At 38.9% G+C, this 71,393-nt stretch overlaps 6 protein-coding genes across 8 annotated transcripts in view; 4 read left to right on the forward strand and 2 right to left on the reverse strand.

Moving 5' to 3' along the window:
• The first annotated feature begins 13,669 nt into the window (after positions 1–13,669).
• Positions 13,670–14,798, forward strand: LOC107806538 (uncharacterized). Its single transcript, XM_016630706.2, has 2 exons — positions 13,670–13,866; positions 13,962–14,798. Exons 1-2 carry the CDS (start codon positions 13,807–13,809, stop codon positions 14,556–14,558), a joined length of 657 nt encoding a protein of 218 aa, XP_016486192.1. The 5' UTR covers positions 13,670–13,806; the 3' UTR covers positions 14,559–14,798.
• A 360-nt stretch (positions 14,799–15,158) lies between these two features.
• LOC107806544 (uncharacterized) lies at positions 15,159–22,590 on the reverse strand. The gene is made up of 7 exons (XM_075245430.1): positions 22,202–22,590; positions 17,312–17,371; positions 17,144–17,226; positions 16,388–16,452; positions 16,225–16,258; positions 15,997–16,067; positions 15,159–15,696 (listed from the first exon to the last, which is right to left on the reverse strand). Exons 1-7 carry the CDS (start codon positions 22,509–22,511, stop codon positions 15,606–15,608), a joined length of 714 nt encoding a protein of 237 aa, XP_075101531.1. The 5' UTR covers positions 22,512–22,590; the 3' UTR covers positions 15,159–15,605.
• Positions 22,591–27,244: 4,654 nt separating this feature from the next.
• On the reverse strand, positions 27,245–32,047 carry LOC107806539 (uncharacterized). Of its 3 annotated transcripts, none has more exons than XM_016630708.2 (8): positions 31,867–31,985; positions 29,825–29,877; positions 29,024–29,534; positions 28,748–28,914; positions 28,572–28,652; positions 28,391–28,466; positions 28,232–28,315; positions 27,245–27,786 (listed from the first exon to the last, which is right to left on the reverse strand). In XM_016630708.2, exons 3-8 carry the CDS (start codon positions 29,517–29,519, stop codon positions 27,566–27,568), a joined length of 1,125 nt encoding a protein of 374 aa, XP_016486194.1. In that variant the 5' UTR covers positions 29,520–29,534; positions 29,825–29,877; positions 31,867–31,985; the 3' UTR covers positions 27,245–27,565. The 3 variants fall into 3 exon arrangements, with proteins under 3 accessions (XP_016486194.1, XP_075101372.1, XP_016486193.1); XM_075245271.1 differs by lacking the exon at positions 31,867–31,985 and adding an exon at positions 29,974–31,250; XM_016630707.2 differs by lacking the exon at positions 29,825–29,877 and having other exon boundaries at positions 31,867–32,047.
• Positions 32,048–33,011: 964 nt separating this feature from the next.
• LOC107806542 (thioredoxin domain-containing protein 9 homolog) lies at positions 33,012–36,143 on the forward strand. The gene is made up of 4 exons (XM_016630711.2): positions 33,012–33,173; positions 33,283–33,558; positions 35,486–35,644; positions 35,763–36,143. The coding sequence occupies exons 1-4, from the start codon at positions 33,150–33,152 to the stop codon at positions 35,934–35,936; spliced, it is 633 nt and encodes a 210-aa protein (XP_016486197.2). The 5' UTR covers positions 33,012–33,149; the 3' UTR covers positions 35,937–36,143.
• A 7,451-nt stretch (positions 36,144–43,594) lies between these two features.
• On the forward strand, positions 43,595–45,668 carry LOC107820802 (IRK-interacting protein-like). The gene is made up of 2 exons (XM_016647144.2): positions 43,595–43,907; positions 44,163–45,668. Exons 1-2 carry the CDS (start codon positions 43,839–43,841, stop codon positions 45,540–45,542), a joined length of 1,449 nt encoding a protein of 482 aa, XP_016502630.1. The 5' UTR covers positions 43,595–43,838; the 3' UTR covers positions 45,543–45,668.
• A 21,078-nt stretch (positions 45,669–66,746) lies between these two features.
• Positions 66,747–71,393, forward strand: part of LOC107769485 (SNARE-interacting protein KEULE) — a 14,814-nt gene continuing 10,167 nt past the window's right edge. Inside the window, exons 1-3 of the mRNA XM_016588739.2 lie at positions 66,747–67,139; positions 70,550–70,608; positions 71,269–71,350. Of these exons, the coding sequence (XP_016444225.1) occupies positions 67,067–67,139; positions 70,550–70,608; positions 71,269–71,350 (214 nt within the window). The 5' untranslated portion in view covers positions 66,747–67,066. The remainder of the gene's footprint in view (positions 67,140–70,549; positions 70,609–71,268; positions 71,351–71,393) is intronic.

Genomic DNA, 71,393 nt, shown 5'->3' on the forward strand with positions numbered 1-71,393 from the left:
ATACCATACCATTGCCCCCTTTGACAGGGTTTTACCGAATTTTTTTAATAATACGGATTCGATCTCATCATCCTCCAAATCATTGCCCTTGATGGCACACGTGTAAGAAGTGAATGCTCGTTGGGATCGGTCATTCCGTTATATTTGAGAATTTCGGGCATATAGAATTTCTTGGGGATTGGTTTTGGAGCCACGCTCGAGGGAAAAGGTTTTTGCACGAATTTTTGGAATCCAACCCTTTTATCATTGGTGGAGCTCCCGGGATCTTATCGACCCTAGAGATATATGTTTCTACTTTTTTATCGTTGGCTTCGACTCACTTTGTGAGTTCCTCGAGCAATTTAGCAATTTCGAGAGTAGTCCCCGATTCTTTCTCATTTGACTTCACTATGGATGGCTCTGTTCTGTGGGTGATTTCTCGAAGCGGGTTGGGCTCCGGCCTGCTTTGTACCTGAGTTTGGCTTTGCAACTAAGCTATCGCTATTTGCTGGGCTTGTAACATCTCGAAGATCATCCGTAAGCTGACTCTGATCTCCTCCACGTTATGGGTGTCTCGAGCTACGGATCGAGTTCCGTCCTGAATATTTTTTTCCGGTTCGGAATATTGGTTCGCCTCAAGAGCCACTTGTGAATTGACATCCAGCGGTATTTCGACTCGGATTTCAGGTACTTCGACTCGAGCTTTAGTGACATCGTTAAATGGCCTTCCGGCACTGGGTATCAAGTTGTTGGTTTCGTCTTGAAGGCCGGCTTCGTGGTCGATAGGTAAAGACATCAATCGAGGGTTTGCCATTGCTGATTTGAAGTTGTAAACTGGTGTGTATTGCATATTTGTATCAAACAACCACCGTTACACTTAGCCCCACGGTGGGCGCCAAACTGTTTACCCAAAAAATTGGATAGAGTTAAATTTGTGTATGGTTCTAAGGATATGCGATTTAATTTGATACAAATCGTATAGAGAAATAGGAATACGTGTATTCTTGACTATGAGAATGGAATAGTGAGCAAGAAGAACGAATAAGATAAAGTGAAATAAACATAAGGGGATATCTTTCAATATGAGAAGAAATCTTTTGTTATAATGTGTGAACCCTCCTCTGTGCTTACAAGGATTCCATCCTTTATAGTAGAGGGATTTTACTTTATTTATAATAAAAAATATATAGTGGAGAACCCATGATGAATTGTCTCTTCCTCGATTCCTGCCAAGATTTACTCCCCTAGTGCGGTCGCAACGGCTCCTGTCTCCGAGCTCGGTATTGGGTCGAGCCCTCGGCCTTGGTTCGAGTTCGACATTCTGGGTGAGTGTCAATCGGTATGTGCATCTCCGACAACCTTCACGTTGCCTTGTGGTTCGATTCGGTCATGGGCTCGATAATGATACCGAGCCGATTCCTCGATCGGTCTTGGAGCTCGAGGCTTGTTTGTACTATCCTCGGAACTCGTCTCGAGCTCTCACTTCGATCGCTTACCATTCGAACTTGATCAAACGTACGGATGCCGAAATCTATTTCGACCGTATACAGTAACTATAAAGCATGTTATATCGTTAACAGCAAGGCTTATAACACATTGTATAATTGCCAGTCGTGAATTTTGTTTCACTATGGGAAAAAGAATCATATAAGTTGTCAAATACTGAAATATTTGATCTCAGTCTTAATTATATATCATGAAATCATATTTGTATGTAGAACAATATAAGTGGTTGTACATTATATAATAGCTTATGTAGACACACACAAACATCGATTGGATTTCTACACAAAATTATAGTAGTTGTCTTTTAAAACAAAAATTGGGTTCTCTCTTTGACCATGTGGTAAATATGTTGAGTGTAAACTCGTAAACTCGTGTACACTAGTGATTATCTGCTGAATTAATTAACATAACGCGGACAAGCTTGAGCTATTAAATTTTCCGTACAACCACTGAAATAATCATTATAAAACCTTAGCTAATAGCCTAATACATAAAGAAAAGACGTGGACTTCATATCTCGTAACCTCTCACTTTCACTAAAGTTGACTTTGTGAGCGTAAATTAAGTTATCATCGGGGCCGAGTTACAATATCAATTACATTTCACATGAACTTATCAACTTTTATTTAAATTCTGTATTTGTATTAAAAAATTAATTATATATATAATATTTAATTGCGAACATAACTAGTTACTAAACGAGTTGTGAATTCGATGTTAAATTCAGAATTCATAAATTTCAAATTCAGGTTTCGCCTTTGATAATCATCCAATGAGGAATCATCCCTACATTACAATAAACAAATTTGAATAATTTACTACTTAATGTTTGGGAGAGAAATATTTAAAAGAAATGGTTTGCAATGTAAGAAATAGAGTGATGAATTAAAAATGCTTTAAATGAATTTCATTTTACATGTTGAGCTTGAAGTACGGTATGATCAACGGACAAGAGAAAGTACAATGACGTGGCAATCTAGCCGTCCAATGAGGAATAATAGATAATATTTGAAGTCAACTCAATTGTCTGCTAAGACAGAGTCATATTTTTTTGTATATTTTAAACAGAATAATACAAACAGCCATATCCTATTTGAGAATTTTGATTCTACGTATACGTATACGCGGTGCTATTTTCTTTTTCTTTTACTTTTTGTCTCTTATTCTATCCAATCCAAGGCCCAATTCAAATTCAAATAGCTTAAGTAGTCAACAGGATGGCTTATACAATTAGCAAATGTGATGAAAAAGGTTATATCCTCCTTGTATCATCCCAAGTATAGTGGTGATCCAGAATTTCCACGTCTTATGCATGTATTTATTGTGTTCGGCTCGACTTATATTTGCTGTATATACATATATTTCAATTATCTTTGACTCGGAATGCCAAAAAAAAAAAATGCGTTGGTTTTGTTGCTATCAGTGGAGAAGCTAGAACACGACCTACGAGTTCAGTTGAACCAGTAGCTTTTGTTCATACCATATATTTGTCTTAAAAAATTTATCGAATATATATAATTTGTTAATTTAGAACTCAGTAACTTAAACAGATTAGATTCTTGAACCCGTGAAGTTCAAATCCTGCCTCCGCCTCTGATTGTTATCTTGTTGTTGTTACTGTTTCTTTTCATGAATTTTTCACTATAATATTTCCTTTCTTACTGCTTTGATTATGTGTATTACGAGACGAGGGTCTACGGAAACAGCCTCTCTACCTGCTTCAGATAGGAGTAAGGCTGTGTACATCTTACCCTCTCAAGTGTGTGTGTGTGTGTGTGTGTGTGTGTGTGTGTGTGTGTGTGTATATATATATATATATATATATATATATATATATATATATATATATATATATATATATATATATATATCCTGTGCCTGTCGGTTGGGGGCTCCCCCCAACTTGTGCCGCCCGTAAGATGCCTAGGCCCTTGGCCATAGGCATGTCGTAGCGCTCCAACTTAGGATCACAATCCATGCGCGCCCTGGGGACTTAGCTTGGGACATGTCTTGTCCTTAGCCCAAGACTGAGCATCGCTCCCGCGTGCACAGCCCAATCCTCAAGCTTACACTCGTCTAGTGCATCCGCGACTAGCTCGTGCCTCGCCCGAGTAAGGCAACCTTTAGTCCTTGGCCATTGTCATGCGCCTCTTTCGTGCCATGCCCATACATAGCCCTCTTGCAGCACGCTTCCATTCCGAAGTAGTGCAGTGTCGCCCACACCTGCACCTTTAGGCCAACGGACCCTTGCTTGCATGGCTGAACCAAAGCCATGCTCACAAGTCGACACATGATGCCCCTATGACAGGTGCATCAAGTATCCAATCGGCGTGGAGGTCTCTTTCCAACACTCGGCAGCCCGCGGGGCTGGCCGTTCCACAATAGCAGCCTCCACTGTCCTTTTTATGCCCAACACAGGCCCTAAGGCGTTGCGCAGCCCATACGAGTTCCCAAACTCGCATGGATACCTTTGACACTCCCTTGAGTCATCTAGGCAGGCCCTTGGGGTTCGCCCCCAAGGCAGCTCGTTCTATACGGCTCGGTGGCAGCGCGTATGGGGGAGGCAGGTCGGAGCTTTCATCACCTATACCCCCTTATATATGCTTAAAATTAAAAAGCCCAAGTTGCCCGAGTAGACTGCTCTACGTCAGACCATCAGAAGGCTCCTTTCTCACCAGTTCTTGGCCGAAATTACAACCCCAAATTCTGGGTTGTAACATTCTCCCACACTCATAATGTCATCGCCCCGATGACACATCATGGCTTAAGACATCCCGGAGTCTGCCCCCTCAGGTATGCCCATTCAAGCTCCCTTTGTCCTGTGGGTTGGACTTCCTCGAAGTCCTTTCTCAAAAAGGAGTCGTGCCCCATGCACTGCTCCTCCCAAGTATCTTCCAAGCGTGCCTCTGCACTTCACCTCTATTCGGTGTTCACTTGGAAAGTGCCTCCGCACTTGCACCCTCTGGTGTCTAACTTTGTGATAGACCCACACTAGTCAAATCACACCATGACCCTCACGGCCTTCATGTCCGTCTGAAGCTTTCCTTCACAGGTTAGCACATCAATGTGCTATTTTGACGTCGCTCCCATAGCCATCCGCTTCCGTAGCCTTAAGATGCCCTCTTTAGCATAGCTCCCGCAGCCTTTCGCTCGCGTAGCCCTAAGATGCCTTTGGCATGGCTCCCGTAGCCTTTCGCTCCCGTAGCATTAAGACGCCCTCTTTGGCGCGGCCCTAGTAGCTCATTCGCTCACTTGGCCTTCAAATGCCTTTGGCATAGCTCACGTAGCATTCCGCTCCCATAGCTCTCTTTGCCCACTCTACCTTGAAGATGTGTTCGCTTCCAGACCCACGACTTCGCCCTTATGCCTCTTGCATAGGCAGGATCCTCCCACACTCAATGTGGAGGATACATTTTAGCACTGTCGTCTCACTTGGCATTCGGCCAACTCTTGAGATGACCCTTGGTGAGTACTACATTCCCAAAGTCATAGCATCACCGCCTTTCCGAACAGAGTTCTTTGTTCTCCGGCCGTCACTTCCTCAGCAAGTAGCCAATGCTCCCGGTAGTACTTCAATACTCGCCCTATAGACAGGTACTCTCCTGGTCCTGCTAGCACGGCTTCCCGGTTCGGTGTGCCACGCACTTGGACACTCTCGGTCCTCGATCATTCGACATACCCCTTTCCAGAATGATGACACCTTCCAAACTTGGGACTCGTCCCATTCCGCTGCTTCGCTATAGCTTCAAATTCTTTTCCTCACCTTAGCAATGCCCTCAGGCAACCCAAAGTCTTCTCCCGAAGGAAAGACACTCAGCATGATGCGTTGCACGCATCCTTGGCAAGATCTCCGCTATGATCATGCCCAAAGTTTATAGTCCATGGCCTACTCTTTCGTAATATGGTTGCACGACCTGGCAAACATGGCATTCTCTTGGCCATCCGACTCATCGGCATATCACCTCATTCAGTAGCACCTTAGACTGACGAAAGACAATGGAATCACCCATTTCCTTCGTCGACCATTAGTATCTGGTTCTCGATCTTTGTTGGCATATGAACATCAATCTCTGCTTTGACGTGATCTCGGCACTGACATCCAAAATGCACTAGCCATATCCACCCTTTGCCTTGACGTTGTGCCATGGCATAGTATGGCCTTAATCAGCTCTGATACCAAGTGTCACGGGCCCATTTCCTTACATTGGGTAGCGGCACCTGCTCGCCCGTGCGGCGCCCGCAGTTCCCTTCGCTGCGGGCCAGCCTTCCTATCCGTCCCAGGATTTCCCAAGCCAAGTCCCCAGGGTGCGCATGGATTGTGATCCTAAGTTGGAGCGCCACGACATGCTTATGGCCAAGGGCCTAGGCATCTTACGGGCGGCACAAGTTGGGGCGAGCCCCCAACCGACAGGCACAGGATCGTGCTTGGGAATTCCTGGGACGGATAGGAAGGCTGGCCCGCAGCGAGGGGAACTGCGGGCGCCGCACGGGCGAGCAGGTGCCGCTACCCAGTGTAAGGAAATGGGCCCGTGACACTTGGTATCAGAGCTGATTAAGGCCATACTATGCCATGGCACAACGTCAAGGCAAAGGGTGGATATAGCTAGTGCATTTTGGATGTCAGTGCCGAGATCACGTCAAAGCAGAGATTGATGTTCATATGCCAACAAAGATCGAGAACCAGATACTAATGGTCGACGAAGGAAATGGGTGATTCCATTGTCTTTCGTCAGTCTAAGGTGCTACTGAATGAGGTGATATGCCGATGAGTCGGATGGCCAAGAGAATGCCATGTTTGCCAGGTCGTGCAACCATATTACGAAAGAGTAGGCCATGGACTATAAACTTGGGGCATGATCATAGCGGAGATCTTGCCAAGGATGCGTGCAACGCATCATGCTGAGTGTCTTTCCTTCGGGAGAAGACTTTGGGTTGCCAAGAACTGGTGAGAAAGGAGCCTTCTGATGGTCTGACGTAGAGAAGTCTACTCGGGCAACTTGGGCTTTTTAATTTTAAGCATATATAAGGGGGGTATAGGTGATGAAAGCTCCGACCTGCCTCCCCCATACGCGCTGCCACCGAGCCGTATAGAACGAGCTGCCTTGGGGGCGAACCCCAAGGGCCTGCCTAGATGACTCAAGGGAGTGTCAAAGGTATCCATGCGAGTTTGGGAACTCGTATGGGCTGCGCAACGCCTTAGGGCCTGCGTTGGGCATAAAAAGGGCAGTGGAGGCTGCTATTGTGGAACGGCCAGCCCCGTGGGCTGCCGAGTGTTGGAAAGAGACCTCCACGCCGATTGGATACTTGATGCACCTGTCATAGGGGCATCATGTGTCAACTTGTGAGCATGGCTTTGGTTCAGCCATGCAAGCAAGAGTCCGTTGGCCTAAAGGTGCAGGTGTGGGCGACACTGCACTACTTCGGAATGGAAGCGTGCTGCAAGAGGGCTATGTATGGGCATGGCATGAAAGAGGCGCATGACAATGGCCAAGGACTAAAGGTTGCCTTACTCGGGCGAGGCCCGAGCTAGTCGCGGATGCACTAGACGAGTGTAAGCTTGAGGATTGGGCTGTGCACGCGGGAGTGATGCTCAGTCTTGGGCTAAGGACAAGACATGTCCCAAGCCAAGTCCCCAGGGCGCGCATGGATTGTGATCCTAAGTTGGAGCGCTACGACATGCCTATGGCCAAGGGCCTAAGCATCTTACGGGCGGCACAAGTTGGGGCGAGCCCCCAACCGACAGGCACAGGATCGTGCTTGGGAAATTCTGGGACGGATAGGAAGGCTGGCCCGCAGCGAGGGGAACTGCGGGCGCCGCACGGGCGAGCAGGTGCCGCTACCCAATGTAAGGAAATGGGCCTGTGACACTTGGTATCAGAGCTGATTAAGGCCATACTATGCCATGGCACAACGTCAAGGCAAAGGGTGGATATGGCTAGTGCATTTTGGCCATACTAGTAGATCATTCGCTCACTTGGCCTTCAAACGCCTTTGGCATAGCTCACGTAGCATCCTGCTCCCATAGCTCTCTTTGCCCACTCTACCTTGAAGATGTGTTCGCTTCCAGACTCCCGACTTCGCCCTTATGCCTCTTACATAGGCGGGATCCTCCCACACTCAATGTGAAGGATATATTTTAGCACTATCATCTCACTTGGCATTCGGCCAGCTCTTGAGACGACCCTCGGTGAGTACTACATTCCCAAAGTCATAGCATCGCCGCCTTTCCGAACAGAGTTCTTTGTTCTCCGATTGTCACTTCCTCAGCAAGTAGCCAATGCTCCCGGTAGTACTTCAATACTCGCCCTATAGACAGGTACTCTCCTGGTCCTACTAGCACGGCTTCCCGGTTCGGTGTGCCATGCACTTGGACACTTTCGGTCCCCGATCATTCGACATACCCCTTTCCAGAATGATGACACCTTCCAAACTTGGGACTCGTCCCATTCCGCTGCTTCGCTATAGCTTCAAATTCTTTTCCTCACCTTAGCAATGCCCTCAGGCAACCCAAAGTCTTCTCCCGAAGGAAAGACACTCAGCATGATGCATTGCACGCATCCTTGGCAAGATCTCCGCTATGATCATGCCCAAAGTTTATAGTCCATGGCCTACTCTTTTGTAATATGGTTGCACGACCTGGCAAACATGGCATTCTCTTGGCCATCCGACTCATCGGCATATCACCTCATTCAGTAGCACCTTAGACTGACGAAAGACAATGGAATCACCCATTTCCTTCGTCGACCATTAGTATCTGGTTCTCGATCTTTGTTGGCATATGAACATCAATCTCTGCTTTGACGTGATCTCGGCACTGACATCCAAAATGCACTAGCCATATCCACCCTTTGCCTTGACGTTGTGCCATGGCATAGTATGGCCTTAATCAGCTCTGATACCAAGTGTCACGGGCCCATTTCCTTACATTGGGTAGCGGCACCTGCTCGCCCGTGCGGCGCCCGCAGTTCCCTTCGCTGCGGGCCAGCCTTCCTATCCGTCCCAGGATTTCCCAAGCCAAGTCCCCAGGGTGCGCATGGATTGTGATCCTAAGTTGGAGCGCCACGACATGCCTATGGCCAAGGGCCTAGGCATCTTACGGGCGGCACAAGTTGTGGCGAGCCCCCAACCGACAGGCACAGGATCGTGCTTGGAAAATCCTGGGACGGATAGGAAGGCTGGCCCGCAGCGAGGGAAACTGCGGGCGCCGCACGGTCGAGCAGGTGCCGCTACCCAATGTAAGGAAATGGGCCCGTGACACTTGGTATCAGAGCTGATTAAGGCCATACTATGCCATGGCACAACGTCAAGGCAAAGGGTGGATATAGCTAGTGCATTTTGGATGTCAGTGCCGAGATCACGTCAAAGCAGAGATTGATGTTCATATGCCAACAAAGATCGAGAACCAGATACTAATGGTCGACGAAGGAAATGGGTGATTCCATTGTCTTTCGTCAGTCTAAGGTGCTACTGAATGAGGTGATATGCCGATGAGTCGGATGGCCAAGAGAATGCCATGTTTGCCAGGTCGTGCAACCATATTACGAAAGAGTAGGCCATGGACTATAAACTTGGGGCATGATCATAGCGGAGATCTTGCCAAGGGGCATGCAACGCATCATGCTAAGTGTCTTTCCTTCGGGAGAAGACTTTGGGTTGCCAAGAACTGGTGAGAAAGGAGCCTTCTGATGGTCTGACGTAGAGAAGTCTACTCGGGCAACTTGGGCTTTTTAATTTTAAGCATATATAAGGGGGGTATAGGTGATGAAAGCTCCGACCTGCCTCCCCCATACGCGCTGCCACCGAGCCGTATAGAACGAGTTGCCTTGGGGGCGAACCCCAAGGGCCTGCCTAGATGACTCAAGGGAGTGTCAAAGGTATCCATGCGAGTTTGGAAACTCGTATGGGCTGCGCAACGCCTTAGGGCCTGCGTTGGGCATAAAAAGGGCAGTGGAGGCTGCTATTGTGGAACGGCCAGCCCCGCGGGCTGCCGAGTGTTGGAAAGAGACCTCCACGCCGATTGGATACTTGATGCACCTGTCATAGGGGCATCATGTGTCGACTTGTGAGCATGGCTTTGGTTCAGCCATGCAAGCAAGAGTCCGTTGGCCTAAAGGTGCAGGTGTGGGCGACACTGCACTACTTCGGAATGGAAGCGTGCTGCAAGAGGGCTATGTATGGGCATGGCACGAAAGAGGCGCATGACAATGGCCAAGGACTAAAGGTTGCCTTACTCGGGCGAGGCACGAGCTAGTCGCGGATGCACTAGACGAGTGTAAGCTTGAGGATTGGGCTGTGCACGCGGGAGTGATGCTCAGTCTTGGGCTAAGGACAAGACATGTCCCAAGCCAAGTCCCCAGGGCGCGCATGGATTGTGATCCTAAGTTGGAGCGCTACGACATGCCTATGGCCAAGGGCTTAAGCATCTTACGGGCGGCACAAGTTTGGGCGAGCCCCCAACCGACAGGCACAGGATCGTGCTTGGGAAATCCTGGGACGGATAGGAAGGCTGGCCCGCAGCTAGGGGAACTGCGGGCGCCGCACGGGCGAGCTGGTGCCGCTACCCAATGTAAGGAAATGGGCCCGTGAGACTTGGTATCAGAGCTGATTAAGGCCATACTATGCCATGGCACAACGTCAAGGCAAAGGGTGGATATGGCTAGTGCATTTTGGCCATACTAGTAGATCATTCGCTCACTTGGCCTTCAAACGCCTTTGGCATAGCTCACGTAGCATCCTGCTCCCATAGCTCTCTTTGCCCACTCTACCTTGAAGATGTGTTCGCTTCCAGACTCACGACTTCGCCCTTATGCCTCTTGCATAGGCGGGATCCTCCCACACTCAATGTGGAGGATACATTTTAGCACTGTCGTCTCACTTGGCATTCGGCCAGCTCTTGAGACGACCCTCGGTGAGTACTACATTCCCAAAGTCATAGCATCGCCGCCTTTCCGAACAGAGTTCTTTGTTCTCCGGCTGTCACTTCCTCAGCAAGTAGCCAATTCTCCCGGTAATACTTCAATACTCACCCTATAGACAGGTACTCTCCTGGTCCTGCTAGCACGGCTTCCCGGTTCGGTGTGCCATGCACTTGGACACTCTCGGTCCCCGATCATTCGACATACCCCTTTCCAGAATGATGACACCTTCCAAACTTGGGACTCGTCCCATTCCGCTGCTTCGCTATAGCTTCAAATTCTTTTCCTCACCTTAGCAATGCCCTCAGGCAACCCAAAGTCTTCTCCCGAAGGAAAGACACTCAGCATGATGCGTTGCACGTATCCTTGGCAAGATCTCCGCTATGATCATGCCCAAAGTTTATAGTCCATGGCCTACTCTTTCGTAATATGGTTGCACGACCTGGCAAACATGGCATTCTCTTGGCCATCCGACTCATCGGCATATCACCTCATTCAGTAGCACCTTAGACTGACGAAAGACAATGGAATCACCCATTTCCTTCGTCGACCATTAGTATCTGGTTCTCGATCTTTGTTGGCATATGAACATCAATCTCTGCTTTGACGTGATCTCGGCACTGACATCCAAAATGCACTAGCCATATCCACCCTTTGCCTTGACGTTGTGCCATGGCATAGTATGGCCTTAATCAGCTCTGATACCAAGTGTCACGGGCCCATTTCCTTACATTGGGTAGCGGCACCTGCTCGCCCGTGCGGCGCCCGCAGTTCCCCTCGCTGCGGGCCAGCCTTCCTATCCGTCCCAGGATTTCCCAAGCATGATCATGTGCCTGTCGATTAGGGGCTCGCCCTAACTTGTGCCGCCCGTAAGATGCCTAGGCCCTTGGCCATAGGTATGTCGTGGCGCTCCAACTTAGGATCACAATCCATGCGCGCCCTGGGGACTTGGCTTGGAAAATCTTGGGACGGATAGGAAGGCTGGCCCGCAGCGAAGGGAACTGCGGGCGCCGCACGGGCGAGCAGGTGCCGCTACCCAATGTAAGGAAATGGGCCCGTGACACTTGGTATCAGAGCTGATTAAGGCCATACTATGCCATGGCACAACGTCAAGGCAAAGGGTGGATATGGCTAGTGCATTTTGGATGTCAGTGCCGAGATCACGTCAAAGCAGAGATTGATGTTCATATGCCAACAAAGATCGAGAACCAGATACTAATGGTCGACGAAGGAAATGGGTGATTCCATTGTCTTTCGTCAGTCTAAGGTGCTACTGAATGAGGTGATATGCCGATGAGTCGGATGGCCAAGAGAATGCCATGTTTGCCAGGTCGTGCAACCATATTACGAAGAGTAGGCCATGGACTATAAACTTGGGGCATGATCTTACATTGGGTAGCGGCACCTGCTCACCCGTGCGGCGCCCGCAGTTCCCCTCGCTGCGGGCCAGCCTTCCTATCCGTCCCAGGATTTCCCAAGCACGATTAGAAGAATATTCTGTCTAAAAAGAATATTTCACATATTAGAAGATAGAAAATTGGTAATTGGTATCTGTTCTTCTGCTGGTTTAAGGCAGAAGAGCATTAATTAATCAACGGGGAAAAGAGTAAATGGGGACAGGCAAAGATTGAGCTGTCATTTTACAAAAAATGGTGCCATCTTATATAACGTCTGCTCCTAAATAGTGTATTTAATAGGAAGTAGACAAAGATTTTGTTGTTTCTATTTTTCAGTCTCCGTATACACATTTGCTTCTACAACTTCAATTTGGCACTCTCCCCAAATACGTTTTCTCATCCCAGTACATTATGAGAGTCTCAGTTTTTTTTTCTCTCTCTCTTGGCAAACATTCTCTTTCCTTTTTGTGTGAACGAAAAAAAAGAAAAGAAATCGTGGATCACAAGTTGTATATATCAACACCATTTCCTAATAATAGTTCTTTTTGAAAAGGGATTGAACCGCGTAAGCGATGACAGAGAAGAAGTTAGAGAGGGTAAAAATTAGTTGGTGTAATTAGAATACAAGTGAAGTGGGGCTCCTTTGAAATAGAATTTAAGTTTTCTCCACAAAAAGTGTATAAAATTTTTATAATCCCTTATCACAAACTTGATATGATGATAACTTGAAAAGCTGGACAACACGTTATATTACTGTATTGGGTAAAATATGGTATGTTACGTGGCACACATGGAATCAAAATCGGGAGGAATGTAAAATCGGGCACAATCACCTCGTGTGTCACCGAAGAGGGGAAGTCCATAAAAGGATTAAGCATGCAGCGCACGATAGCATTTAATGAAGAATATTCTACAGTATTAAAGAGTAACAGCTCATTAATGAGATTTGAGCATTTATGTTTACCGTTAGGTTTCCGTTATCACATTCCAATAATTGTTATTAGTGGTGGACCCGACCATTACACTAACTGAGTTATAAATAATAGGCTCAACCATCATTGTAAGGCACATCTTTTTTGGAATACATTTGAGACATTCAATGCAGCAACCGGATATCTTTTTTCTCTCGCTTGCTAATTTTATCATCATTGCGCCCGAAAATCTTGTTCCCGGGCTCTCTTAATCTATCATTTCATCTTCATTTTTAGCTAAGTATCTTGCATATCAGTCGATTTATTCATTATCTTTGGGATCAAACTAACCCATTTGTCTAGAAATCACGATCAAATTTAAATGTATCGATTTACGGGTAAACAATTATATTATATTAAATTACACTAATAATATAAACATTTTTACACTAACATTATATAGAATCTAGAATTCAATATGTATCTGCGTTAATTGCTCAAATATGATTTTTCATATTTACCAAAAAAAAAAAAAGATTATTTATCTAAATCCTAATGAGCAGAATTACGTGGTATATTCATCGATATATATAATAGTTAAAATGTGTATACTGACCTGGAATTACAGATATTAAAAAATACAAATACTATATTTTTAGAACGGTATACTTATTTTTCTTATAAATTTTGTATTTGGTGGAAGGATAGGACATTTGTGGAGGGGGTTTAAAAGGTAAAAAACTAAACAAGAGAAGTTGGAGAAAAAAGGCAAAATCCACAGAAAAGCTAATACCACCACGTTGGAATTGCATGGAACCGAATGTCAACTCTCTTGAAATTGACCTCTTCCCTTATTCTTAGCCTAATTCCCTCTTTCTAGAGTGTCGCTTCGCTTCGTTCACCTTCCTTTTCCCTCCGTCTCTTTCTCTCACATATATAAGCCTCGTGTCATTTCATACTTCTTTCCCATTTCAGATTTCACCACTTTCTAAACTTTTCCCCAAAGAAAAACACAACTTGATCACCAAGATTTACCAACTACAAAAACCCCATTTACACCAACAACAACGACACATATAGAGAAACTAAAAGAGAGAAATGAAGTTGGTTTGGTCTCCAGAAAAAGCCTCTAAAGCTTATATTGATACTGTTAAATCCGTAAGTATTCATCATTTTACTCCTTTTTTCCTAGAAAATTTTCTTTTTGATTAAAAGGTCATTGATGTTCTTGATTTTAAATGATTATTATACAGTGTGAAATATTTAAAGAATCCAGCGTAGCAGAGTTGATATCAGCGATGGCAGCAGGATGGGACGCACAAATGATTGTAGAAACATGGTCAAGAGGTGGGGTTATGGCAACAAGTATTGGCTTAGCAGTTGCTAGTCATGTTACACGTGGCAGGCATATTTGCTTAGTACCTGACGAAGATTCAAGAACGGAGTATATTCAAGCCATGGAACATGCCGGAATGTCGCCGGAAGTTGTGGTCGGAGAACCGGAAGAAGCAATGGAAGGGTTAATGGGGATAGATTTTTTGGTGGTGGATTGTAGGAGAAATGATTTTGGTAGAATTTTGAGGGTGGCGAAGTTGGGTCATAGGGGAGCAGTTTTGATATGTAAGAATGCAAGTTCAAGAGTTGAATCTGATTTCCGGTGGCGGAGTGTACTTGACGGAAAATCAAGAATTGTACGGTCAGTTTTTCTGCCGGTGGGGAAAGGTTTGGATATTGCTCATGTTGGAGCCACCGTGAGCGGCGGAGAAAAGGGTGGTTCAGGGAAGAATGAAAGTCGATGGATTAGACATTTTGATAGAGAATCAGGGGAGGAGTTTGTGATACGCAAGTGATGACGTTAGGGAATGGAAAATTCTTTTTTTTTTTGGTTTGTCATTTGTCTTTTTCCTCCCCTATTCTCCTGTTTAATTATTTTCTTACTTTTCTTTTGGGTTCTGTATATAGATGATACAAAAAATTAGACGGTCTCGGTTTTGGCAATTTTGATATATGATGGTGTTTATCTAGTTGATGAAAGTTGTATATAAGTATATATGGTCAGAAATATTTGGATGAAATAGCACTTTGCCTTTTATAGTTGTTACACAAATAAACAGAATTGATCAGAAATCATAATTTCTGACCTCATTTCCGTTGCTTCTCCTGATCTTCGAGAAAGGCAAATAGCATTAAATGCTTGTACAATAATGGTCGTTTTTGGTAGAGTTCGGTACTCTTACCTCTTTTGTTGTTTCTGATATATCACCTTCTAGTCTAGAACAATAATAATTGAAGGGTGAGATTATTAGTCAGCATATTCGTGGTAATGTTGGAGACCAGATTACCAAATCCGAGTTGATTTTTATTACTATCATTATACCTATTTGCTCTTACGAAAAAAAAAAATTATGACATATATCAGAGTGAAGATCAATCGCCAAAAAATTCCCTCGTTTCAGACTTTAAAAATTGGAATCTGGTTCATTGTCCCAAACAAGAGTGTTTCGTACAAAATTATGTGAAATGTATCCATCCATACATGAGAACTGAGTACATAAAGAAAGACGGGTGGCCACCTTATTCTTCTTTTGTCAACTATCTATCTAATATCAACATCTTCAGAAAGGAAAGGAAGTTCAAGATCCTTTGCTTTCAGTAATCCTGTCAGCTAAAGCTTAGGCTGGTCGACAAAGTCTACCTTCTTTTAGCTGTATAGTCATATCAAGAAGCTTGTCATCTTAACGCCCTACAGAGATAGATTTTATACTAATTCCTCAAACCATTTTTGTATCGTATAAAAATCGGACAAAGGACATGATCAAAGCACCGGGAGAATTTGATAGCAGAACCAATGCCTATGTTGGACAAGAATCCGGCATGCCAATCTCGAACTCTTGGAATCAGTCCCAACTGTCTTTGCTTCTTCGCATGGCCTTCTTTTGTGATTGAGCCTTCTTATTGTCAAGCCGTTTGCGCTCTCCAATAGCAGCCCTGTTTGTATAAGGAAAGAAGCTTGGTCATTCCAGAAAAATACAAGTTTGCATTCAAGAATTTGGTAAATAATACGTGTAACCAGTGGTGGATCCAGGATTTTCATTAAGGAGAGTCAAAATATAAAGAAATAAACTCACCAATAAGTCAAGGGGTGTCATTATATAGTATATATACATATTTTTAAAAAATTTATCAAGCTAAACAGTGTAATTTTTCTACGAAGGGGTGTTTTGACATCCCTAGGGTGCATGTGGCTCCGCCACTGTGTGTAACGTAGGTTGGTTTGACAACACTTACAATTTTGCTATTCTTTTCACTTGCTCTTCAGATGGAGGCGGTGGTACATAAGAAGCAGCATCTATTATAGCCTGTGATATTGAGCTTACTGAGTAATTCATAATAGACCTGTATACTGAGGATTAACTCTACTCAATGAAACATCATCTGACCCTCAAGGATAGACTTCTACCATTCCAATTGACAGAAAGAGAGAACAGTCATACATAGAATGTTCCTTATGAGTACCTGTAATTTACTCAAAGCATCTTCAATGTTACCCCTGAATATAATCATAACACACAATCAACTCTGTGGCCTTGACGAAGCAAACATTTAAAAATATATATATATAGATATAGGGAAGAGTCTAACTTCTATATATATATATAGATATAGGGAAGAGTCTAACTTCTGAGTTCTCGTCTTTGTTGAAGAGATCACAAGCTCTCCGTCCTTATTTATCCGATTCTTTTCCTGTTTAGAATATTAAAAACTTAGCAATAGTGTTATGTGAGTTGCAATATATTAGATCACAATAATTATATGTGAACAGCAATAAATTACGCACGACAAGAAGCAAAATGACATTTTCACTAGATAGTCTTTCCAATAGAACCAAAGAAATATTGCCCCAGTAGCCCATAAATTTGCTAATGTACATGATCAAAGAACAGTCAAGAGTGATTAGCAATATAGCAAGTGCAGTAATCAGATACGCTTACAATAAGCATATCATTAATCGGTATATTTTTATCACCTAATTATGGATCTAGAATTAGTGCAGGAAAGTTAATAGCATCCGATGAAGAACTATTGCCACCATTCCATAGCCTCTGAAGCCATATATTTATGAAAAGAAAACAGTAGAAAGGTGTCCCTTCAAACCATCATGTAACTATCAAGATAGATGAGCCAGTTACTTCATAAAGATACTCCATATGCGTTCAGTAATTAACAAAGAGCTGAATTGCGCTCTCTCTCTCAATATCACAAACCCTTCTTGCAAGCGATGTAAAGTAGGAAGAACCAAGAAACAGACTTTAACATTCTAGTACTAATTCAAATAGCTAGCTGGACGAAATGAAAACTGAGATACTACCCATCAAAACCACCACGTTATATCTATAGAGAAAGCATAGACAGTGAAAGACAGGTGTTAGCTCACCATTTGCAAAATCTTCTCTCTGACTCTGTCACTTAACCAATAAGCATTTTTAACATTAAACCGCATATCCACCTTGGTATTTACTGTAAAGATAGAAACTCCTTGAATAAAAGAAGAAAATGAAAACATAGAAGGCAATTTTATCTTCTGAACGAAGCTGCACCAGACCTTTATTGACATTTTGACCTCCAGGACCTCCGCTTCTTGCAAAGTTAACAATAACATGATCTGGACCAAAACAAAGAAGAGCACCACAAATATTGTTAGCTTTTCCAGTTTGTTCAATATACAAGACATCCTGAAAAACCAAGCTGAATAATTAATCAGATGCAACACTTCTCCCAAATCCAATTGAATATTGAAAACAAGAATATGTAATGAACAAGAGATCGCCCATTCTAATTTTTCATTTTCCTACCCCCCCACCCCCCAAAAAAGGAAAATCCCCAAACACCATGACCCTATCTACTTCAGTCATAAGATGATAAGAGCAAATTACAAAGATCTTGAATAAGTCACAAAGATGTTTTATAGGTCAGTATAAGATAGTACTTGCTTGAGAAAATATTCATGAAAAAGAAAGCTTTTGATGAATATCAGATAGTCCAAGAGATTTTCAGCTCTTCGATGAGTAGAAGGGCCACCTTAAGCAATTTCATATTGTAGCTGCTACAACCACTTCTGTCCTAAGAATTAACAAGGACTCCAGAATAAATTCAAATTTGGCAATATCTCTACACTCCTACTCTACATGTGATTTGATCACTATCCCCATAGTCTTTGACATTGATATTAAGCTATACATATTTTTTCTTTCTTTAAGACAGTGGTGTCTAGTTTGCACGCACCTCGACTATTTTCCTAGGTACTTGCTATCTCCCACCAGCACATGTACCGAACAACTCTGCCCACCAAGGCTTAGACTATACCCCTTCTAGCAGTCAAAAGCATTTTAACATTTGTGGCTACTCTAGACAAATTTCCTTATTACCTACAGCTCTATACATCACAAATTCCTCAATATCTACTCTGCTGAATCCCCGATAATTTGAAGACTAAGTCACCAAAGACTCCAGACCCTAACTGAAAACCAAAAAGAGCCACTGAAGAAGTAACATTCTCAGCATAACACAAAACTCATTTGATGAAGCCGATCACTTTATCTTCCAACTTCCAAGTCATGCCACTATAACATAGTCATGCGGACATCACTTGTAAGGTAATATATTTACACTTTACACAATTATTTTCCAGAATGCCATTTGATATGCAATCAGCAAGTAAGAAAACACTACTTTTGCTTAACCCTATATAATTATTATCAAGTATCCCTATATGGAGAAACAAAAGTGAAAGAATATCAATCAATCAATTATGTCTCAATCATATCTAATTGGAGTGGCCAATCCGTAATAACACCAACTAAATTTAAGTGCCAAATCTACTTCATTCAAAAAAAAAAGAATTAAGTGCCAAATCCACTTCATGGTTGTACCTCGGGTAAAAATTTACCTGCACCCGATATTTAGACCAGACAAATAAATGCGAGCCATTTGACTTTTATACACACAATCGTTTAATCATGGTTAAGTTATGTGTATTCTCGCTTTAGTTTTTAGTTGCTAAGGTTAAATTATATAATTTGGTGTAAACACTAAGGGGTTGTTTGGTTTGCCTTCCTTATGCATTAATTCATGTATAACCATGTATAAAATCCACCCACAATGTTTGGTTGATGTTTTGAATTCCATATAAAATCTTGCACAACTAATACAACATTTGATTATTTCTTTTTTTATACCCGTATAAAATAATACTTGTATACAATAATGAGAGAAATTTTTGTATTATTTTATGCAAGATAGAATATAGAATAAGAATAACAACAACAACAACAACAACAACCCAGTAAAATCCCACTAATTGGGTCTGGGGAGGGTAGTGTGTACGCAGACCTTACCCCTACCCCGAAGGAGTAGAGAGGCTGTTTCCGAAAGACTCTCGGCTCAAAAAAACAAAAAGACAAAAGGGCAAAAAGGAAGACAATATTAGTATCACAACAACAATCATAGGATAAATAGGAACACCATGAAATCCAGAAGAAAGATGCAAAGTAAAGGGAGACAATATTAGTAAATATTAGTATCACCACAATAGTCATAAGAAAAATAGGAACACCGTGAAATCTAGAAGAAAGATGTAAAGCAAAAGCGAGTAAATAGGACCTGCACTGAAAAGCGAAATAGTAAGCCACAACATTCCCATTAGTTATCTTAGACAAAAACCCCACATGGCTAGTCCCACCATGTTACGAAATAAGGCACGACTCAACTACCTCCTAACCTACAACCCTAATACCCGACCTCCACATCTTCCTATCAAGTGTCATGTCCTCGAAAATCTGGAGCCTCGCCATTTCCTGCCTGATCACCTCTCCCCAATACTTCTTAGGCCGCCCTCTACCTCTTCTCGTGCCCTCCGTAACCAGCTGCTCACACCTCCGTATCGGAGCATCTGGGCTTCTCCTCTGAACATGTCCGAACCATCCAAGCCTCTCTTCCCGCATCTTGTCATCAATGGGAGCCACATGCACCTTCTCCCGAATATCATCATTCCTAATCTTATCTATCCTAGTGTGCCCGCACATCCACCGCAACATCCTCATTTCTGCTACTTTCATCTTCTGGATATGTGAGTTCTTAACGGGCCAACACTCAGCCCCATACATCATGGCCGGTCTAACCACCGCTTTATTAAACTTACCTTTGAGTATTGGTGACACTCTCTTGTCACATAGGACTCCAGATGCTAACCTCCACTTCATCCATCCTATCCCAATACGGTGTGTGACATCCTCGTCGATCTCCCCTCCCCCCTGGATAATCGAACCAAGGTACTTGAAGCTGCCTCTACTCGGGATGACCTGCGAATCAAGCCTCACATCCACGCCCACTTCCCCTGGCTCAGCGCTGAACTTACACTCCAAGTATTCCGTCTTCGTCCTGCTCAGCTTGAAACCCTTAGACTCAAGAGCCTGTCTCCAAACCTCCACCCTCTCGTTAACACCGGCTCGCGACTCATCAATCAGAACTATGTCATCGGCGAATAGCATGCACCATGGCACATCCCCTTGAATATGGTGTGTTAACGCGTCCATCACCAGGGCGAATAAGAACGGACTGAGCGCAGAACCTTGGTGTAACCCCATTACAACCGGAAAATACTCAGAGTCGCCTCCTACTGTCCTAACCCGAGTCTTAGCCCCATCATACATGTCCTTAATCGCCATAATGTAGGGAACCGACACACCTTTTGACTCCAGACATCTCCAGAGAATTTCTCTAGGAACCTTGTCATACGCTTTCTCTAGGTTAATAAACACCATGTGCAGATCCTTCTTCCTCTCTCTGTATAGTTCCACCAACCTTCTAACAAGGTGTATAGCTTCTGTAGTCGAACGACCCGGCATGAACCCGAACTGGTTGTCGGATACAGACACTGTCATCCTCACCCTCGCTTCAACCACCCTCTCCCACACTTTCATGGTATGACTCAGTAATTTGATACCCCTATAATTGTTACAACTCTGGATATCACCTTTGTTCTTATACAATGGAACCACCGTACTCCACCTCCACTCATCCGGCATCCTTTTCCCCTTAAAAATAATATTAAACAACCTAGTCAACCACTCCAAACCTGCTCTCCCCACACACTTCCAAAATTCCAACGGAATCTCATATGGTCTGGTCGCTCTGCCCCTACTCATCTTACGCATAGCTCTCACGACCTCCTCAACCTCGATACGCCTGCAGTACCCAAAGTCACGGTGACTCTCGGAATGCTCCAATTCGCCTAGCACAATATCCCGATCCCCTTCTTCATTCAGAAGTTTATGAAAGTAAGTCCGCCATCTCCTCTTAATCTGGGCATCTTCCATCAATACTCAACCATCTTCATCCTTGATGCATCTCACTTGGTCCAAATCCCGAGCCTTCCTCTCTCTCAACTTGGCCATCCGGAATAACTTCTTCTCCCCACCTTTTTCCCCCAATTCCTCGTACATACGACCATAAGCCGCAGTCTTAGCCTCTGTGACCGCCAGCTTAGCCTTCTTCCTAGCTGCCTTATACCTATCCATGCACACTCGCCTCTCCTCCTCATCTATGCTCCCCACGAATAAGAATACGTGTATTAAATAATACATGGATTAAACCAATTAAGTGACAAAAATACCCTCATGCATGCTTCTGAATACTTTTGTTTTATAATAATCAACACTTCTAATTCATTCCTTTTCCTTTCTAGTGCTTTTAGGATTTCATAGGACACAAAATCATAGTAAATAGTACATATAAAAAAAATCATATTACTGTTGTTTTCAATATTGAAACATGTTCGCATATCGGTCATAGATCAAAATGAATCTGGACATCTGTTGGATTGAAGTGTTAAACTTCATTAATCACTATTATAAATAACATCATTATTTTTTTCATGGCAGTACACATTAAAATTGAGTAAATTGATATAAGGTGTTGCAATCATCCCCAAGGCATGTTTTATTTCAGTTGCAAAACAACTCAAACCTCCAAAAAGAAATAATTCCTATATTTTAATTCCAGCATAACTATGTCCCGGATAATTAATACTTGCATAACTAATCTAAGCATAACTAATACCTGCATAATTAATCTCTTCATAATTAATACCTGCATAATTAATCTCTTCATAATTAATACCTGCATAATTAATCCCTTCATAACTAATACTTGCATAATTAATTCCTTCATAACTAATACCTGCATAATTAATCCCTTCATAACTAATACATGCATAATTAGTCCAGCATAACTCATCTCCGAACAAACGACCACAAAGTGCAAATATATTTACCATGTACTTCTTACACTACAGTTACTTCATTTCAAAATATAACTGTACTTCTTATACTACAGCTACTTCATTTCAAGATATAACTTTCAGGCATTTTCAGTGGACGTAAATGAAAGTTGGAACTGGAAAAAGGCGAAATTCAAATAGAGGCAATTGAAATACCAATTGTAATCTTAGGGATAGGATCATTGCCGGCAGCTTGAGCTCGTTCAGTGGCTTCATGTAACAGCTGCTTAACCTGAGAAAGCCGCGCAGGCGACTTCTTTCCGTCGTCGGCACCGCCGTCAGATGCCGCCGCGCACCTGACGGGACTAAAAGAGATTGTGCGCAGTAAAAGACGATGACTCACAACAAGGCTCGTCGCCTGAAATGGCGCCGGCGGGATGTGGATGAATCGAACAGTTGACAACTGTATTGACGGACGGAAAATTTCCCGGACGAGAAAGTTTGTGGTGGTTCTAAGCGATGCCATTTTTGGGTGTGAACATTACAGCCCGGCCCTATAACGGTTTATTTGAAGCCCACTATATATTTGTTCATTTTTTCAGTTACACAAATTTCTAAATTTTTTGTGGCCCATTTTGGAGTAAAACACTTGCTCTCTTTTTTTCTTTTTTTTTTCTGTGAAAAGACAGGAAGCCGATTTTCATCCAGAAATATTCTTATCCCTGTAAGTACTGAATATGTAGGAATTCATGTAAATGATACTGAACTCTTTTCGGATTTATTTTCGAGGGAATTACAGATAAATACAACTCACGCATATACATTACAAGTTTGCAACTAGGTGGTCTATATTCAACTTTACAAAATTTGTGGCCCAAAAATAATATAATAAGATTGAACATCCAACTCCAAATAGGTTCTCGAAATTGCTTTTCAATTTTTTTAAAAAAAAATGCTCAAAATCCAATCTTAGAATTAGTAATTGTGACTCAAACATTAATTCAACAAACCAAATCTATTTGGGCGGTGAAAATAAAAATTTTAAGGTAATCCACCATCGCTGAACAAGCTTAAATAAGGGGGTTTAAATCTTTAATCTGATTTTTGTGAGAAATTTGGAGCGTATGTTATTTTTAGACTTGTTAGAAATAGTATAAGGAGGTTGTATATAAAATTTGTAGTCATTCAATGGACATTTGGACTAGTTTTGAACAAGAATTGCAACTGAAGATCGTGAAAAGAATTTGTCTACAGACGCTTGTATAAAGGTGTATAAAAGTATATAATTGTGTATAAGAGGTGTTTATACACACATATACACTATAATATAACATTATACACTATTATACAAAAATTGACTTCGTTTACTTCCTTGAGTCTCTTGTGAAATTTAACTCAAACTTCATTCAAATTTACTCCAAATCACTTCAAATGTAAGTTTTGAACTCCTCTTGATGTTTCCAATTGATTAGAACAACTCCCAATCGAAACAACAAACAAACTAGAAAATCAAGTTCTAAAATTTAACGCAAATCTACTCCAAATTACTTTAAATTTAAGTTTTAAATTCTTCCTAATTTTTTCGATCGATTGGAACAACACCAAATCCAAACATCTAAAATAGTAAAAGATTAAAATCACTTTAAAAATTTTGCAATGTTTACGCAGATTAAAAATAAGGAGGAACGTAAAGTGTGTGCTCAATCACGGAATCACCAATCATGACAAACGTAGAATGTTATTGGTGTAACGATAACTTAGTTACTCAAAAGTTATATTTGTTATTCATGGACAAATCGTTTAGAACTGTTCTCGCTTCAATTGAAAAATAAATTGAAAGATGGCCATAACATATGAATATGGTAGCGTGTAATTATGGACAATATTTTGGCTAATGGAGTCCATCTCATATGAGTATAAGTATTTTTGCAAAGTGTAGACTTTGTTGACAATATTCTTTGGGACCCAAAAATATTGCATTATGTGGTGGACATCATTTGCACAAATTGTATTTCTTCTTTTATACCTAAGAGGCCAAAACTCTTTTGCCTATAAAAGGGAAGGTAATTAGTTTATTTTAGACACACCAACAAGACTTGTCTTCAATTCTTGTTTCTTCCTTTCTTCCTTTATTAAGAGTGTTTTGTATGAAAGTTAGTGTTGGGAAGCACTTGTGTGAACCATTTCTTTGGAGTGATCTTGTGAGGTTATTCTCTTAGGGTATTTGTGATTAATTAGAGTGTTTACTCTAATTTTGTACTCTTATTGTTATAGTAAATTGCTCCTCTCCACTTGTGGACGTAGGTCACTTTGACCGAACCACATTAAATTTGTGTCTTCTTTATCTACTTTAACTGTCATTGTTATCAACGTCCATTGTCTTTGTTATTTCCATTATACCGTTGTTTGACTATATTTCGTACTACCCGGGTTCCCGATCCTAACAAATTGGTATCAGAGTCGGATCTAATCGGGTTAGTTTCAATAGCCAAAATGACTCTAACAAAGGCCTATGTTGAGAAATTTGACCGAAGTGCAAACTTCGGAATGTGGCAATTAAAGATGAAAGTTATCCTAATTCAGGATGGCTTAGACTTGGCGTTGCAAGGAAAGGAGAAGAAGCCGGATAAAATGACGGATGAAGAGTTTACCGTCATAGACAAAAGGGCAAAAGCAGGTATCATTTTAAATCTCTCAAATGAGATTTTACGTGAAGTTTCTGTAGAAACCACAACCAAAGACATGTGAAAAAAATTGAAAACCTTATATATGAAGAGGGCAGTGAAAAATAGACTTTACCTGAAGAAGAAACTTTATACAATTCGTATGAGTGAAGGTACCTCTATTCTCTCTCATCTTGACACCTTTGATTCCATTCTTATGGATTTGAGTAATATAGATGCTAAAATTAAAGATGAGGATCAAGCCGTGTTACTGCTTTGTTCTCTACCCCCATCTTTTAAGCATATAAGAGATACTATGTTTTATGCAAAGGATAATATCTCTTATAAGGATATTAAATCTATCTTAAATTCGAAAAAACAGATAGATAGTGATATTACTGGGGAATCTAGTGGAACTCAAGCGGGAGTTGGCTTGTTTGTTAGAGGGAAATCCGACTCTAATTCCAGATATAATAATTTAGAGTGTCGCTATTGTCATTAGAAAGGTCACAATATCTCTGAATGCTATAAACTGAAAAATAAAGAAAAGCATAAAGAAAGAAAAAATGAACACAAAAATACTGACACCGCCGGAGCTAGTATAGCAACTGATGAGATTGAGGGAGCAATATTTTTAGCAACTGAAACTAGTTTCAGATTAGACAATGAGTGAATTTTAGATTCTGGTTGTTCATATCATATGTGTCCTAGCAGGGACTTATTTTCTACATATGATTCAATTGCAGGTGAAGTTGTCCAACTGGGTAACAATGTTACTTGTAACGTTATTGGCAAAGGTACAATTCGGGTCAAAATGCACAATGATGTGATGAGAACTCTTACCGATGTTAGATATGTTCCTGAGTTGAAGAAAAATCTCATATCTTTGGGCACTTTAGAATCCCTTGGGTGCAAATTCACAAGTGAAGGTGGAGTTTTAAAAAAATTTCAAGATGCTCTTGTGATCATGAAAGCACACAGATCTCGTTCGTTGTATACTTTATTGGGCTCCACTGTTATAGGCCCTACTACAGTTTCGATATCAGACAACTTGTCTGATTTTGATGGCATTAAATTTTAACATATGCCCATTGGGGCTTTTGCGGAGAAGGTGGAGCAAATTTACTATATCAGCCAAAATTAGGCCAAGGTGGAGATTTATAATTATGGCCAATATTTTGGCTAATGGAGTCCATCTCACATAAGTATAAGCATCTTTGCAAAGTGTAGACTTTGTTGGCAATATTCTTTGGGACCCAAAAATATTGCATTATCTGGTGGACATCATTTGCACAAGTTGTATCTCTTCTTTTACACCTAAGAGGCTAAGACTTTTTTGCCTATAAAAGGGAAGGCAATTAGTTCATTTTAGACAAACCAACAAGACTTGTCTTCAATTCTTATTTCTTCCTTTCTTCTTTTATTAAGAGTGTTTTGTATGAGAGTTAGTGTTGGGAAGCACTTGTGTGAACCTTTTCTTTGGAGTGATTTTGTGAGGTTATTCTCTTAGGGTATTTGGGATTAATTAGAGTGTTTACTCTAATTTTGTACTCTCTTTTGTACTCTTATTGTTATAGTAAATTGCTCCCCTCCGCTTGTGGACGTAGGTCACTTTGACCGAACCACGTTAAATTTGTGTCTTCTTTATCTACTTTAATTGTCGTTGTTATCAACTTTCATTGTCTTTGTTATTGCCATTATACCGTTGTTTGGCTATATTCGGCACTACCCGAGTTCCCGATCCTAACATAGCGTCTAGTGTTAATACTACAAAGACATACCCATATTCTTCTATATCATTTTGATTTTTGAATATGATTGGGTGATTGAGGCTACAATGGTTGCGTAATTATATGGAGTCAACAATTGATGAACTACTTTATGTATGAAAGAAGAAAGAGAAGAAAAAAACATTAAAAGTATGTTTTTAACGTTGGGAACGAAAAAAGAATTTCAACTTATATACAAAGTGGATTAAACTAGGAAAGAAGCTAAAATATGGGCTAATTTTGGTAGCATTGTTATCCCAATTAATAAATAGAATAATTTTGTCTATATTTATTTACCACACTTAATTTATAGGATAAACCTGTTCGCCATATATTTTACAGAAAAAACACAAAATTCTCGGTTAAACAGAGACGTCGGCATTTCTGACGCTCGACATTTTTGTTCATAGGTCATTTTCACATAATAAAGTACGTCAATTTACTCTCTATATCTCAACCTTCAGCATGCAAACAAACCCTTGCGTCGTGCCATGTTATGGTATTAATAATTAGTTATGTTTTGTCTCAGCAACATTTATCTACATGCTTTATACGAATAAAAAGTAACACCTATTTGAGTTTAGTCCCTTGCCAATGCTACTTGAAGCAATATTGAGCTTTGACGCAACTGATGATTACAAAACGACGTCATCACATTCCAAATTATAGCCGAAATCGTAAAAAATCATAGCAGTTGCTATAATCCGACAACAAAGATTACGCGTAACTTTGGCGAGACATCATTTTACCCCTTAAGCCTACTCGTGTTTCATGTCCACGGCTCAGTAGGTTACAGGCAGTTCAGAATTCCATATTAAAACGTGCAATAAGCAGAAATATACTATATTTATAAAGCTGCAAACGTATTCGACAGGGTACCCACCGATCAAAACTATAAGCTACTAATATCAGGTGATCATGATCAAAATCCCTGACAAATCTCTTATACCACCCAGTGGGACTGGCAAAACATTACAACAGCTAGACAAATTTGCTACTACAGCACTAGATGACGAGAACGATTAAGGTGCATAGATGTGCCGCCTCCTGAAAAAGAAGGCAGAATAGCAAAATACAAAACTAGAGCAGTGTCGCTATACATGACAAGACATTGTGAAGCAGCACCCAAAATTTTTGGGGCAATTTCTTCAACGTTTCTTAGCTTTCTCCAAATTACTAGCAGTAGTGACCCTAGAAGAACCCATCACGTTCCCAGCATCTGTTTTAAGCTTCCATGAATGCATGGGAAGGGAAGAAGCAGCTGCATTCTCCACTCCTGGTCCGAAGTTCCCTGAATGATGTGATCTCTCCGGCGAAGGAAGTGCCCATCCACCCTTATATGCACCATTCTGAGCAGTGCTCCCAGAGCCTAGAACAAAGAAGTTGAGACATGAGAATAACGGGACTCACAAATGGGCGGAGGGACTAATACGATACAACTCGTAAAGAAATTCAACAGTCTGGCAGAGGTTGCATATATTATGTGTCTGTTTCCACCAAAGGACGCGCCATCCAAAAGCAAACATCACCCTCGGTAACAGCACTATATCCAACCAAAATGTGAATAAAAGAGAAGGGGCGGCTATTTCTTCACAGAAAAGAATAAGGGACATAATACCGACCTACAGAACTCCCCCCCCCCCCCCCAAAAACACACACACAACAAAAAAAAGCATTTCAGAAACTTACACACATGGGGATGGCATAAGATGTATAGATAAAAGAGTCCATAATGACAATTTCAGAAAATACAAAGTTGGGAGAGCAAACAGCGATGAAATAGTTGCATATCCTAGTATACTTAACAGTATCACCTTGTATATTAAGCCCCCCATACAGGCCAGGTAGCTGATTTCTAGCTTTTCCTTTCCAGGCTTGTTCAAATCCAGTAAGTTCATCTACCAAAAAATACCTTAGTCAGAAGCAGTTCCTTGGAACCAACAAATGGGGACTCGAATTTAGGAAGCACTTACTTTCATTAAGGTTGTGCAATGTCTGCATTGTGTCCACCCTACCATCTGAGTCGAGTTTCCGCAACACAGAATGACCCTATATTGACAAATTTCTATCAAGTTATTTCAAGCACAAAGAAAGAAGGGTCTTGCGGAATCAAGAAAATAGTGAATTCTATTACTGTCAGGAGAGAAAACATACCTTATTCTGGATTCCCCTTGAGACACTGTGACTTGCTCGGCCAGTAGCTGAATTGGCTTCTTTACTTTCCTCAAATGTCAGCTGCAAATCCAAATCAAACAATGAAAGATATGGCAAGGCCATAAAAAACTCAAGCTCTATAGTCCTATAACTGCTTATAGTCGAAAATCACTTACTCCATCGCTTCCGGTCCTCCTGGTTTTGGAAGAAGTATAATAGGTCCCATTTGCACCACCATAAGACACAGCGGAACTCTGAAAGCTAAAGCTACGAACTTGAGGCTGCTGTTCATTATTCATTCTCTGGATATCATTCTGGAATACCATTTGCTTACTCTTTCTCTCTGCAAAAGCAAATATTATTCATCAATCAGTACCTATAAGACAGAGAAAGTTACAACCCTGGAGATGAAATTGTAAACTAGGCATATAATCATCATGGACTATGTTCACCTCCAGCTTCATCATCTGGATATTCAACAGAAGGCTCAGTGCTTGCCCTAGCATGCTTTCTCGTGTTCTGTTTCTTCTCTTTTGCAATTTCCTTTTCCTCTTTCTCATCATCAGAGTCCAACTCCTCAATAACTGGACCCCTAGACCTAGGCTGCTGGTAGGGGATAGGCGGATGTTGTTCTAGAAATCCAGTCATGTGCGAGTCCATGAACGGGCCTCCGATAGAACCAAAAGGGGATGACTGCGAGCCCATGAAAGGGCCTCCGCTAGGACCAAAAGGGGATGACTGCGAGCCCATGAAAGGGCCTCCGCTAGGACCAAAAGGGGATGATTCAAATATGCCTCCAAATGGACAGGTGAAGAAAGGATCATCAAATGGGTCCCTGCCACCAAAAAAACTAGATACTAAACTCCTCTGACCTCCGAATCCACCAAAACCACTAAAACTACCAAAAGGGCCACCAAAATTGGAAAATGGGTCTCTTCCTCCCTGCATTTTCAGCTTCTAGGCCTGAAAATTAAACAAAGGCGGTTTCCTCAGCACAATTACTATGTAAACAACAATATATTTATACACAGTCGTGGAAACAAACAAGGTGAAATATGCTGGGAGATGCAAAACCAAACAAAGTTGAGTAAGCATTTCGGGGGTAAGGAAGCAAGAAATGTTAGTACGTATTCCACTAAGAAAACAGCAAGAAATTGGAACTCATAATAGTCTTTCTTCTCTCGTAATCAAAACTACTTCGAATCGCGTCCAGGGGTAAATTTGAAAAATGGAGAGTAAGAAACAGGACTCACCAAGTAAATATGTATGAACAATTCAAGTTCACTACTCTTGGAATCAACCTCCACTGGAAGTATCAATTACATACAAGTATAAAAGCAAAGAAAACAATTACCATAACAATAACCCAGGCTTCAAAAGAAAAAAGAGCAAAACAACATACACTAATTTGTCAATAGTTTAGTGTCCTCCCCTTCATATAGCCATATCATCTATTCCTTGCTACTTTACTCAAACAGATGTCAACTTTTTGACTGTTGCAACAGAGTGTATGCTGCTACATATATGCAGATATTCTTACATGTAAACTGTATTCTATAGAGTGACCAGATACTTTGGTACAACCAGATACGTTGGTACACTATGCATGAGCATCCTTTATAGTGTTTCATTTCTATAACCCCAATAGTAGATTATCAAATCCAAAAGAAATAATCTTCCAACTCATTTTTCTTCTTTTAGAAGCAAATAGTTATTAGACATTTGTCAGCAAGTGCAGGGTATGAAGAGACCATTATAAGGTGTTGATCCTCTCTTAGCAGTATAGGTAATACAACACAAGCTAGCACGAAGGACACCTTCCCCAATTAGTCAATCAATAAACCAATGGCACCTCAATCTCAACTGTGGCCAACAATATAATCGTCTATATAATCTGCTCCATTCAAGCTTATTTAATACCAAGATTGCTAAGTAGTTTCTTGTTAAGCACATTCGAGGTTCTACAGAACCAAAGGTTCACTAAATTTCATGGTTATTCCTTTCCGGACCTAAAATAAGTGCAACAACAACAACAACTAAACCCTAAGTTCAGCTAGTTGATATTGTTTACTAAATTCAGCTAGTTGATGTTGTTTATTATGAACCCTTTGCTTCCATCGTGTTCTATGTTTGCTAAACTATATTGACTCCTTGTCCTCTTGGTGCCATCGTTCCCATTTAATTGCACACGAGGCTCTCTCATTTTATCTTTATGTGTGCTAACTGCATCCTCTTTATGATGTGATCTCCTCTAATCCGATAATATACGACTGTGCATTCGTCTTAACATATTATCCCAATAAAATTCATCTTGTGGATGGCTTCATCGTATTGTACTATGACTCCCAACTCTAACCATCCTATTTCAATCTTAGGAGCTACTTCCAATCAATTATACAATTCTCCTGAAAGATAAAAGATATATCAATTGTCTGCATTTAGCACTACACTCCCCTTCACTCTCACTTCTCCTTTCACTCTTCCTATGGCAAGCTAGACATCTGTGCAAACTCAACTTGCATTACATACAATCCGTCTTATTTCTAGATACAGTAACACCCTTACCTCCTCAAGTACTTCTCCCTATTTCCAACTTTTTCTCAACTTCCTAGTTGCTGTTATAAATTAATACCATCTGTCCTAGTATCTAGCCAAAAAGGTACTAACTTCATCAAATCCTCTAGTAAATAGCTTACAACTAACAAACACGAAAAATGTCAAACTCCATAACAAAATGGCTGCACCACCTACAAGGTGTATACCAACATTCTCTCTCTCTCTCTCTCTCTCTCTCTCTCTCTCTCTCTCTCTCTCTCTCACACACACACACACACACACACACACACAAAAGAGGGGGGGGGGGGGGGTCCTCCCTGCTGGTAGAGATTATTAATCAACAAACCTACCCAAAGAATAAACAATAAAAAAGCAAAAACATTAATAAGGAGATCATGCAAGAAAAATAAGAGAAAATAAAGAAAGTAATGGAGCTAATAGTATGAGTCAATCAACAAAATCCTGCATCTCTATGATCACACAAGTGAAAGATTATCAATTTATCGTTCATTTTCATACTTCAATTCAAGCAAATTGCCAAGCATAAAAACCATCAACAAACCCTAAAACAACAATCGTCGAAAAACAACAAAAGAAAATGGGGAATTCCGACTATCAAAAGTATCATCAATGCTGAAATTAAACAAAAAAGCAACTTTTTAACAGTAAATGCAAGCAAACTAAACCCTAAAGAGAGAGATTCTGAAACCCTAAACAGATAAAATTGAAGGAGAGCCACCTGGGGAAACTAGTGTTTAACAAAATGTTACAGGAAAATTAAGTGGGATCAGAAGGAATTAATCCGCTATATGGAGGAGGATCCTTTCTACTTTAGGATATTTGGATGAGAAAATATAGAATTACGGATATCAGATTTTTATTTAACTGCTTAATAGCGTAAATTAACCGACTGTTTCGGGAGGAATGTTCTAGTACGTGCGAGCACAAATATTCGGTCTGAGGCCAACTTTAATATTGGGCTGGGCTTCAGACATATAGAGCGAAATCGAAAAAATCAGAAATAACCTGATTTATAACTACTAATTAAAAATTAGCCATACTTCAAATTAATTAAAATTTAGTTACTTTTTATGTAAAAATAAAATTTGAACAAAAATACCCTTAAAAACTCAAAAAATATCCAGCATAATATGCTGAAATTCGAATTTTTTGACATATGAGATTCCATCATAATGTATTAAAATTCATAATGTGCTGGAGTTCCAACATAATATGCTGGAGGTTTGTACGCAAGGGTTCCATAATCCAGCATATTATGCTGAAATTCTCCGTGTTTCAGCCAAGGTATTTTTGTTCAGGTTTTATCTCTGTATTATATAGTAGCTACTTTTCAATAACTTTGCATACACTAACTATTTTTTAATAACCACCCCTTAGAATGACTACGACATGCCATTTTATCAGCGAAATCATCAAAAGGTGATTTGCACAAATACTTGGTGTTACTATTTAAATTTGACTTCGATTTAAAAAAAAAAACTCATAGTTTTTTTCATCAAAAATTTGAATTTTGAAGCGTGCTACAGTAACTTTAGACTTCGAACTTTATTGCAACAATTTCGAACTTCAAAATACTGGTCGAATCCTAAATCTGTTGGCATCGCCATTGAATCGTTTACATATGCTGCTTTGGCTTGCCTTAGCAACCCAAGGGAGTCTTGAGAATTTTTATCTTCTTGAGACTTGACGTGAGTGAAGGCCACTGTAACATGAAAGATTTTTTATACTTTCTCAAATTTAGCCACTCGAGCTAAACTTTAGGACAAACTAAATTACCTATAAAAAATATATGGTCAAACTTTAACCCTCTAGGCTAAACTCTAAAGTATATAAAAAGTGGCATCAAGAAAGGCTATTTATGCAAATTGAGCTCTGAAATCGGGCTGCTTTTCTGATCTGCGCCCAGAGTTGGACAAAAATCTTTCTCCCTCTCACAAAGGCGAACAAACAATTCAAATCGAAATTCCGCAGAAATTTCGATCCATTTCCAATCTTCAAGCGATGGATAGATCCATGGTGCAAGAGGTATGTAAATATCACGTATTTTCTATCCCAGAGATCTTGTTACCGTTTTATGGGTTCATCGTTTTTTTTTTCTGGCTTAATTAATATGGATTTATTTGTTTATTTATAGATAGTGGAGAAGCAAGTGCTGACGGTAGCAAAGGCGGTAGAGGAGAAGCTGGACGACGAATTACATGCTCTAGAGCGGCTAGATCTTGATGATTTGGAGGTATTGAGAGAACGGAGGTTGAAGCAGATGAAGAAAATGGCGGAGAAACGGAGCCGTTGGATTTCTCTCGGACACGGTGAATACTCTGAGATCCCTACTGAGAAGGAATTTTTCTCTGTTGTTAAGGCTAGTGACCGCGTTGTCTGCCATTTCTACCGTGACAATTGGCCTTGCAAGGTATGCGAGTTTAATTCTACTTGCATCAGCATACATTTTCAGCTTTCACATATGTATTACCTCTTTATTGTTGAGACAACTCAATTAAGTAAATAAAAGTGTGTTTGAACTTCAACCTGGTACCAGAGGAGACAGAGGTGTTGGGTTCAAATCTCACCATCACCCATTAATTAAAAAAAAAAAAAAAGAATTTCCCGTGCTTGGCCCATGAACAGAAAAAAAGAAAAGAATCAGGCCCCGGTGCAAGGGGCGTGGTGACACATAATTAACAAATAAAAGCATGTTTTCTATTAAAAGCTTAAACTTTTAATTGAGATAGTCACACGCTTCAACACTTATAAATTTCTCTTAGACATAGTTATGCAATTTAACTCTATGTTGTTCGTAGATAATATCTCATGTAACATATGGCGTTGCAGCTCTCATTATCTTTGGGGAGTTAATGTGGATGCTTCTCTTGCTGCTTCATTGGAGATTAGCCTTATTGGAGTTTTGTTGTCTTAAAAATCTCATGCAATTGCTCTTATTTAACTCCTTATAATTGCATTGTAATTGTTTCTTTGACCGTGATGTTTATTTTGTTGTTGCCTGGTAGAACTGATTTGCACTGGTGGATGATAATTGTTAGGTTCAAGTGGTCCACTTAAAAGTTAGGGCTCTTTCTTGATCTGCAAACCAACGAGCATAATGTCACTAATAATAGTTGCTTCTAACCACTGAAGCCAATTGTATCAAAAATCTTGTAGAAGTTCTTTTGAAAAGGAAATCTTGTAGAAGTTCTTGTGAACATTTATATTATATCCTTCTAACATAGTAAAAATCCAAAGTAGGGTTGAGGAGAGGGTCATTGAAGAGGGGGAGAGAGAGGGACATAATAGGAGACGGAAGGAGAGGAAAGGAGAGTGTGGTGGGAAGCGGAATGAATTTTGAAGAGGAGGAGGGAAAAGGAGTAGGAGGTAGTGGATGTATGTGGGAGAGAGAAGAGAAGTGAAGCCATTCAAGCTTAACACTGAAGTGTTAAATTAGACTTAGTTCTGACGCCAATTTTGTGAAGTATAAGGCCTAAATATATTTCGAGGGCTAAGACAGACTTAGTTTGTCTTTTTGTACCCTCTTTGGCCTTTGGGTTAGTGCGAAGTCTGAGTTAGTTGCAAAGTGAAGGGTGTTAGATGTCATTTCCTCAAATGGGTGGTGTACCGTTTCTGAAGATCCTTCTCCTTATCTTTATTTATGTGGGGATGAAAATGATCCCATTTTCAAGGCAAGATTATCATAGTTCTAATCCCATCTTACGATTTATCAACATAACCTACGTGTATATTCATTGTTTAAATTTAGCATAAAGTGAAGCTGGCCTATATTTGAATATATGTCTCGCCTTTTTGGGAAATCCTTATCCGAGAGTTTAAGCTCAGTTACTTTGGTGGCTAAGTTAACTGGAATCGCTAGTTACTTGTGGTTAATGAATGTGCAATTTCCTTCATAATTAATCATCTAAGCATCGCAGGCATCTGATATGTTATCCCACTACTGAAGTCTTCTATTTGATTTTGTGTTTTCTGCCTCCTTTGTTATATCTCGTTTGTTGACATTTTGCGTTTAAAGTTTAAACTAGTCCAGATGTATTCCTTTGTTGGAGTTCACTGCATGTGCATGACTTGCTTTCCTCCTTGAGCTCTATCTAGGTCTATAATATGAATCAAGCCTTAATCACTTGAAGTTACTTTTTGGCTTCTCTTTCCTCTCTCCTCCTTAAGATGATCAGTACTTTCTGAAAGGAATTCTAATTTTGCATATAAAGTGAGATGTTTTATATTGGGCTCTTATTTTAGGAAAACAAAGAAATGAAGAAGCTTGGCTAAGTTTATGTTTTTGTCACCCTGAGAATTAGGTTTAGGTAACAATAATGCATGCAGCTTCATTGCAGGTGATGGACAAGCATTTGAGCATGCTGGCAAAACAGCATATAGAGACACGTTTTGTGAAAATCCATGCTGAGAAAAGTCCTTACTTAGCTGAGAAGCTCAGAATTGTTGTTCTTCCCACCCTTGCCCTCGTAAAGAATGCTAAAGTGGAGGATTACGTGGTATGTTTAGGTTCAGATAACATGAGCTACTCGTGATCTATTAGTTATTTTTGTCAGCCGTCATTTTGCTAACATCCTTTAATGAAAATGTGCCATGATTTTACTCCACTGGCACTAGGTTGGATTCGACGAGCTTGGTCACACCGATGAATTTAGCACAGAGGAACTGGAAGAGAGGTTAGCTAAAGCTGAAGTTATCATTTTTGAGGGTGAATCATCGAAACTTAAATACAAAGCTCCATCTAAGAGTGTCAGGCAGAGTGCAAATCCCGACTCATCTGATTCAGAGTAAACTTAGACTGGAGACTTATCTGTCCATTGTACTACTACCATATAGTCAGTTTTGAAGACTTATGTATTGAAGAAGTGGGAATGCATATGTTTTTGTGTCTCCTGAAGTATCCTTTAGCAAATCAGACAAAAAATTAACTTTGAGAGTTCCTGTAAATGTAAAACCTTTGGTTTTATCTTTGTGGAATGGAGATTACAATTCAGATAATGAACAAGTGCATTAACATGTCACCGTAACAAAGCGTTTTGCACATTTGGTTTATTTCTAACTATAAAAAGTGTTTGTTCCTCTTTTTGATAGTGTTAACTAGTATTAGCTAATAATCAAACATTGCTCTCGGCAAACTAGATGCTTGGGACTGGGGAGTATATATCAATCAAGGATTTCACATTTGTCCCATAAACCTGGAGCTTGGCTTCTGCTTTCGGTGTAGTGTAAGATGTAGACATTGTCTACATACGATTTTTAAAATTTAATAAAGGTGTTAAAAAGATCTCCTTTCTCAAGATAATATTCATCTCAAATTGAATAATTTTTATGTACACTTGGAGGCAATTCCAAGTCCTAACATACAAAATGAAATTTAGCGTGTTTTACACATAAAGTTGGTATACTATAAGTGAGAGGACACACATGAGAAGATAAACAATTCTAGCATAATTGAGTAGGGGTCATTTAGTTATTGTAATTTCATCACCCAAAATCGTTCTTCCTGTGAGCATGGTCCCTTGAATCGACAGAACTGAAATTCCTAAACTTGCTACAATGTCACACTCATAATAATACAAACCATTCTAGCCAAGATATTTTTCGATTATCAAGATGTTCGGCTACCTTAATGTGGTGCTTATCTTTTCCTGAGCCGAGAATCTATTGGAAATATACTCTCTATCTCCATAAGGTAGGGATAAACCCCACTATGTGGGATTATAGTTGTCGTGGTTGGGCTACCAAATAAAAGTTTAGAAATTGCAATTTTATTGGCCCACGTCGTTCATTTCTATGAGAATGGTACCTACAATAGATTGAATTGAACTTGTTTAACCAGCTACAATGTCTGAGATGAAACACACATGTGAAGATAGACCTTTCTAGCCAAGATTGTCCTCTAATTGAAGATTAAACGGGTGGGGATTCATCCATGCCCTTGAAAATTCCGATTATCATGCCTAGCTAACTTTATGCTTCTCATGCCATTTGCCCCATGTGTGATATAAAACGCCAATCAAATCTTGATCCTCTTTCACTTTTGTCTCAAAATACAATATGGAAGATGAAAGGCTAGGAAATGTGGCTATTAAAAGAAGTCCAGAAAGCACTTCAAAAATCACCATACAAACAATCCCAGTGAGGATAATCCGTTCTATCCTGGGAGAAATCTTAAACCTCGGGTACTAGGAGGAGATTAAGTTCCTTAAGGAAACACTGTGAATTCAGCGGGTTCGGATTAATTATGTTCTTCTACACACTGTTTCTATTTTTAAATATATTTTCGAATACAGAATACTAACACGCATTCCATCATCATCAAATTTATAATCCTTTTCGCATTCACAATAGATCAAAATCAAAATATGCTTCAATAAAATTTTTAGACGTAGTATATATATGTCATCATTTTGAAATAGAAAAAGTTTACAAACTAATCTATCTGATGTAAGACCAAAAATTGGTTAAACTGAGTTATCCAAAACGAAAAGATACTATAATGGTGCATTGATAAAGTATAAGAAATCCCTAAAGACGTGTCCAAGAACCAATCATGCTGCGTAATTTTAATTAAATCAAGAATTAGTTGATTATGTAATCTAACCCATAGCTACTTCATTCCATTAGATATCAATCAGGGCAGGGCGTTAAAGCAGGAAATATCAATGAAAGTTAACATGAAATGGCAAAAAAGAGAACAAAGGCAAACCCATTTTATAAAGGACATAGAAAGTGAAGGATATTGAACGCAAGTTCGTGGTTACTGCTCCTACACATTGCTTGGCTCAAAGTCATTAACATTCAAATTCAAATTAATCGGATGAGTAAATTTGTGATATTATAAAATCGAGGCATAACTAGAATTAGAAGAAACATACCCGTGATCTTCTGAAAGTGGTCAGCGCCTCCTATAAATCAAAAGGGACCACATTACAAACATAGCCACAATCCCCATTGTCTCATTTATTACTTTCACATGCCTTGATTTCCCCTTTTTCTTCTTTTGCTTCTGTGTATGTAGAATGATGTGTTCATCTCTGATCTCTGATCTCTGCCTATGAAATTTAATGAAGGGTAGATGAAGAAGTTAATACTAGTAATCAATGCCACCACCAAAACACCTACTACTCTGTTGGCTAGTACGAACACCTTCTTTAATGTTGAGAATGACCAAACCAAACTTTTTAGTCTTTGATTTTTCAGTGTTTTGGAAGTTGTGTAATTTCAGAACAAAAAGAAAGAGGTGATATATACTTTCATCTATTATGGTTACTATAGGAAGGTCACTCTTGTTTGTTTGAAAGAATTGCAAAATGATACACATATATATATATATATATATATATATATATATGAATGTTTTCTTTGGTTTAACCCTCATGTATTTGAAGCCAATTAGCTTGACTAGTGCGGATTTGTGCCGAGTAGGTTTAGTACAATGGAAATAAAACGCTTCCTATCAAGAAATTATTTATTTTTAGAGCTTGAATTGTCGACTTCTGGTTAAAGGTGGAGGGCTACCAACCCATTATATATATATAAGGTCAAAATTATTTTTTATGCGTAAATAATAGGTGTTGTATTTTTTATGTGTTTACTTTTTAATTTTTTGAATCTCCTTGATAAAAATTTGGGCTCCGCCACATACCACATATACACCCCCTCGTGGTATACTTATATGCATGTTACTCATGCTTGTTTGAAAAAATAGTGAAATGTATATTTAAGTGTTACTCTTGTTTGTCTCAAATTGACAAATTTTATAAAGTAAAAATAATCGGTATATAAAGATACTACTACTAAAATAGGGAAAATAAATTGTGTAACGTACTCTAGCTCTATTGAATTACTGAAATCCCATTTTGAGTAAAATTATATTCCCCAAAACTCATAGGTGTCTTTTTGTGCTGGACCATAAATATTGTAGCTTCCCTCTAATGCAGGGTGAGAGTGATGTCCTTCTCAAATGGCTCTGTTTCGCATTCACACAATTAATATACTATAACTCTTTTTGGTTACTTAATTCTTTTGCTTTTATGATTCTCATGCAAATCAAGAATATACGTAATTGAATGAAACATTTAATTTTTATCACTTTCTTGTGCTTTTTTATGACTCTAATTAAATAGTGAAATTGTACTATTTGCTCTCCTCAACTATATATGTAAATCTCATCCTCACTACATATTTTGATGTTAGATTGCAATATGGGATTTCACAAGCTCAATCTAGATTAATGACCATATCAAACTACACTGTTAGGTTAATGAATGCTAGTGTCCTCTGTCCTGACGTTTGATCACATTTTTTTAATGTAGACATTATTAAGGACAGCCAGGTGCATTAAATTTCTATTATGCGTGGGGTCCGGGGAAGGGTCTATTGTATTCAGTCTTGCTCTATATTTCTGCAAAAGGCGGCTGTTTTCACTGCTTGAACACGTGACTTCCTTGTCATATGACAACAACTTTACCAATTACGTCAGTGCTCCCTTCAAAATGCAAACATTATTATTGTGAAAAACAATTTTATTAAGGAGAGATATATGTATTTCTCATCACTTAATTTTAGAAATCCTAATATGCATTTCAAACGAATCATCTTTTTTATTTCCCTCTCACTTCCAACGCCGTGGTTTGCAACCTCTTGTTAAACAATGGGACAGTTCTTTTCTTTGACAATGTCGGGTTAAAAAGATGTCGCGCTTTTCTTTATAAGAAGTGTTTGGGAGTGTCACAATTAGGTTGTTAAATAAATCTACCTTTGACCAATTAGGATTGTGGTTGATTGATGAATACTCTTTCATTTTTAACCAAATATTTTGGATTCGAGCCCTAGTTATAGGTCTCCTTTGTTAAGGACTTAAGGAGCATTATACCCCGCAATGTGGGATTTTTCTGCGTAAATTCAGATTCAATCAAACCCAATACAGTTACCGAACATAAATGGAAAACACGAAGAAAAAAAAAAGGGACCTTTGATTTTTGTATAGAAGTGGTTGGTTATGTGTTGAATGGTGGTAGTAAATGCAGGTGTGGGTGATTCACGTAGGAAGAATGAACAAAACATGAAATGCCATTACTAACTTTAGTTTTGATTTACACATAACAAAATGTGAACGCTTTGACATTATACGGCAGTGACATTTGCAAAATGACGAAGTAAGAAAGGACAATAGTTACTAATTTTGACAAAAGAAATAGAATTTACACATGATGTTTTTGGCTTCATTCAGTTCATAATTTAAGGGTAAAAAGACATGCATTTTCGTAAAAGATGTTTGTCCCTATGAACAATTGCTGTGTCCTTTGGAACTCAAAGATTTTTGTGAAATTTTGGCTGGTTTTAAGGGAAGAAGAAGATAAAGCCATTTTGACTCAACAGGCAAAGTTGATACACAGGTATGGTGGAAATTTAACTAGAAGCCATAGTGCCTATCTGTTAATAGACAATTCCAAAAAAACTCTCTTTCCCTTTTGGAAGATCACTGTCCTCGTTTAATTACTATAGATAAGGATGGACCTACTCTCCAATGCTACAAAAAATTGGAATTTCTGACATTTTTGGAGTTGTTTTAAGTTAAAACACTTTATTACCATATGAATAATTTCAATTATATGAGAGAAGAAGATCTTCATCTATGTGAGATTTGGAAAAAAAAATAGCTGATTCCAAGTTCGAATAAAGAGAAATAATTGCAGTCATTTATCACGAGTATAAACATTGAGTGGGTCTAAATTTTTACGGTAAAGATAGTCTTATTATGGGAAGAGCAGTCTTGGTGTAATTGGTAAAGTTGATGTCAAATGACCAGGAGATCACGGATTCGAGCTGTGGAAACAGGCTCTTGCAGAAATGTAAGGTAAGACGGTGTACAATAGACCATTGTGGTCCGGCCCTTCTCCGAAACCGACACATAGCAAGAACTTAATATACCGGGCTGCCCTTTTTAGTCTTATTAGCTTTACAAATACCTAATTATCTGCTGATTCCTATGCATTTCGTAAGAATTGATATCAAATTATTTGCTGCTTCCCAAAATGATGAAGGAACTAGCTAGCAAGTGTTCTTAATAATTACCACTTGGTATGTCTCATTTGAGTATCAAGATCATGGTCTCCTTCTAAGTTCTAACTGCATAATTACAAAAAATTAAATAAATACTCTACATAATAAAAGGACAGTCCGATGTACAAAGTATTATGTGTTCATGCAGGGTTCAGGAAAGGGTCGCACTCCAAGGGTGTGATGTAGACAGCCTACCCTAATGCAAGTATTAGTGAATGCTTCTACGGTTCGAATCCATGACCTCAATGATACCCCTTTGCGAAAAAAATACACTGTGTAGGTAGGTAAAAAAATAAATTATATGTATATATACTATATATTGGCTCCCCTTAATTTTATGATATGTTTACTTTTATATATTTTAACATCCCTTAACTAAAATTTTAGCTCCGCCACTACGTGACCTATAGGTGACAGAGACAACTTTACTGTTGGTGTGATACTCTGCTTCAATCTTTTCTACTTCATGTTTACTTGTAATACATCTTAGATGAATTTTAACTCTTTATTAAATTCATTTCATGTGAAAGTATTTAAGAGTCTCACCAAATGCGCTCGAGTATTTCTTTTTTCTAGCTGGCATTATATTTCCCAGGAAGCATATTTTTATTGCGGTAAGAAAACTATTATTATTCTTTTATTTATTTAAGGAAAAAAATGTTAATTAAAGCACTAGTGCTAACTTTAAGAATTATATATTTTGGACACAAAGATAAAAAAAAATTAAAATGCATAGCATGCGTAATTGGTCAATCTAACGACAATTACCTAATTCTATACGTATGAAATTACCAGGTCTTATAATTATTTATTTTCTTGGTCAAGATTATTTACATTACAATGTAATTTTCAGTAACTTGTTTGATATCTACCTTCCAAGTGAAATTAATACTATACTTAGGTCAAAGTAGTAATGCTGGACATCAAAATTAATATTTTAAAAGATTTCATACCAACAACTTAAATGATTTCATATTTTTTTTTAATTAAGTATTAAGATTTTCCTTAAAAGTGTTTGAATTCATTGTAAAACAAATACTAGTAGTTAATTTACTCATCTGCTATCAAAGTCGACTTCTTTAACCGAAACTTAGCGTGAAAAGGTGAGATATAACTCTTGTAGTATAGTGACTAAATCCCTTTCAGAAGATAAAACAGTTTCATTAGTCCACCCTACGCAATCTCAAATTATTTTCATATTTAGATTTTTTATTCAAAAGTTAATTTTGTGTGAGTTTAATTTATGCAAATCATTATTAACGCTCAAATTGTTTTAGAATGAATCAAAAATAATACTCTATTCTACATAAGTTTCATAAATTTATGCAAGTATTCAATTCGAAATTTTACACAGTGTTTTAAAAGGCGTGGGGTAAGCGAGACATTTTACATATGCTCGTAAGTTCCGAGGCACGAGGCGTAAGCCCCATAGGTATTTAATTTTTAATATTTATAAAATAATATAATTACAGTAAATATTTATAAACAGGTAAAAAACTAGTGTAAATAATATAACTATAGATGTGCTTCATCCCCATAAAAAACTAGTCAAAACAATCTATTATACGCTACTTAGAAGCTCAAGTAACTTGAGTCGAAAAGAATAAAGTTTTCCACATGGAGGAACAACAATGATGACTAACCTTCAATTTAAACTTGAATTGCTGCTACGAAGGAGAATGAGTTCTCTTTATATTTGTAAAAAAAAATTGAATATTCGTTGCTTTTGGGAGATATTAGCTGACTAACGGACAAGATAAAGAATTGGGAAAGATCATGAATTGGGGCTTCAATCAATAAAAAAGGTCTTGACTTTTAAATTTAATACATTTCAGTTCCTTTTTAAAACTTTTGAGTAATTATCAAGCTAAATTTTGAAAATTTGGGTATTATATGAAAGACTTATTCAACAAATTTTGTTTTAATTTGAAAAAATCTCTGGGGCTTACGCCTCACTAAAAAAACTCGCCTCAAACGCCCGTGCGTAATGCCTCTTGAGACTTTCGCCTTACACCATCGCCCTGGGGCGTTTTTGGTGCGCCTCGCCCCATCGCCCTAGGGCTCACCCCGAAAACGTCTTTTAAAACACTGATTTTACATTACATTCTTAACATCAATTTTTAGGTACTAGTTTAAATTTTTTTACTCCAATTAAATGACTACAATTAAAAGGTGTCCAAATTGGTAAAAGAGGAAAAACAATATTAAATGGAAATTAACTCATTGACATTTGACTCATAAGTCATAACGAAGACCCAATTCATCATCGACAAGTGTAACATACGAACCCATGTGTCACGTAATAGCAAACCATCGTTAACTCCTAAAACGCTCCTATAGCGCGTGATACTAATAAATTCTGATTCTTCTGAATTTCTCCACGACCCGGAGTAGTTGGCGTGGGGTGGGGGTGCGGTTAGCTTAGAAGAAGCTGAAAATATAGCTTACACATTTCAGAAACCTGCAAAATCTGTTGTGTGATTCATTCAAAACCATGATTACAAGCCGACGAAAAAACAAACACAACCTTAAGAAAATGAATAGACAATGAAACTGGCCACACAACATCATCTCTAAGATTTTCACAAAAAAGAAACAACCTTTTCTCATTTACGCTCAATTCCTATGGCTAATTCTTCTTCTTCTTCCTCAAAATCCTCCATTTCTCCACGTCATCCCCCTCTTTTTACTCCTGTAAGTTCACCCCTCACTCTCTTTTCCCTTTTTCTCTTTTGGGTTCTTGTTTTTTTTTACTAATATATTTGGTATCTGATTTTCGAATGGAGCCTGGGTAACTGGTAAAGTTTTTGAGGTTGAGCCATGGAAACATAGAAATGTAGGCTGCGACGTCCGACCTTTCCACATAACCGTTGTGTACCGAATTGCCCTTTGATATCTGATTTTCAATTGTTTTTTCCTTTTTTTTTGTGTGTGTTTTTGTTGATGCAGATAGAAGAAGGGAATGAAGAAGAGGAATATTCACAAGGGAGAAGCAGTTTTAGAGCAGAGACAACACCAAGTGAAGTTGAATACAGACACCGTCCAACACCTTTACATCAACATTCTAATACAGAGAATAAAGGCAAAGGGTGTACAAAAAAGAGGCCAGAAAATGGAGAAGATGACAGAGGAGTTTTATGCAACAAATGCAGACCAAGTAACAGAGAGAGAATTACTCATGTAGTTCCTTTAGATAACAAGAGTACTTCTATATCGAGTCCACATGGTATATTCAAATCAGTCCTCTCAACTTTGGTTAAAAAAAGTCCAAGATTATCATCATCTTCAGATGTTGAGTCTTCTACTGTAGGGTCAAGAGAAGAACAATGGAAAGTAGCAGTGGCTGAACTTTCACATAAGTTAATTCAAGCTACAAGAAAAAGAGATGAGGCTATTTTAGAAGCATCAAGATTGAAGTTTTCTATGGTTGAGCTTGAAAAAAAGCTAAACAAGCTTGAAATTTATTGTCACAGTTTGAAATCTGGGCTTGAAGTTTGTAGCAACAATGTTAATTCTCAGCACCAAATTACCAGATCCCCTCATCTCCAACGTGTTAAATTTGGTGAAGAGGATAAAGTAATTGAACATTTCTTGGTTATGGTTTCTGAGGCAAGGTCTTCTGTTAGGAATTTAAGTCGATCAATGACACTTCAGCTAAGACAAATTGGTGGTAAAGTTTATGATCGAATTGCATTACTTCTTCAACCATATGATATTAAGATCTCAATTTCAAGAAATCCGAGAGGGTTAATTGTGTATCTTGAAGCTTTATTAAACAAAGCTTTTTATGAGGATTTTGAGTCAAATGGATTTCAAAAGGGGTCTTGTAATCAAATCTTGAACCCCATTGACCGTTGTGAAGCAAATTTTGGTTTGTACAGCCGTTTGAAGGATTTAACATGGGAAGAAGTTTTGAGTAAAGGGACAAGATTTTACAGTGAAGAATTCAGTAAGTTTTGTGATAGGAAAATGAGTGAAATTGTGGCTATGTTGGGTTGGAACCGTGCTTGGCCTGAACCACTTTTGCAAGCTTTTTTTGGTGCATCAAAAGCAGTATGGTTAGTGCACTTATTGGCTAATTCACTGCACCCTGGACTGCCTATTTTCAGAGTGGATAAAGAAATGAAATTTGACTCAGTTTATATGGAAGATATGGGTGGAGATAAAGCTAAGAAGTTGGTTCCAGCCATGGTTCGAATCACGGTCACACCTGGGTTCTATGTCTATGACAATGTGGTCAAGTGCAAGGTGCTTAGCAGGTACAATAATAGTATTAACAATATTTCATTTGATGGTAATGAAAAGGGTTTAACCCCATCACCTACATAACAAATTAGACATATGATCAAATTATCATATAAAATGTTTTAGTTTATTTTGGTTGTACTTAGATTTTGGTGGACTTTTTAAAGCAAAGTGAAATATTTTGGCGTTTTCTTGTTGTAAGTTCTTGCATTGTTTTTCTCATTTACTCGGTCAAATTGGTGATTTTCTTTATCAGACTTTTCTTGTTGGGGATTGGATTCTAACACCCCTTTAATTTGGAATGAGAGATAAAAAAAGAGGACAACAATTCCCATATGGAATCTCATAATTATGTGCAAAGTAGATAAATAGAGGAATGTACAAACTCATTGTAAGTTGTGTACATTTTATGAGTTGTTTCATTTGTTGTGGTACCTAAGCTAAATACAAGAAAGTAGTATAGTTTCTTCTTGATGTTATGAGTTGTTGTTGTCGTTGACAGCCTTCATCTAGGTTTCCTCATCCTGCATTTTTGTCTTATTAAGAACTTGCCGGGACCAATGCAAGAAGTCCAACTCATTCTTTTTTAAAATCACTTTCATAGATTCACTAATAATCTCCCTATATTTTGACATCTAAGATTTACATGTACATCAAATACTACGATAATAAATTCAGTGTAATCTTATAAGTATGGTCCGGAAAAAATATTGTATGCATAAATCTTACCCCTATCTTGTGAAGGTAAATAGTCTGTTTCCCATAGACCCTCGATTGCTAGTATAAATAACGACCGATAATTCTTCTCACGAAGGGTTAGACAAATAAATAAAAAATCATCTAGCATTCTTTTGTTTTAATCTTAATTTTCATTCACTTTATTAATTGCTAGGTCACGTGTAGTCAGAGTACAATTATTTCCATATATGATGACATCTAAGATTTATATATACAACAAACACTACCTGTTAAGGGAAAACGTTTTATCGTAGACTTTTTCTCTTCCTTTGGACACAGAATACGTATTGAAAGTAATCTTTATCGGCACATCTTTATCCTTAAAGATGATGTTGGAATGAAAAACAAACATTTGTCCTAGGTATTGTCATCTATACGCATTGTTTTAGAAATGGTTAATTAAGTTGGCATCAAGAGCTAGCTGATATATATATATTGATTACTTATAATATAAAGTTGACCACTTTCACATTAATAATACTCCACTACGTAGTTTTTTTGGTTGGTTGGGGAATTGAAGTAAAGTTCAGCTAGACATTTGTACTTAATACATGATGCTACTTTGGTCAGCACACTAGCTATATGGCATTTGCTTGAAAGCCAATTAGCTCACGGCTTAATATTTTGCTTTCATATATTATCTATATTACAATGACCATCCCACCTTGAGATTGATTATGTTGGAATTAGTTATTTTGATATTGTTTTTTATTGACTGTTTGGTATGTTGTATTAATCCTGAGATTGTCGATTTTAGTGCTTTATCCTGAGGTAACTCATCCTGGGATTACTATTCCACCCTCTGACAGGTATAGATTATCCCAGTATTATTTTTAATCTTGGGATAACTTATCACATAATTAGTAACCAAATAAAGGAATAGGGCGATACTAAAATTTTATCCCATGATTATTTTTGCTTATCCATCATACCAAACGACCCCTAAAATGTTAACTTTTACCTTATAAAATATACGGGGAGAAAAGAAGTTATTACGATATAATTGAAAGCATAGTTTAGTAGAGGAAAATCAGAACAAGGCATGATTTTGACTAGTTAAGTGAATTTTAGTCTTGAAACTAGTGAAAATTGTATAAATAATATGCGGAATAGATACACAATGCTAAACTTTATGAGAAATTTTGAAATATGAGGAGAGTCGCATAAATTAGAGTACGACATTTAATGCTTATATTTTAAATTAAAAAACCGAGCAAATAAGTGAAATACTTTCTTGGAATAAAGAAAAATGAGTATGACATGTCCTTTTCCCTCTTCCCATGTAATAAAATGTTAGTAAAAGATATCGCTTTGTTTCCCTCAAATTGCTATATTATCCAGCATAAATATGAACCACAACAATGTTAACCCATCAGCACGAAAACTTTTAAAAAAACAATAACAAGGTTATCACATTTTTTGGTTGTGGAAGTTGGACAACATAAAATTGATATGGACAAATTTCTTGTCTATTCTGATTATTTAATTTGAAAGTAGGAGGTACTTATTTAAATAAAAATATAATACAAGGGCCAGATGAATGGAAAGGGTATTCAATTTTATCAAAAATGGAAGAAAATGTACATAATACAAGGGCCAGCCTTTAGTGCGTTACTTATGGCCTTATATTTAGAGGTTAATCAATTATTTAAAATTAGGCTAATCGCCCGAATTTTATTTTTGAATTTTAAATCTCAGATCAGGCAGTCAATTTCACACTCAGATCACTAGAGTGTAATTTTGAAAATGTGACCAACTTCTAGTATAGTAGCACAAATGAAGCTATTTGTGCAAATCGGCTTAAATGGCTAAACTAGATAAGCTGGACTTGTTACAAGTATACTATTTGAAAAATGACATTGTATAGCCGCTGTAAAAATAATAGCCAAAAAATATATAAATTTTATATATTTTTCGGCTATCAAATATAAATAGTTTCTGATGCGACTAAAAGTGATAATATTCCTATAGTGAATACTAGCTAAAGAGTGACGGCCCGACACTGGAGTACAATCGATATGAGATTGTAACTACGTGTATGAATATTACTTTATGTATCTTTCCAATGTAAAATGCTTACGTGATTTGATCTTCTCTATTACAGTCTAATTTTCAAACTTAAACCGAATTAACATAATCAGTTAGAAGATATTCTTCCTAACCCCCTTTTCCTATATGCTTGCAGCTTATTTAGAGAGAATTTTCAAACAACTTAAGACAGTCTTGTATTCGGTCGAAACTGATTTCGGCCTTCGTACGTCTGATCGAGATGGGAACATAATGGACCGAAGAAAGTCTTCATAATATCGAGATGGGATCCGAAGAAGGTACAAACGAGCTTCAAGTTTCAGGGACAGGTCAAATACCGAGCTCGAACTCATTATCGAGCTCGGGTCTGAATCGAACTATGATGAGATATGATGGAATCGAGCTTAAGGGCCAGAGGCCAACCAATACCGAGCCCAAGTCACTACCGGACCCCGAGTCGGTATCAAGCTCAAACCCGCATTGAGCTCTAAAACTGAAAATCGACCAATACTGAGTCTGATCAAGATCGAGCTCATAGACAAGAGCCGTTACAGCCACACTAAGGGAGAGAATCTCGGCGGGAATTAGGGAAAAACTGATTTATCATGGGTTCCCCACTATATATTTTTAATTATATCTAAAGTAAGATCCCCCACTATAAAAGGGATGGCTATATTTCTGTAAAGCAAAAAAGTTTGGCATACATTGTAACTGAGATATCATACACTCCTATATTGAAGAGTTGTCCTTTTTTTATTATTCATCTTGCTTAATCCATAAATCATCTTATTTTCAACTTTGCTTATTTTTCGTTCTATACAGTCAACACTCGATATTTCTATTTACTCTTAAGATTTGTGTCAAGTTATACCATATACCCTTAGAACTACGTACAAATTCAACTTTATCCGTTTTTCGGGTAAATATTTTGGCGCCCACCGTGGGGCTAAGGATAACAGTGGTTATTTGGTACGAATCTGCTAAACACACCCTCTTACACTTGTTGTTGAAAGTGTCTTTGATTTCGAATTAGCAACAACGAACTCTCAATTAATGGCCTTACCTATCGACAACGAAGCTGGCCTTCAAGGAGAAAATAACAACTTGACAACCAGGGCCGAAAGGCCGCTTGTCGATGCCGTTGGAGCCCGAGTCGAAGTACCATTAGACGTTAATTCGCATGTGGCTATTCAGGAAAACCAACGCTCTAATCCTGAAAATAGCATTCATGGTGGTACTCGATCTGCACCCCGAGATACCCATAACGTTGAGGAAAACTGAATCAGCTTGCGTATAATTTTCGAAATGTTGCAAGCTCAACAGGTAGCGATAGCTCAGTTGCAGAGTCAAACCCAGGTACCGAGCAGACCGGAGCCCAGTCCACTCCGAGAAATCACCCACATAATGGAGCCAGTTGTAGTAAGGTCAAATAAGCAAGAATCGAGGACTAATCCCGAAATTACTAAGATGTTCGAAGAACTGACCAAACGAACAGAGTAAGGAAAAAGGAAAATCAAGGCAAACGACAAAAAATGTGGAAACATATAACTCCAGGGTTGATCAGATCCCGGGGACACCACTGATATTGAAGGGCTTAATTCCAAAAAATTCGTACAAAAGCCTTTCCCCCCAAGCGCGGCTCCTAAACCGATCCCAAAGAAATTTTGCATGCCCGAGATTCCTAAATATAACGGAACTACCGACCCCAACGAACATGTCACCTCTTATACATGTGTCATTAAAGGGAACGACCTAGAGGACGATGAAATCGAATTCGTATTATTAAAGAAATTCGGTGAAACCCTGTCAAAGGGAGCAATGATATGGTATCATAAATTACCATCTAATTCTATCGATTCTTTTGCTATGCTTGCAGATTATTTCGTAAAAGCGCACACCGGGGCCATAAAGGTCGAGACCAGGAAGTCGGACATGTTCAAGGTAAGACAAAAGGATAATGAGATGCTAAGGGAGTTCGTATCTTGTTTTTAAATGGAACGAATGGATCTGCCACCAATTACAGACGATTGGGTTGTACATGCTTTCACTCAAGGTTTGAACGAACGAAGTTCGACGGCTTCATGGCAGTTGAAGCATAACCTGATCGAGTATCCATCTATTACTTGGGCCGACGTGCATAATCGGTACCAGTCAAAAATTAGAGTCGAAGATGATTAGTCGGGTTCTGAACCCGCTACTAGAAGGGACATCAATCGAGAACAAGGTCTGATCAGGGACCGATACCGACCATATAGTGGAAACCACAGGATCAATGAATCGAGGCGTAACCCTGGATAAGACAATAAAATGAGTGATCGAGGTCAAGGGTCTCAGGGGCTGATGAACAGAAATGGGTTCGACGGGCCTACCGGACCTAAGGAAGCACCACGGTTATCGGAGTATAACTTCAGCATCGATGCATCCGCCATCGTGTCGGCTATCGGATGCATCAAAGATGCTAAATGGCCTCGACCCATACAGACTGATCCAGCCCATAGGAACCCCAATCAAATGTGCGAATATCATGGCTCTCATGGCCACAGAATGGAAGATTGCAGGCAACTAAGAGAGGAGGTAGCCCGGTTATTCAATGAAGGGCACCTTCGAGAATTTTTAAGTGACAGGGCCAAAAACTATTTCAAAAACAGGGATTTCGGTAAACAAAACGAATAGGAAGAACCACAACACATCATCCACATAATCATCGGTGGCGTCGATACCCCTCAGGGGGCAGTGCTTAAACGCATTAAGACATCGGTTATGAGTGAAAAGCGACCTCGAACTCAAGATTACGCACCCATAGGAACCTTGTCCTTTAATGATGAAGATGCAGAAAGAATCATGCAACCTCACAACGATGCATTGGTAATATCCGTACTTATGAATAAAACTAAAGTTAAGCGTGTGTTAATTGATCCAGGTAGCTCGGCCAACATTATTAGATCGAAGGTTGTAGAACAGCTCGGTCTATAGGACCAGTCCGTACCCGCAACCCTGGTTCTAAATGGACCATCCAGGAAACGAAGTTTCACGTAATAAAAGGTGACATGAGGTATAATGCCTTTTTGGAAGGCCATGGATCCACAATATGAGAGTTGTGCCTTAGAACCTCCACCAGGTTCTTAAATTCCCAACATCGGAGGGAGTCAAAACAGTGTACGGAGAACAACTGGCCGCGATAGAAATGTTTGCCGTCGAAGAAGAAATTCCGATATCCTCACATTCGTCAATAAATGGGTCGGACTCAAAAGGGGAACGAGATGCCAAATAGCAATCACAAACGTCAGCTTCAACCCAACTAGAAAATTAGAAGATTAACGAAGATGATGATTAAAGGATCCCTCGATCCTTCGTGGTCCCCGATGATTCCGACGCTACCTAATCAACGATTGAAGAACTGGAGCAAGTCATACTAATCGAGCATTTTCCTGAACGAAAGGTATACATGGGAACAGGATTAACCCCCGAACTCAGGAAAAGGCTTATTCAATTTCTTATCGATAACATAGATTATTTTGCTTGGTCCCATTTAGATATAGCAGGGATCCCACCGGATATAACGACGCATCGGCTTAGCCTGGACCCTAGGTTCAAATCGGTGAAACAAAAGAGAAGACCCCAGTCCGAGGTAAAGCACGTATTCATAAAGGACGATGTAACTAAACTTCTTAAAATAGGGTCCATTCGGGAGGTAAAATACCCCGAATGGTTAGCCAATGTAGTTGTAGTCCCTAAAAAAGGGAACAAACTTAGAATGTGTGTAGATTATAAGGATCTAAACAAGGCGTGCCCCAAAGATTCTTTTTCACTGCCTAACATCGATCGCATGATCGATGCCACAGCCGACCACGAGATCCTTACTTTTCTTGATGCATATTCCGGGTATAATCAAATCCAAATGAACACGGAGGACCGATAAAAAACTTCATATATCACCAAGTATGGAACGTATTGTTATAATATAATGCCCTTCAGGCTAAAAAATGCAGGAGCTACTTACCAATGCCTTGTAAATAAAAGGTAAATCAATGAAAGTTTATATTGATGACATGCTAGTTAAGTCCCTGCGCGCAGAGGACCATTTGGCACATTTGCAGGAAACGTTCGAGATTTTAAGGAAATACAACATGAAACTCAACCCTGAGAAATGTGCTTTCGGGGTCGGTTCAGGCAAGTTCCTTGGCTTCATGGTATCAAATCGGGGGATCGAGATCAACCCTGATAAAATCAAGGCCATCGAAGACATCACCATCATAGAAAATATAAAAGTCGTACAGAGGCTAACCGGAAGGATAGCTGCCTTAGGCCGATTCATTTTGAAGTCATCATATCGAAGCCACTGATTTTTCTCTCTACTAAAAAAGAAGAGCGATTTCGCGTGGACCCCGGAAAGCCAACAGGCATTAGAGGAATTGAAGCGATACATATCGAGCCCACCGCTGCTTCATACTCCAAAGGCAGATGAGAAACTTTACTTGTACTTGGCGGTATCGAAAATAACGGTAAGTGGTGTCCTAATTCGAGAATAGCAAGGTACGCAATTTCCCGTTTATTATGTAAGTCGAACCTTAGGGGAAGCGGAAACTAGATATCCACACTTAGAGAAGTTGGCACTTGCACTGATAAGCGCCTCTAGAGAGTTAAGACCATACTTTCAATATCATCCCATATGCGTACTAACCACTTTCCCACTTCGTAATATTTTGCACAAGCCCAAACTATCAGGCCGATTGGCCAAATGGGTCGTCGAACTCAGTGTGTACGATATCGAATATCAACCCCCGGGCGGCCATCAAGTCTCAAATTTTAGCAGACTTCGTGGCCGATTTCACGCCAACCCTCGTACCCGAAGCTGAAAAGGAACTCATGTTAAAATTGGGTACATTATCGGGGGTATGGACCATTTTCACAGACGGGGCTTCGAATGTGAAGGGGTCCGGGCTAGGCATCGTTTTGAAGCCGCCCACAGGTAGCACTATTAGGCAATCTATCAAAACTACTAGGTTGACTACCAACGAGGCCGAGTATGAGGCCATGATTGCAGGTCTCGAGCTAGCTAAAAGCTTGGGAGCAGAAGTCATTGAAGCCAAGTGTGACTCTTTACTGGTGGTAAATCAAGTGAACAAAACCTTCGAAGTTCGAGATGATAGAATGCAAAAGTATTTGGACAAACTACAGGTAACTTTGCACCGTTTCGAAGAATGGAATTTACAGCATGTACCTCAAGAACAAAACAATGAGGCCGATGTACTTGAAAATTTGGGGTCGTCGGTTGTTGAAGATGAGATCGGCTCGGGGTCTGTCGTTCAACTCTCGAGATCCGTGATCGAGGAAGGTCATGCCGAGATAAACTCTACAAGCTTAACATGGGATTGGAGGAATAAGTATATTGAATACTTGAAGAACGGAAAGCTCCCATCGGACCTCAAAATTCGAGGGCCCTACGAGCCAAAGCTGCTTGATTCACATTGACTGTATGTGGGACATTATACCGAAGGTTATTCGATGGACCATTGGCAGAGTGCTTAGGACCAGGAGACACCGACTACATCCTACGTGAGGTTCACGAGGGTACTTGTGGAAATCATTCCGGTGCCGATTTATTAGTCCGAAAAATAATCAGAGCATGATATTATTGGATCGATATGGACAAAGATGCAAAGGAATTTGTTCAAAAATATGTTAAATGTCAAAGGTTTGCACCGATGATCCATCAGCCCGGAGAGCAACTTCACTCAGTCCTATCCCCATGGCCATTCATGAAATGGGGAATGGATATTGTCGACCCCCTGCCATCGGCCCCAGGTAAAGCTAAGTTCATTTTATTTATGACTGATAATTTCTCTAAATGGATTGAAGCACAGGCATTCGAGAAAGTAAGAGAGAAAGAGATTATAGACTTCATCTGAGATCATATCGTATGTCGATTTGGGATACCCGCCGAAATAGTGTGTGACAATGGAAAATAATTTATTGGCAGCAAAGTGACAAAATTCCTCGAATACCACAAAATAAAAAGGATATTATCGACACTGTATCACCCTAGTGGGAACGAACAGGCCGAATCAACGAACAAGACTATCATTCAAAACCTAAAGAAAAGGTTGAACGACGCTAAGGTAAAATGGAGAGAAATCCTACCCGAAGTTTTTTGGGCATATCGAACAACATCAAAATCCAGTACGAGGGCAACCCCGTTCTCCTTAGTATATGGCTCTGAAGCCTTGATTCCAGTCGAAGTCGGGGAACCTAGTGCCAGGTATCGCTATACAACAGAAGAGTCAAATCACGAGGCTATGAATGCTAGCCTCGAATTATTGGATGAAAAACGAGAAGCCGCTCTCGTCCAATTGGCTGCCCAAAAGCAGTGGATCGAAAGATACTATAATCGAAGAACCAATCTTCACCATTTTAAAATTGGGGACTTAGTGCTAAGAAAAGTCACCCTCAGTACCCGAAATTCAAACGAAGGAAAGCTGGGTCCGAACTGGGAAGGACCGTATCAAGTACTCGAAAACGTCGGTAAAGGATCCTACAAACTCGGTATTATAAACGGCGAACAACTACCAAGCAATTGGAATGTGTCACACCTAAAACGATACTACTGCTAAGGTACGACCCTCCCATGTTCGTTTATATTTCGAAACTAACCCTTGCAGGAGTTCAATCAAGAACAAGGATGGATCATTCAACATGAAGTCTTAGGTCTGAAAGCACGCATTGTACTCTTTTTCCCTTAGACCAGTTTTATCCCAAATGGGTTTTTCGGCAAGGTTTTTAATGAGGCAACCATTGATCGTGCTAACTTAGAACAATTTAACAGTATTCGAGACCTGTTTACAATCAACCTCGAATACTGGTAGGGCATTACCCTCAAATATATCAAGTTCGATGCAAGAAATTTACTGCATAACAGCAAGATTCCGATAGGAAAAATTGTAAGAGCCAAATGGTCAAAACGAACCATGCTCATGTAGATCGCTCGATCCCTGGTACAAAATATAAACACATGTATAACGACATGAAAAGAAACTTCTTTGCCCATATCTCATGTCTCACAACCCATCCTCTATTTCATGATCTATTACGCAAACAGGCTCAAGGGCCGATGATTACCCCACAAATCGGGGACTGCCACTCGACCATTAAGCCTACGGGCTACATTACTTCGAGTTCGAATCACTCACTCAACTAATAAAGCCTACGGGCTACATCACTTCGAGTTCGAGCAAGCACTCACTCGACTACTAAGCCTACAGGCTAGTCTTATTTCGAGTTCGAGCAAATACTTACTCGACCCTTAAGCCTACGGGCTACATTACTTCGAGTTCGAATCACTCACTCGACTAATAAGCCTACGGGCTACATCACTTCGAGTTCTAGCAAGCACTCACTCAACTACTAAGCCTACGGGCTACTCTTATTTCGAGTTCGAGCAAATACTCACTCGACCATTAAGCCTACGGGCTACATTACTTCGAGTTTGAATCACTCACTCGACTAATAAGCCTACGGGCTACATTACTTAGAGTTCGAGCAAGCACTCACTCGACTACTAAGCCTACGGGTTACTCTTATTTCGAGTTCGAGCAAATACTCACTCGGCTATTAAGCCTACATGGCTACATTACTTTGAGTTCAAATCACTCACTCGACTAATAAAGCCTACGGGCTACATCACTTCAAGTTCGAGCAAGTACTCACTCGACTACTAAGCCTACGGGCTACTCTTATTTCGAGTTCGAGCAAATACTCACTCGACCATTAAGCCTACGGGCTACTCTTATTTTAAGTTCGAGCAAATACTCACTCGACCATTAAGCCTACGGGCTACATTACTTCGAGTTCGAATCACTCACTCGACTAATAAGCCTACGGGCTATATTACTTCGAGTTTGAGCAATCACTCACTCAGTTATAAAGGCTACAAGGTCCAAATACGATCAAATCTCCTAAAACCCTATGAAAATCTTCATAAGGCGTGAATGAAACAAAATCTTCACGAAGCAGAGAATAAAACAGAGGAAAGTCGTGAAAAGAAAAGATCTTTATATATATACAAGAATGTTTACAATGTTCGAAAAGGACCTTACACAAAAAAACCAAAATGAAAACTAAGGGCTAAGTTTCTTGGTTATCTGTGGGGGCGGTTTCTTCTCCATCAGGCTCCGCCCCATTCTCGGACCCACTCTTTCTCCCATCATCGCCATCATCATCATCATCATCATCACCATCATCATCATCAGAAGCCAAGTCTTCAACATCGACTTCGAGCTCTTTAACCTTTTTTATCTCTTCGGTGAGATCGAAACCTCGAGCATGGATCTCCCCAAGGGTCTCCCTCCGAGATCGGCACTTATAAAGTTCAGCAACCCAATATGCTCGAGTGTTGGAGGTCTCAGCTACCTCTCTTGCTTGTACCTGAGCATCTTGAGCATCAGCCCGATAGAAGGCCACGAATGCATCTGCATCGGCCTTTGCCTTTTCGGCGTCAGATTTGGCCTTGGCAAGTTCAAAGGCCAACCGAGCCTCGAGCTCCTCTATTCTTCTTGCTTGAACCGAGCTTTTTTCCTTCATGCTTTGAAGTTGGTTTTCGGCCGATGATAATTGGGCTCGAGCAGTTTCTTTTTCAGCGGCAAGACGGTCCATGCCATCTTTCCATCCCAAGGTCTCTGCCCTTATCATATCGACCTCCTTACGAAGCTTCCCAATAAACTCAAGCTTCTGCTGCAACTGCGAGATCAAAATATTAGCCACCGTTCCAGAATCGAGCCCATGGGTTTTTAAGATTACCATTACCTGCTCGGTCAGGTCGGTCTGGTCTTGTTGAGCCTTTGCCAATTCGGCTTGGAGGTCCTTGATTTCTTCTTCCCTTTGTCCGAAGAGGAGTCTAAGGGCATTCCTCTCCTCCGTGACCCGTCGAAGATCGGCCTCATACCGACGCAGCTCAGTTCGAGATTGATAACACGCTTCTCGATGAACCGCTGCGGCCTACGAAGAAAGAAGAAAAGAAGTTAGAAAAGAATAGCAAACATGAAAGTGGTATCAACGAAGGGAGTTAGAGCTTACCCGATTTAGAGCTTGTTGCACTTCACAGAAAAGGCCTGGCACATCACTAGGGCCAGCAACATCCTCGACACCAGTAAACAAATCATAGAAGGGGTCCTCCCATTCATGAGATCGGTTTATCTCGAGGGCCCCTAAAGCTTGGGCTTCCCGAATTGCCCCTTCGGAAAAGGCAGGAAGATCGGGCGAGTTTCCGATTACTATTGCCCCAAGCGACACGCTTGGGGCGTTCTTCTCAGTTCGGAGAGCTTCAGGATCGGCCTCTTCCGATATACCTACCGTTTGTTGACTTTGGTGGGAAGCATCTTCGATCTCTAATGGTTCGGGGACTCTGCCCGAACCTTCCTCCGATATCTCCTCAGTCCGAGGTTGAGCTTTATAAATCACCATCGATACAGCTGCCTTGGGGGCATCGATGTTTTTCTTCATTCGGGCCACCAGCACGGACCCATCGTTTTCTTCTTCTTCCTCGTCTTCATCCCTTAGATGCAGAACTGATTCCATGGTTAAAGGGATGGTATTCTTTTTCGGCTTACGAGTTATCCTCGTCTTCGGTTTTGGATCTTCGGAAGTAGAGACCCCTTTTCTCTTTATTATCCTTCACCGATTTTAGAACAGAGATCGAAGCCTCTTCCTCGTCGGGCGGGGGCCTCAAAACTGCATCTTTCCCCACACCTACATATAGGAAAATTGATTTAAGTATATGGCAAGCATCTCGTTCGAACTACCAAAGATACGAGAAAAAGGCTTACCATGATTTTTGGCCTCCCATCGGCCCTTTGAAAAATCATGCCATGAGCGCTCGGCATATGTGGAGGTCGAAGCTAGATCCCGTACCCAATTCTTGAGGTCGGGAACTGCACCGGGCATCCAAGGAACTGCTGCATCACAAAAGGGGGATATCGGTGAGAAAGAAAATAAAAGGGGCAAAATAGTAGGAGATAATAAAAGAATTACACTTACGCTTCATGTTCTACTCCTCGGGAAATGGCATCTTTTTAGTCGGAAGCAGGTTCGAAGTCTTCACTCGAATGAACCTGCCCATCCAGCCTCGATCCATGTCCTCGTCTATGCTCGAGAACAGAACCTTGGTAACCCGGTGCTGAAATTTTATTAACTCGCCTCGAAAAAGGCGAGGGAAGTACAATCGAATGAGATGGTCGAGGGTGAAAGGCATCCCCTCGATTTTGTTCACGAAGTAACGGATCAAAATAATGATCCGCCAAAAAGAAGGATGGATCTGGCCTAGGGTTATTTGGTATTAACGGTAGAAATCATTAATAACAGGGTCGAGGGGACCTAACGTGAAAAAGTAAGTATACTCACTTAAAAAACCTTTCGGTTATCGAACACATATACCTCGATACTGGCTCACATCGGCCGGGAACCGACGAGCCTTTGTCGACTTTAAAATCAGAGGTAAGAACACACGCCCCAGGAATGCACTCTTCAGGCCGTGGCTCCACCGGTATTTTGTCGGCGGCAGGTTGTGAAGAAGAAGCTTTTTCTTTCTGAGGAATTATTTTTGATGTTTTCGCCATTTTTGGATTTAAAGATCGAAAATGGAAGGAGGTAACAAAGATTTGGTGTTTTTGAAGAGAGACTTTGCAGTGAAAAATCATAGATAAACTCGGAAGATGCAAGAAAGAACTTTATAAATTTGGAGATTAGAGACGCAAAAGTGGTAAATGGTAAAGAAAGGGGCTATTTATAGATTAAGCAACGTCAGTTCAGTATCAACAGTGGCCGACCATCGTCTGACACGCATTAAATGCCTTGAAAAACTAAACCGACGGAACAGCTATCATGTGCATCATGATCGAGCCCGATGTAAACGTCAGCTTATATCTGATCGAGCCGTTGGGAAATCATATCGTTTCTCGCCACATTCTTCCCGAAAAATGAGTGGACTATATGTATATGGTCGAAACTGATTTCGGCCTTCGTACGTCTGATCGAGATGGGAACATAATAAACCGAAAAAAGTCTTCATAATAATGAGATGAGATCCGAAGAAGGCACAAACGAGCTTTAAGTTTCAGGGACAGGTCAAATACTGAGCTCGAACTCATTATCGAACTCGGGTCCGAATCGAACTATAATGAGATATGATGAAATCGAGCTTAATGGTCAGATGCCAACCAATACCGAGCCCAAGTCACTATCGAACCCCGAGTCGGTATCAAGCTCAAACCCGCATCGAGCTCTAAAACTGGAAAACGACCAATACTAAGTCCGATCAAGATCGAGCTCATAGACAAGAGCCGTTACAGCCGCACTAAGGGAGAGAATCTCGGCGGGAATTAGGGAAAAACTGATTTATCATGGGTTCCCCACTATGTATTTTTAATTATATCTAAAGTAAGATCCCCCACTATAAAAGGGATGACTATATTTATGTAAAGCAAAAAAGTTTGGCATACATTGTAATTGAGATATCATACACTCCTATATTGAAGAGTTATCCTTTTTTTTATTCATCTTAGTTAATCCATAAATCATCTTCTTGTTGCATTTTTTCTTTAAAGGGTGTGAATAGGAAATGGAAGAGGCACCTTTTGGATTGCACCTCTCCATCTCACCCTTCCTTTGTCTATAAATTTAGAGGTTTGGCCTCATTTTTAAAAAATAAAAAATCTGAAATCTTCTCCCCTCTTTTCTACATCGTTGCATTATTTTCTAAATAAATATAAGTGTCAAGTGTGATTTGCTATGTTTGTTGAGTTCGCTAAAGTTCTGTGATTTGAAGTGCCGCTATCACAGAATAGTTATTCCATTCTATCCTGGGAGGAATTAATCCGTATACCTTGGGCAACAGTGAGGGGATTAAATTCCTTAAGGCCACACTGTGAATTCAGTGGGCTCGAATTTAATTTTGTTCTTCCTATGCATTTCTGTTTCTCTTTTACTTTACATGATTTTCTGATTTTGAACACAGATTACCAACAAGCTTAAGAAATTTAAACATTTATTTTTTGTGTTTGTCTTAACATTTGACTGTTGAAAACGAGAAAGAGAATTATTATTGCAAAAAGGTGTCTGATCGAGAGCAAAATTTAAGAAATACGTATGCCTACTTTGTCGAAACAAAGGAATGAGTTGGTCCAGAAAATATGGGACTCAGGTGTTAGGTGGTCATTATATTGTCTTGAATGATGGAGGCATCATCAAAGAAAGTTGGGAATTGCAAACAAGAAATCTCGTCTGTTTCTCCCTTTGGTCTTTTGACTATTATGAAAATTAATATGAAGGAATCTACAACAGAGAGTGGCAACTGGCATGAAGCCAAAGAGAAATGTTCTACAAGGAGGTATGAGTTGGTTACTTTCCCATTAAGACTGAATGTTATTTACTGGAAATAGATAGTCTTGTGGCACGATCGAAGTAAATACAACAATCTGCGTGTTTACAAAAGTAATTGCCCGATGATATGGTGAAAGAATACGCTGTTCCAGAAGTACAAATAAAAGGGGGTGCATTAGCATCGTTCACTGTTGTCACGATGTTTCAATGTGTTCGCTTCAGCGATGAATTAATATGAGCATGCAGTGGCATCAATATCGGGTTATATATTCTTTACCATATTCATTCTTTAATTTACTATCCATTATGACTTATAAAATTAATTTTCTATAAATATTGGATAGATGTGCTTATGTGATGATCTCAAAGTATATCCGGTTTGCATGCTAGGATTCGGAATAACATATTATTGAAAGAAAATTGTTATTCCATTTTTCAAATAAAATTGATTTTTTGCATATACTATATAGTTGGTTAGCATGCATAAATTATGTAAAAGATTAATTTCAATGTCGTAAGATATGAATTAGGCTTACTTTGATACTTGAAAGTATTCTTGAGATCTTGAATGTAATATATGTAAATATGTACATATACGTGTTTGATTAGAGTAAGAGATCAAACTGTTTAGATATTATAATGGTTTAGTTGGAAAACTATTCGAAGAGATAAAATCCTCGTGATTTTCTACTCTTATTTTGGAAACCAAAATATTCGTTATTTTCTACTCCTGCTTCGAGTTAAAATGTGCGTGATTTTTTACTCGTTTGTTGAGATTAAAGTCTTCTTGACTTTCTACTCATTTGTCGGAAATTAAAGTCTAAATGACTTTATACTCGTTTTGGAGATTAAAATCTTAGTGATTTTCTACTCTGATTTATTATTCGGTTTGAAGATTAAAAACTTCACCGTTTATTAAATTTGATTGTGTCACATATACTCGGTTTGAAGATTAAAAAACTTCACCGTTTATTAGATCTAGTTGTATCAGATGTTACTCGATTTGAAGATTAAAAACTCCACCGTTTATTAATTTTGAATGTGTTAGATTGGTCTGAAGATTAAAAACTTCACCATTTATTAATTCTGGCACTGTCGTGACACAAACAACCGTTTTTGTGGTTGGCTCTATGACGTAATAGAGGCGGCGAATATGAATCTCCTTTTGAAGAAATATGGTTGGAATATGGAATTATTCACCAAACGACAGCCCCTTAGTCACCGCAATATAATGAAATTGTGGAAAAAAATAAATATAGAACATTAAATAAAATGATGAATGCTTTGTTGATAAGTTCTGGTTTACCCCATAACTTGTGGGGGGAAGGTTATTCTTACAGATAACCGCATACTCAGTCGAGTTCCCCATTGCAAGACGCAATCCATTCCATATGAAAAATGGAATGGAAGGAAGCCCAACTTAAATATTTTAAAGTGTGGGGGTGCTTAGCTAAAGTGCGAGTTCCTAAACCCAAAAGGGTAAAGATCGGACCGAAAATTATTGATTGCGGTTTCATAGGATATGCAACAAATAGTAAGGCATATCATTTTCTGGTTCATAAATAAGAAAATCCCGACATTCACATTAATACGGTAATCGAATCAGATAATGCTGAATTCTTTGAGAATATTTAGCCGTATAAAAAGGAATGTGAGTTGTCTAGTAAAATATCTAAGCGACCTCGGGAAGAAGAAAAGGAAAGTATACCTAATGAGGTGAATCCAAGACGTAGTAAACGTCAAAAGACAACTATTTCCTTTTGACCAGATTTTCTGATATTCTTGTTGGAAAGTGAGCCTCAAACATTTAAAGAAGAAATGTCTTGCTCGAAAGCACAATGTTAGAAAGAAGTAGTGAATAGTGAGATAGAACTCATATTAAGTAATCATACTTGGGAATTGGTTGATCTTCCTCTAGGAAATAAATTTTTGGGTTCTAAGTGGATTTTCAGAAGGAAAATGAAAGTTGATGGTACTATTGACAAATATAAGGCAAGATTGATTGCCAAAGGATTAAGACAACGAGAAGGTCTTGATTACTTTGACACATACTCACCCGTAACGAGAATTACATCTATTCGGATGGTAATAGCGTTAGCCACCGTGTATGGCCTTGAAATCCATCAGATGGACGTAAAAGACAGCCTTCTTAAATAGAGATTTGGAGGAAAAAGTTTATATGGAACAACCTGAAGGGTTCGTGGTTCCTAGAAAAGAAAGAAGGTGTGTCGACTTGTTAAGTCACTTTACAGACTAAAACAAACACTCAAACAATGGCATGCGAAATTTGACTAGAAAATGTTGTCAAATGGTTTCAAACTAGTGTATTTACATTAAGAATACTCTAAATTATGTAGTCATTATTTATTTATATATGGATTATATGTTGATAGAAAAGGCACATGAAACATGTGAAATGTGGGGGCATTTAGCTTATGCATAACAAAAGCTAATGCTAGACGGGATGTATATATTATCTAGAAGAATTAGATGATATAATTCTTCGAACCCCACGAATCCTTAGGGATATTGATACGGTATCGATGAATTTATTACTTGTTCAGTCTTAGTGATGACTAGTGATGAAACTACAAATTCAAAAGTTGTTTACGTGCCATTCCAGAAATAATTTGTTCTTTCTTGAACATTTATAATGTTTAGCTCTTTATGAAAGGGTGTCACCTGAAAGGCTGTGACTTTTCATGAAAAGTGCGTTTATATATTTTGTATAAACATGATCGTTCATAAACGAATGTATTAATACGTTGGTCTATAATGAGGTTAACCAACTGATGAACATGACCAAAATCTATTGCAAGTTGGATTTGTTTCATGAATGGAGGTGCTATAATTTGCATATCATATAGGCGTATGAATAAATAACATACAAATGCTTGAAAATGGCGGAGTGATTGATAAATGTGTTATATATTAAACGGTTGTGGCCACAACTGATGCCAATCATTATACTTGTTGTTATAATATACTATTATTACATTAAGTGTAGTTAATAATTTGATATGGAATCGAAAGTCGAGACGTATTAGTTTACGACATAAGAAAGTTTACATTGAACTTTCATGTCAATGAAACGAGTTTTGAGGTATTTGAAATATATTCCAAATTATGCTTTGCACTACAATAAGTATCCCGCGATAATAGAGGGGTATAGTGATGCAAATTAGATCACCGGTTCAACCGATTTTAAACAGTCGGTGGAGAAGCAATGTCTTGAAAATCATCCAAACAACTGTGTATTGACCGCTCTACAGTGGAGGCTGAGTTTATAGCCTTAGATAAGGCCGGTGAAGAAGCTGAATGGCTCCGAAATTTCTTGGAAGATATTTAATTTTGGCCCAAACCTTTGGCACCTATATGTATACATTGCGATAGTCAAGCGGCAATAGGAAGGGCAAGGAGCCTTATGTATAACGGAAAATCTCGTCATATTCGACGGAGACATAATACCGTTAGACAACTATTCTCTAGTGATGTTATCACGATTGACTACGTAAAGTTAAGAGATAACATGTCGGATCCACTTACAAAAGGCCTATTTAGAGAGGTAGTTGAAAGATCATCGAAAGGAATGGGGCTAAGGCCTAAGACAAGTCATCATGGCGGTAACTCTACCTAGCAGACTGGAGATCCCAAGAGCTAGGTTCAAAGAGATCAAACAAAGTTATGAATGACAGTTCAACATTGTCAAATAACTCAACCCATTCTCGTGATGAAGACAATGTTCAGAAATTAAGGTAAAACATTAAGGCTTTTTGATGAGTCAATAAAGCTTAAAGCTTTTTAATGATTTGCTAAGTCTGGCAGGATATGACCAGGTAGTATGTCTATAGGATTACACGTTTAGAAATCACCTATGTGAGTGTGAAGTGTAAGTCGCTTTAAGGGGAATGAAAGTAAAGGCCCATTCTTTAAGCACTCATAAAATCAGACGGTATTCATGGCTGAAACGAACACAACCGTGAGAACCAAAGACGATTAAGGATTGATTGTGTGACTTATGGTTGTCTAGGTATACACCAAAGCTCGACGGTTCAAAGATATCAAATCTACCGATTGACCGAGTATATCCGACATAAGTTCACTACGGAAAGTTCAAAGAAAAACCTACTTATCCAGATGTGATTAATCCTTATTTGCAAATCACACAGTATTTTCATGCATGTTGTTTTCCCATATGTCCATTTCCCATTTATGTGGGGGATTGTTGCGTTTTTTCTTTAAATGGTGTGAATGAGAAATGGAAGAGGCACCTTTTGGATTGCACCTCTCCATCTCACCCTTCCTTTGTCTATAAATTTAGAGGCTTGGCCTCATTTTAAAAAAATGGAAAATCTGAAATCTTCTCCCCTCTTTTTTACATCGTTGCATTATTTTCTAAATAAATATAAGTGTCAAGTGTGATTTGCTCTGTTTGTTGAGTTCGCTGAAGTTTTGTGATTTGAAGTGCCTCTATCACAGAATAGTTATTCCGTTCTATCCTGGGAGGAATTAATCCGTATACCTTGGGCAACAGTGAGGGGATTAAATTCCTTAAGGATACACTGTGAATTCAGTGGGCTCGGATTTAATTTTGTTCTTCCTATGCATTTGTGTTTCTCTTTTACTTTACATGATTTTCTGATTTTGAATACAGATTACCAACACTTCTTTCCAACTTTGCTTATTTTTTGTTCTCTACGGCTAACACTCGATATTTCTATTTACTCTTAAGATTTGTGTCAAGTTATACCACATACCTTTAGAACTACGTACAAATTCAACTTTATCCGTTTTTTTTGATAAACAAGTCTCTTTTTGGAAGTAAAGTTGGTGGCCAAATTATTACCCATTTTTTCTTTTTAAATGATTGTGTGATAAATCCCATACTAATCCTTAAGGAGTAGTTGATATAGTCGCGATCATGCATGGTGGTTTCACCAAATGTAATACATGAACTTCAATTTGTATTACTCGTCCTTCTAGGTTGTCGTTCGACCAACGTGCTTTTAAGCTCGTATCATTCGAAACGAAACTAGAATTTGAAGTTTATAGATTCGAGAATACAGTTCGTTTAAATAACTGATTTTTGAATTAACAATTCATATATATAGTGATTTCTTAAGACAAATAAAAGATTTAGATTAAAGTTACTGATTTTGTCGAATCTATAACTCAAATGCTAGCTCCATCCTTGCATATCATCCTTGAATATCATGAAGATTAATCAAAGATTTTTCGTATTAAAAGATACGATTTTAACAGCCTTCACCTCTAATATTGACATACACAAATGATTCTAATGTTCCAGAATTAGGAAGAAACTTAACCGCGTCTACAACTTAACCGCGTGCATAATTTTCTTAATATGGCATTGTTTCTGAAACAATCAAAGCCAGGTGTTTAACCGTAATTCTCCAGACTTTCCTAATCGGGTCTTAGCTACATATTCCTGGCAGTTTCTTTTGTGAACATCTTTTTTGTTCCCTATCAAAACAAAGCTCCGTATGACTTCCGTTGAAAGACATTTCAAAAATATAGTATATCTTTATAGATCATGTAAAAACTAATATGTCACATTTTCTTATAGTTAACCTTTTAAAAATAATACTCTAATATATTCGTTTAAATAGGAATAAACTTATTACTATTTGGAGAGTCAAAGAATATTTTATTTGATCATATTTTGTGTAAATAGTTTATAAATATTTTAAATTGTTAATTATTATGATTTATAGTACTTTTTATATAGTTTTTAGATATGTAAATTTTATTTTTAAAGAAACTTAAATAATTTATATCCGAATTTATGCTGAGAATTAGTCAATTTAACCTTGAAAAGGTTCAAACAAAGTGAAACAAAAGGTCTAGTATAATAAAATTCCTTTGGTTCTTTAAATGGGAGTTTCACTTTATTTTATTTTTTATGATACTATTATTATTTTGGAGTCAAACATTATTTTTTTGATTTTTTTTAAACACTTGTTGAATTTGTCTATTCTAACAAATGAAGAATTTAAGTACTTCTTATGTAATTTTCAAATATGTTAAAGATTAAGAAATAATTTGAGGTGAGACTACAAATTAGATAATTTGACCTGGTATTTTAATCCACTTAATTCTTTTCGAAGCCACTTTATTCTTTTCGAAACGGCGTTTGGACGGCGGCTACATACCCGTTCGACCCGGTTCAATCTCCCGACAATGTGAATTTCGGGTCATAGTCATAGCGTCGGAGACAATTCAACTTTGGGGCTTTCAACAGTCAACGTTCGAAATTTACCTCATATTACGACTCAACCCCTTTTTCTCTCTCTCTCTCTCTCTTGATTGTTAAACCACTGAGAATTTCAAATTCGATCACAAGTCACAACGATCTGTTAAATTGATCAATTATTAAAGCTCACAAAGAGAGAGATATACATACACATAATTGAAAACTTTTAATTGAAACTATTGTCGGTGAAAATTAAAAAATGTCGATGTCTGATTCCGATACATCGTCGCAGGGCAGCGATTACAAGTACTTCCGGCAAGTTTCCCGTGACAGTGAGTATTTTATTTTCATAATTTGCTTAATTTTAATTTGCTCAACTTTTTGCTTCCAAATGATATGATTTCAGCCTAATTTGGTGCTACTTTAAGGGTATTAATGATCAAAATTGTAGTTGAATAGAAATGCTTCATCTTGATCCAGTCTCGTAAATTGTGGTGTGAGGATTTTTAATTACTCCAGCTCCTGTTGAAATCTGTAACATATATTTGTGTAGCTACTAATGATTCTTTAAGACAAATTGTAATTATCCTTAAATTTTTAAGACAAATAATTTACCATTACTGTAATGAAATGTGCTCGAATAAAGCGGAATGGACTAGTTCAGGATTGAGGCATAGTTTGTTGAATGATTGGATGCTTAATTTTTTATTAATTTGCTTACGTTCATTTGAGAATTAGTGTTTGGTGATCTAATTAAAGAAGTCATTGATTCTTTTTTCGTTTTGTGGAAGATAAAATGTTATAAGATGGATTGGAGTGAAAATGAGTCCTCAGGATAGTATGTTATATTCATTATTAGTGACCTAAAATTAGGCTCATCTCATGTGTTTAAACCCAGCAGCAGACAAAAGCTTTCTATTTAAGTGGAGAAGGGTAGAGGGTAGGGCCTATTATCCACCGAGTTTCGAACTGTGCATCACTATAAGAAAAAGTTAGAATCTTTGTTATTATCTAACGTGATTGCCTTGAAGTTTTGTGGTGATGTAAGATTTTCTTACTGCTTCTAGGTGGTAGTATAATAAAATTGGTGGCAGAGGTTTATGGTGTTGGATTTGAGTGCTGCAGCTTATTGAAAATAAGTTGTTGCATAATATTGTGGGAAGCATATGAACCTAAGGATATTTGGTGCTGAGTCTCCCTTTCTGGCAAATGGTTAAGAGTTTTCTTCTTCATGTGTAAATTCCCTTAAATGTCTAGACAACTGTTGCGGCTTTTATCTTCCACTATGTCGAGCATCATATACTGTAGCTTACTTGGTTGTTTACCGTACTAACAACGTGAGAATGAAATTATACTCTCTGTTCTAGTGTAAACTCAGAAAATAAGGCTTTTATCTTCCACTATGTCGAGCATTATCTACTGTAGCTTACTTGGTTGTTTACTGTACTAACAACGTGAGAATGAAATTATACCCTCTGTTCTAGTGTAAACTTAGAAAATATTCTGGTGGGAGGTGGCAGGTATCGCGTGGAATTAGTCGAGGTGCACGCAAGCTGGCCCAGACACCATGGTTATTAGAAAAAAAAAGAATATCAAACTTTGACTATTGACTCAAAGAGTCCGGAAAAATCCAAAAACTGTTACATACTATCCTAATGTGTTTCCTTTGCATCAGAAGTAAAAGTTCTGTAAGCATTTAAACTTGACAAAAGAAATGTTCTCACCCTTCCCTTCAACACACCTCCTGCTTGTTTCAAGCCACACAGTCTAGATGATACGCATGGGAATAGTCTTCCAAATCTATTTGCATCTGCTATCCACCCTATGTCCTTCCCAACATTATAGAAGTTGCTTGACATCTTGTGGCATTACCCATCTTACTCCAAACAGGTTGAGAAATAGAGACGTAATCTGCCAAGTGTAGCTGCAATATAACAATAAATGGCTGCAATTCTCTGAAGAACTACTGCAAAAAAAAGCATCTGTTACATAGTGAAATACCCCTCTTCAATTTATCTTGAGTAAAACTTCTCCCTTGCTTCTACCAAAGCAAAACATGAAACTTTAGGTGGAACATAGATTTACAAATCAATTTCCAAGCCCCGATCACCCTCCTGCTTTAGGAATCAGTTATAGTGACTACTAACAGAAAAAGATTCAGACTTGCTGGCCAACCAAATCTGGGAATATCTCTTATTTTCATCTAGCACCATGTTGCAAAATTGTCAGAAAAATCTAGAATTTGAAGTTAGAGTTAGTCAAGGTCAGAGTTGGCTTGAATAGGTTCTAGAGGTGGCTCTGCTAGGATTGCATTTGGTTTCAAGCATCTAGAAAACTTGAAGTCAACGGGTGTGGAGTCTTATTACTGCCAGCAATCAAATGTCACTTCTTAGCACTCGTTGGCTAGAGGCGGAGGGCAAGAGTAATGGCACTAAAACCATAGACAAGACTTAAAATGGACTTGTGACTAGTGTTTTTTCCCCTGTTTAGTGGTGAGATAGATAGATGAGTCAAATGACTGCCTAGCAATGGCAGGAGCTCAAACTCCATCGGTCTAAAGCTAGGAGCAAACAAATAGTTGCTAGATATAATGAGGTTATGACGTGAGGATGCTCATTTATGGAGCTGAAAATCATTGAACAACTTGTTTTGCCAAGAAAAGAATAAGGAAAGCTTTTGTGGCAACCATTGAACAATCATTCAGTCAATCAACTAGCCTCGGTTTCAAACTAGTTCGAGTCGATTATATGAATTCTATATATCCATTTCACTCAGTTGAACACCTTGCTTAATTGTTTTGCCAATGTTGCACTAATATTATAAGGGAATATAGTAGATTGTCACTCTAGGAATAGACAAATGAGGTTGCTCTAGTGACAAGAAGTCTCTACTTCCGATTAACATGCTGGGAGTTCGAGTCAACGAGGAAGCAAAGAGGGAAGGACCACTGTTGACTCCTGCGGGTGAGGGTTGGGAGAATGAGGTTTTACCATATAAAAGAAAGATTGACACCCAAGGAGTAAATGGAAAAGCTTTGCAACTAAAGTGCGAAGAAGTAGCTACAATGTTGATACGCATCTTAACCTTAATTGTCTGCGCCTATCACAACGACCTCCCTGTTTGTTTCCCTGTTTAGCTAAGCACTCTGGCTGAATGTGTAATTTCTTGTTCAAGTTCCCTTTTCATCTGGAAGAATATTACATTGAATATGTTGCTAAAAAACAAGAATTATTGAAATATGACTAAGCTTTAGATGAGTGGCTCTAAGAGGAATTTGTCAGTGTTCAGTTGGAATATATATTATATTTTTAATTTTTTTTTTGATCAATTATGATGTTTATAATAGGTCATTGCAAGATGAGAAACTAATGAACTTAGTTTGTAAATTGCAATAATGGGAAAAAGGTTCTTACTTTTAGAGTTTTACTTGCTTCTTTCCGCCATGATTTCATGTCAGCGTGTTGCTAATTAATGCACCTCAGGATCTGCTATAGATCTCCATCCAGTTAATTTTTCCCTACTATTTCTACAGATAGAGCCTCAAGTTGCACTAATGCAGCCTTGTCCTGTTCTTATGAGAAATACATGATAAATTATGTGTTTCTAGTAATTAATGATGATCTCAAGTTCTGCCTTAAGAGTCTTATTTCTTCCTCACTTATTTTCACTTGCAATGAAGTGTATTCGTCTAATATTCTGTTTGTATCAACCTATTCCATCCACTTCCTTCTATATTTTGTAGGATTACTATATGAAATGCTCAGGTCAGCCAAGTCAAAAGACTCAAAATCAGCATGGAAGGTACAGCGACTACAATCTGTTTCATAATTTGGAGAAATGCTTCCATTTATGAAATTTTGTACTGCAAATTATGTGATATTAAATGAAAATCTTGTTCCCTATCAATTCAAATGCTGTAAATTTTAAAACTCCTAGCTTTATGACACTGGACTAATCATGTTATTGTTAGTATTCTTTAGGAACAATTTTTCGGAAAAATATTAGGAACTTTGTCTTATGTGTAAGATTTCATAGATCTCATTTATGGTACAAATTGTACTCTTCTGCCATCACACACCCGCCGACACAATTTGCTGCCTTTGAGGTTAGAAATGATTTTTGTTGCATTTCACATGCTGCTACTGTTGCATTTATGATGTGATCACCATTACTTCAACCTTTTTTCTCTTTTGGGAATTATAGCATTTTAGTTAGTTCACGCCTCAGATATTTATATAAATGGACTCAGGTTTCGTCCTGGGGTTTTTCAACTTCGTGCTTTGGTTGGTGCTTGTCATATATCGTAGTTATAAATAGTGTAAGAAGTCTATATACCAATTCATGCCTAGGTTATGCCCCCACTTTTGTCGAAGTGGCTGGAAATACTTCTATTAAATTACCAAAAGACTACAGGTTGATGAAACTTATAGACAGCTTATTGATTGATCCTCTATCCTGCAGGTACTCATCATGGACAAACTAACCGTTAAAATAATGTCATACTCATGCAAGATGGCAGATATCACAGAGGAAGGAGTTTCATGTAAGTATTAAAAGACCAGTCTAATGGATATTCATTTTTACTT

The sequence above is a fragment of the Nicotiana tabacum genome, chromosome 23 (genome assembly GCF_000715075.1).
Source record: "Nicotiana tabacum cultivar K326 chromosome 23, ASM71507v2, whole genome shotgun sequence".
In the NCBI taxonomy this organism is placed as follows: Eukaryota; Viridiplantae; Streptophyta; class Magnoliopsida; order Solanales; family Solanaceae; genus Nicotiana; species Nicotiana tabacum.

Excerpts from the sequence above, each read along its gene's own strand:
- LOC107806538 (XM_016630706.2), top strand. The coding sequence starts at position 13,807 with ATGAAGTTGGTTTGGTCTCCAGAAAAAGCCTCTAAAGCTTATATTGAT. Across the intron at positions 13,867-13,961 it reads ATATTGATACTGTTAAATCC|TGTGAAATATTTAAAGAATC; the intron begins GTAAGTATTCAT and ends ATTATTATACAG.
- LOC107806544 (XM_075245430.1), bottom strand. The coding sequence starts at position 22,511 with ATGGCATCGCTTAGAACCACCACAAACTTTCTCGTCCGGGAAATTTTC. Across the intron at positions 17,372-22,201 it reads TATCCCTAAGATTACAATTG|ATCATGTTATTGTTAACTTT; the intron begins GTATTTCAATTG and ends GTTTTGGTCCAG. Across the intron at positions 16,068-16,224 it reads ATGCTTTGAGTAAATTACAG|GCTATAATAGATGCTGCTTC; the intron begins GTACTCATAAGG and ends TCAATATCACAG.
- LOC107806539 (XM_016630707.2), bottom strand. The coding sequence starts at position 29,519 with ATGCAGGGAGGAAGAGACCCATTTTCCAATTTTGGTGGCCCTTTTGGT. Across the intron at positions 28,653-28,747 it reads GGAGGACCGGAAGCGATGGA|CTGACATTTGAGGAAAGTAA; the intron begins GTAAGTGATTTT and ends TTGGATTTGCAG. Across the intron at positions 28,316-28,390 it reads ATTGCACAACCTTAATGAAA|ATGAACTTACTGGATTTGAA; the intron begins GTAAGTGCTTCC and ends ATTTTTTGGTAG.
- LOC107806542 (XM_016630711.2), top strand. The coding sequence starts at position 33,150 with ATGGATAGATCCATGGTGCAAGAG. Across the intron at positions 33,174-33,282 it reads ATAGATCCATGGTGCAAGAG|ATAGTGGAGAAGCAAGTGCT; the intron begins GTATGTAAATAT and ends GTTTATTTATAG. Across the intron at positions 33,559-35,485 it reads GTGACAATTGGCCTTGCAAG|GTGATGGACAAGCATTTGAG; the intron begins GTATGCGAGTTT and ends GCTTCATTGCAG.
- LOC107820802 (XM_016647144.2), top strand. The coding sequence starts at position 43,839 with ATGGCTAATTCTTCTTCTTCTTCCTCAAAATCCTCCATTTCTCCACGT. Across the intron at positions 43,908-44,162 it reads ATCCCCCTCTTTTTACTCCT|ATAGAAGAAGGGAATGAAGA; the intron begins GTAAGTTCACCC and ends TTGTTGATGCAG.